The sequence below is a fragment of the Netta rufina genome, assembly GCF_964035555.1.
Source record: "Netta rufina genome assembly, chromosome: 1".
Classification (NCBI taxonomy): domain Eukaryota; kingdom Metazoa; phylum Chordata; class Aves; order Anseriformes; family Anatidae; genus Netta; species Netta rufina.
Genome location: NC_140123.1, coordinates 30,126,593 through 30,187,540, shown reverse-complemented (window position 1 = coordinate 30,187,540; position 60,948 = coordinate 30,126,593). Strand labels below are relative to the sequence as shown.

Sequence of the window (60,948 nt, the reverse complement as noted above, 5' to 3'; positions counted from 1 at the left end):
GACTGCCATCTCGTGGTTGGCTCTCCTTGCTGCACTGGTGTCAGGGCTCCGGCTCGTGCAGAGCTTCAGCTTGGGATGCAGATCACAGAATTTTGGAATCAGATGCAGATCACAGAATTTGGCACAGATACTGCCTCAAAACGCAGCCTGGGAAACAGGGGACCAGCAATGGAGAGGGCTCTAGGTCAGGCACCTGGCTCCAGTGCTGGGATACTGGGAGGAAAAGCAGCCCCCACCACAAAACACATTTTGAATAGCATGGTACAAGCCCTGGCCCCTCTCCTGAGCCAAAGCTAGAGCCAGACATCAACCTCTTGAAATCCTGCCTATGGGAAATGGGTGATGTGTGAAAGCCTGCTCTCCCTGTCTGCCTGAGCAGGCTCCTCTAAAAATCCCCCTAATTTTTCCCAAGTATCATTAGAACAGAAACCAAATGGCATGTTTGAATTGCAGAATGTATAAAGAAGCAAAGTCTACTGGTTTATGAGAAAAGGCAGGGGAGGATAGGTATTGCAAATAAAAATTTCGTATTGCATACCAAATGGTACCAGACAATGGTACCGGCTCAGGCTGCAGGTCCGTCCAGCATTGTCACATCTTTGGCAGTACCTCAAGAGTGGCATGTGCAGAAATGGCCTAGAAAACCATTCTTCCCACTTCCCACAATCTGTGGTTTCAACAACAATATGTAAGATGTCCTCAGTGAGCCCACAGTGTTGTTTTCTGAATTTGTCCCACTTTCAGCTCTGTGATGCTCACTTTCCCATTAGCACACGCACTGCTAACAGCAAAGACCACACGTTTGGCTTTGTAGAACATTTTATTTAGAGAGACTTCTCACATCATTGGATATCAGTTCTTTATTAAGGCAATTCTGAATGGGCTAGAGGGGGGGAAGGAAACTGAGACTGTGTCAACAGGATCACATTAAGGCAAAATTCCCTCCTTCTGCATTTCACCACAGTAAAATCCACATAAAGGCCAGGACAGAAAATGACTCATGCCATGGAAGAGGTTCAGTGCCATCATCCCACTATCCATGGATGGGGCTAGGTCCTCAACCGAGGTAGACTGCTCAGTTGGGGATCCTGGCCTTGGTTCAGGGAAGCATTTAATTTGTAATCACACATTTAAATGCTCTTCTGAATCAGGGCAACAGCCCTTTGAGTGCATGTCTGTACAGTTCATTGTTTAATTTTTACTCAGTACATAAATATATTTTTCTGTATCCCTTTGGTTAACTTCTTACCTCTGCTTTATTATTGCTACTAACTGAGTATACCCCCTTAGTTTCCCTAACATGGTTTTCATTTCTATCATGCTTTGCAGTCTGCTAACATTTTGAGTGTATTATGGCATAAAAGTGAATTAACCTTTGGAGAGCACTCCTTGTAAAGGCTCCAGAGTTCGGCTCTTCTTGGAGAACCAGGTTACTGTAAGGTTTGTCCCATGAACGGTAATGTACTCTGTGAGTAACACCAGTGATGGCAGAGGCAAAGCTTGCAGGGAAAGGTACTGCACACATCACATACCAGCAGCACACAGCAGACCCCAAACACTTTTCTCTTTCCACGAGCATTTCCTAAGAGGATTCTATCATTCAAAAAATATAGTCACTAATACTTGTATTGGTCAGGGAAATCCCTTTTGTAACCCCAGGTGCAAATTGAAGGAAAGTATGGCAGAAATACTGCCAGAAGCATGAAGACGTTTTCAGGCAGAAGCAGTATATAACATTTCATAATCCTAAAATCTGTCTGTACCTCCCGAGACAAAGATCTCCAGGTGACTTCTGACGGATAACCCTGGTATCTACCTTGCATTCTGGTATCTATTAACTGGAGGTTATGTACAGACCTCCTGGAAAACTCATTCAGGAATATGAAATGGTTATATCTAGCAAAGTGGAAAATAAGGCAAAGAAATCAAGCACATAGTACTGTTCAAACTAAAACATTTCCTGGATACAGGTGGATACACAAGTTTTGTATGATCTGGAACCACGTACAACATTCATGCCTTACAAGCATGAGCACCCTGCATATTTCCTTGATACAAAGAGCATCCAGTTTGAGGGAATCAAAAGGGTGAATACCAGGCATCAGTGCAAGTCTTTTGTGCTTAAACTGTCTTCATGCCTTTCCCCATAAGGCAAGCAAACACTGTCATGACCATTTTGGGTTTTACTTCAACCAGGTCTTCTGGAAGGGCATAGACTCTTGCTCCAATTTTTCTTGCCATAGAGATGGCATATCTGCATTGCAGGGGGAGAAAAAAAAAAGAAGTAAGTTAGTGCAGTAGCATTAATGTTAAGAAGTTCTTTGTTAAAAAGTTTTTTTCATGATCAGTACCAGAGAGTGTTGGGAACTTTCTTACTGATTCACCAAAATTCAACTTTTATATAGGAACATATGAACCAGTTCATAAAGAACTACATTTTTAGTAAAAGACAGAGGAAGTTCCCTTATGGTTAGAGTACTGATTACTTGCAGCATTGGAGACTGCCAGTCAAACTCTGGGCTGAAACACATTTAGTCTCCCATACCCTAAAAGTTTATTCTAATGAGGTTGGTCTTGCTTCCTCTCATTCTCTGCTGCTCAATCTTTCTATGCAAGCAAATTCACAAGGAGGGAAAGCACATGGCTGATGCTGGTGGAGATCAGAGCTGTTGGAAATCATTGTTTAGGGATTCCTGCTTGAGTCATACCCAGAATCTGTAAGCTGACCTTCCCAACCCCTGTTCAGAGTGTGCTGTTCTCCAGTGTGTATGTGTCTTCTCTCTATTATTTCCATGAAAAATGCTAGAGAAATCCTGGGTTCTTTCCATTACAGAGCACATACATCTGTGAAATCCCCTCCCCCCCAAAAAATGCAGAGAAATATGAATATGGGAAAGAAAGGGGGGAAAAAAGTCAAAAGAAGACACCAGCAGAGGGATGAAGTACAGAGAGAAGCACATGGAAGATAGCACGGAAAGAAATGAACAGTTAGTACGAAACAGGAGAGGAAAAGAACAGGGGGAAAAGTCATTATAATAAATATTGGCAGCTGTGACTGCCTTACAGTCATCCTTTTCTCCTTCGTAGTTGCCACAAAGTGAAGGAGAAGCTAAACTGATAACCAAACTGGGAGGTGATCCATGTAACTGAAATCACAGGGAGATGCTCCCAGGATTGCCTTCCTGATAGGAAATGGTTACAATCAGAAAAAAAAAAATCAATATCCACATCCACAAAAACAGTTTTTCAGGCATGAATCCTGTCCTCCCCTTTCTGCCTTAAATATGCCCGTGCTCCACCTGTATGTGACTAAGGAGGTATCATGACCTCTAATCACTGGTGGAAACAGCTTGTGTTGTTGGTGTTGTTCCCTGATCTCTGAAAGAATCTTAAATTTAATAAGAGAAAACAGAAGCTTGGCAAGCCAAGTGATTTTGATCCCATGAAGGGAATTATAAAACAGCAACTGTGACACTTCATTTTTGGTGATAGCCTTTTTTACTGTCTGACTTCTAGCCTTCATGTTTCTAACTCTGGAGGTATTTCTCAGTTGAGGATGTGCCAGATGAGAATGATAGCAGAGTGGTTGGAAAGACGGTCAAGCAAGGCTGAGCATAGAACTGGTGGTAAGTGTCACTTGGCATGAACATACTTAGCATTATTTAGTTTCTCCTCATCATTCAGGTCCTCTGTTTTCAGGAGGTCGTATTTGATTGATCCTGGTTGAATGGCATCAATGAGGTCCAGGACTGGCATGCTGGTGCTGATTTTGCCATCCTGCACAGATGAAAAATGCAATTAGATGCAAGAACAGGAAGACATGTCTCCCACAAAGCCAGATTACTACCAGATTACACGTGTACTGTTACTGTTGTTTTTTAGTACTATCATTTTTAATTGCTGTTGTTTAATAACCAACAACACAACAGGTCTTGCCAAATACCAGTCATCATTCCCAGCTCCGTAATTTCATTTCCTGTGGCAAAGTAACATTCAGGGTGCTTTCTGTTATGTTCATATTATGTTTCTGCTACCTCTTGATAATAAAGGCCCTTGAATAAAATCTGTGTATCTGAAAATGCCTTTAAAGGGAACGAAAAATATCTAAACAATGTAGTCAATTATATCATAATATAGCATATGATTATATACTTATATATGCCTTTATACACAACGTGTATAACATACACATAAAAACACTGTATAAGAGATTCCTGAACAGGGACTTCTAACAAAAATCTGTTACCTTGAAACTGGAGATAGTTGAATCCTTGCCGGCTGCAGTCAGTGTTTCATTGACCCAGTTGACAATGATTTCATCGTTGACCTTTTCTCCACCACCAATATCTTCAAGGATATTCAGCGTGTACCTTACGAGAGAAGCCAGAATGCTTGCTTTTGCTCGTAGTCTACCACCAGAACCACCAGTCTACCTCAGAACCACCCTCGTACATGCATAGCCTGACTTGGACAAACCCAACAATCCTCTTACACCCAGTAGCTTCCCACTTCCCACACACTTAAAGAATGAATTATATTATAACATACTAATTCATCTAATGGGTCTCATTCACCCCCAATTCCCTAAGCATTGCTCCGGCAGTGTCAATAGGTTTTGTTTCTCAAAATCCCTAGAAGGTCCCATCCAGCAGATCTCAGTGTAAATGGCTCGTTCACACACTGCTTTAAAAAATAATCACTGACTTTATGGGCAGAAGGAATTTGTTGTACCCCTCTAAGACTGACCTTCTGCATAAACACAGGTCTGGAATATTTTGCTTATATGACAGGATATACTCTGGAAAGACATGCCAAATTGATGGCAAGTAATCACCACATCCCTTGATTAATCACATGCCTGATAATCCACACAAAGAATTACATGAAAGTGGGAAGAACTACCGAGCTGCATCCACTCTAGGTAGTAGATTACAGAATTTCTGCATCAATTCTTAATTTCCAGTATATCCTCCCCACTCCCTGATACAGAGACATTTCATCTTGTTTTTCTCTCTTCTGTGCAGTAAACATTTATTCACACTATATGGATAGTGACAATAATAAACTTCTGCATGAGCTGAATGTAATGTTCTTGGCCATAAGATAATGTACTTCATGATCTCATCCCTAACTTGGTTACTCTGTCTCTGCATGTATGTGCAAACAGGTGAGAGAAAAAGCTGTGGCCTGTAAAGCCTTCTCATCAGTAGCATCAAGAAAATATTACCACGCCAACTGTGTGTACCAAAACACTCCTAAACTTGTCCTTCACCAACATACCTTCTCATCAACTGCCAGATTAAGGCCAGCGTGAGTGTACGGTTCCCTTCATTCAGATCCTGCCCAGCGATGCCAACGAGGGAGAATTTGGCTTGATTTTTTCCCAGTTCCACTGCATAGTTGCAGTTTTCAAGCTGTTAACGAGAAGATCAGTTAATATGATTCAAAAATACAGAAAAAAAAAAAAAGTGGCTATCAAGACATCCACTGCTACTTTAAATTCTTTTGATCACTTAGCCCAGATCCTCCTGGGCAAACAGGTCTATCTTTTTTGATAGATAATACAGCTGTTCGACTACCAGCAGCCAGCACCATCCCAAAGATACTAAGATAAGAATCAGCCTAGAAGGAAATGTTATACTTCATCATCAGGGCTCATAAAACACATTACCCTGGAAAATATGAATCTACAGCTCAGAAGTACCTCCGGTAACATGGCATTGCACTGAGACAAAGGATCGGTGTCCCAGCCAATATTTCAGGCCAGTTAGTCACCCTGCCCAAACGGTACAGAGCTGCTCATCCAGAGAGCAGGGATAAAGCTGTGTATGTAGCAGCAACTCTACGATCAGTTCCTGAGGCACACGGTGAAGAATGCTGATTATCTCTGTCCTCATTTCATGTGGAGGGCAATGGTCCAGACAGCAGCAATTAAGCTGGTGCCATATTACTCATGATGAAGATGCATTACAGTTGGTGACTAAAACCTCAGCAAAAGTGGTCTGCAGATAGAGTTTTTAAATATTGATACAAAAGGTGTCAAGAATTTTTATGTCACAAATACTGTTTACCTGTCAACAAAGTTAATGAGTTAGATACATTTATTTTCAGGATGAAGAATTATTCACTGACAAGACAGAAAGAATCATTTGATGTCCTGTACTTGGGACTTGAGAGCAACACATGAGTGCCCACGTTACTGCATGAAATGATGTAGACATCTTTTGAGGGCAAGGCATTGCTACTGGAGCTATTCCAGCTATTTGTACCTTCTTCATGTTGCCACCCAGTTTAGGATATGGTGGTTTGTTCACTCTGTTCCAGTCTACTGGCACTTTGATCTTTTCATAGAGCTGGAAGATAACCAAGGCATCTGACAGGTCACTGAAAACAACAAAAAAGGTAGATCATTGACCAAAGAACTGAAGAAAGGAATCCAATCAAATCAGTAGAGGTAAATTTAGTTTTCTATTAAAAAATAATATACATATATATATATATATATATATATATACACATTCTTACAGCAACCAAAAGTTCTCTTATGTTTTCTGTAAACAATGCTGGCTGCATGTATTGTCTGAAGGAAGTGTAATGCCTCCCCTTACCTGTATAAGTGATTTACACGTGGATTAACACCCAGGGAGTTCATCCAGTTCCGGAATGTCCTCTCTTCCCTTGTCTCACCTAAAACAACAGATATATCAATCAACAGGATGGCAGACCACAACACTCCAGTAAAATAAGTGTCTTGTGATGAAACCATAACTCAGAATTTACAGTGCACTGAACCATAAACAGAACGAGACAGTGGCTGACAAGAGAAATAAGAGAGCACAGTGCAGCACTTAATATTTCTTCATGCCCCAAATATTATAGTATTTAGGCAGACTGGCCTTGAAATACCTTCAAGAATTCAAGAATAGCCTGTGCCCTAGCATGAATAGTTTTGTTATGAAGCTTTTGAGAAACTTAAAAATAATTGAAAACACAGATTTATTCTGTGGGTCTCTTTGTAAGCACGATCTACACTGAATAAATGCTAGACTGAACAGAGCACTTCCATTCATTTTAGCTTTCAAGTACATGCTCAACTGGTTATTAAACTGGTCCCATTGACCCCAAGGACACCATGTATTTTCTTATTTGTCAGTACATGATTAAGTACTTTCCTGACTCACACTACAGAGCTCAGACCCTCAAAAGATTAACAGTCTTAACTGCCACTTGAACTGCTTCAGACTTTTTTTATATATGCTGTCATCAACAGCACAGCTATTTTACTAGAAATATCACATACAAAGAGTAGGCCGCCTTCTCCTAAAATCTCAGAATAACTACTGCTCAATGACAACTAGACCCAGAAACAATCTAGATGTTTTCAATTCAGGTTTTTGTGAGTTATCTTTGTGTATGAAAAAAAATCTTCAAATGGTACCAAAAAAGGAATTTTTTTTTTCTGTTGCCTTGCTTCATGATGGCTCAACAGACCCTGCCTCAGAAAATTACAAGTATTAGAAATAGAAAGGTTTCATTGAGCAGCATCTTTAAGAAGGTGTAAAACAAGAGAGATGAGAGAGGCATTTTCAAGTGGTCATTCATCAGGAATCACCACCTGCTTCAGAGCTGAAGTAGTCCAAAAGATGAGGCCACTGGGACTCCAGATCCAGAGCACAGGTCAAACAGAAGGACCCGTAGCTCAGCGAATGGCCCACACAACGGTGGTCCTGACCCTAACCCAGACCAGGCAGGCATTGGGTCCATGTAAGATCAGATTCTTAAATTATGTTCTAAATTAAGAGAATGCCAGATCAACTGTGATTTCAACTAAGAAGCACACTCAATAGTCAGTGCAGGTTCAGACATCCCACAAACATTTTCATCTTTAACATATCATGTTAGCAGGGGATACTGTAGCATGAATGGCCAGAAACATTCTTTACTTGAATTTTTCTTACCTTCAATAGAGCTCCAGTCAATGTCCTGGTTCTCTGGCTTATGCAGGGCAGGGTATTTGTTAAACAAGTTGGCGATGAATGCCAAGTTTAGCTTTGGGTTTCCCCGGACAACATCTGTGGCCGTGACGAACTGCCGGCAGCCCAGCCGCTCTGCCTGCTGCAGCATGCACTCTGCACGTTGGACGTCGTCCTTCTCCTGTGCCAGCCAAAAATCAGGATGAAACCACATCAGCATCAGCCCACAGCCTGGCACCGTGCACACACCAACCCACTCGGGGTCCCTGTATGTGGTGCTAGGTGTGGGGCTGCTAAAATAGGTCCTTGTTGAATTTATAACAATTTCCTCTCCCACCTTTAATAATATCAACTCAGTGTTTCAGATGGGCTTTACCTACAATCCAGCCATCTCACCATGTTCTTTTTTAATTGTATCTCACATAAAAGGGAATTAATTCCCAAATAATTGCATTTTAATATACTTGCTACATGTTAGTAGATTATCAGTGTGGTTCAATGGCTGTAGGATGGCACTCTGAGCAATTTGACCTGGTGGAAACTATCCCTGCCCAGGGCAGAAGGGTTGGACTAAAACGGTCTTCAAGGTTCCTCCCAACCCAAACTGTTCTGTGATTCTATAAATATCTAATGAAAGGCAAAACACTTTATTTAATTCTTCAGCTTTGAATTCTAAAACATAAGATCATGTTGCAACACTAAAAAGAGTTTGCTTTCTGTGGTACCCTCATGCAACTCTGTGCTGGCCAGCAATGCAAGTAACAGACAGAAAATATAGGCATTTACTCTAAACTTATCTCATCTTACCCTTAATCCTGACATGTCAATAGTAATAGCTGGAATGCCTTCTTCATCTCCCTTGGGGGCAACTTGGTTCAGCAAATGGTAATAAGCTCTTGAGTCCTGTGACAGACAGAGAAATTAAATGGAGAAAAATTACATCTAAAGCCCAGATTTTGCATTCCAGCACTCTCCTGAACAATGTGCATGCATGCTTCATTTTTATTACATCAATCATTGGGCTACATAATTAAATTACTAAAGTTGGAAGCACTTAACAATCCCCACTCTATGCTGTGTTTGCTGCATCTACCTCTTCCCTAAGCCAACATGTACATGCTACAGAAAGCTCAAAGCACGAGACAAAATGCTGCGTTGCAATTACAAGAAGGACAGCAACAACAAAGAGATGTTAGAATTGACTCAACATGAACATGATATTAGAGATTAAAAAAAGAAGTATACCTTTATAATGTTGTAGAAGTCAGGCTGCTGAGCATTTAAGAAAAGAAAATGCAGAAGGAGAAAGCAGAGGTTTAAAGCAGATTTCAAAGAAATGCTGGAACACTTATAGAAGAGAAAGCACAAATTTCAGGGACAAAAGTTGAAAACAACAACAGTATCAGCACTTTTTTTTCAGGCAAAAGGGCAGGAACAAGACAAGGATTTAACATGTTGTGTCTTTAAATTTTTGTGAAAGTTGTTTCCATGTGTGGACAATATTAATATCACTTTAGAAATAATTCAAAGAAGAACTGAAAACAAAGCTGCATGTTAGTGTCTGGGGACTTGACTACCTAAACCAACAAATACTCTTCAAAAATATTAAGTAGATGAGCTGTTCTTTTTATTTATTTTTTGTTTTTATTCCTTCTTGTATGAGAAATACCATTTATCCTAGATAGGATTTAATCAGTTACACTATAGTCCTCTCAGGCAGCCTATGCAAAGATGGGAAAGACCCCACTCCCTTCCCTTTCCATGGATATCCTGCAGTCAACTCCACACAGTGAATCAAAAATCTGTTACAATAAAAATTATAATGTCAAGTGTGAGTCTCAGACTCTCCAGTTGTCTTCCCTGATGCTTTTTCTGTATGTCATTTAAGTCATAGTAAATGACTTCTTGTGCTGTACTGAAGGAAACACCAAATGGAGGAATTGGAAGAGCTCCATCCTCTTCCCCCGTACCTAGTTACATGTCTGGGTAAGGTTCAGCCAAATTAAAGACAGATCTAGAAGAATTTAGGGACATTCAGCAAGTACATGACCTTTGTTTGAAGGACATGGATTTGGGTGTGGAGCTGCTGTTTTGCTAATGTTGGTAAGTATTCTTTATACCTTGATGTCCGAGCTGAAGTTGTTGACCTTGTTACATCCTGCATTCTCCAGGTGATAGTTTGCCCATCTCAGCAGCAGTTCCTCTGGAGACAATTTCATCAGATCCTCCAGGCTCTCTCCTTCTCTCAGAAGAGCAATCAAGGCTAAGCAGAGACAAAAGAAAAAAATGAATAAATAAAGGCCACATACTGCCATATTTTCTTTTTCACTGTATTCCTAAAAAAATAAAAATAAAAATAAAAATTGCCAAATGGTTGGTCAAAGAATGGTGCGGATTCCTCAGAGAGGCTGTGGAATTGCCATCCCTGGAGGCACTCGAAGCTCAACTGAGCACAGCCCTGAGCAACCAACCTGATCTGAGGTGGCCATGCTTTGAACAGGGAGTGGACTAGATCACCTCCAGCAATCCTTTCCAACCTAAATTATTCTGCACTTCTAACTCACGGATCCTGGTCTTGCAGATGCCAACAGACAGTAGCAATACCCACCTGTACAAGAGAGGCTGAGGCAGAATAAGGCTACCATTATATCTGATATTTTTGATACTGATGTTGTGAGTACTTGTAGAGGAGAATGTATAATTATTTTCTTTCTCATATATTTTGCTACCTAGTTTCTAACTGAGCAACCAAAGGATTGCCAAAATTCAAGGTAAAATTGCATGACAGAGGATACAAACAACAAAAGGGTCTCACCAATAAATAAATTAAAAAAGGGGACAAGGATGTTAGTCGTGGATCTAGGAGTCAGTCATGTATAAATGCAAGACAGTTTCAGTATGCTCTAAAAACTACCTGATTTCCTTGCCTCAGATTTTAATTAAAAGATGATGATATGGAGCACAGGAGCAAGATGGGAATAAAAAAAAAAAAAAAAAAAAAAAAAAAAAGAACATGGACTTTCTGCAATTTAGGTGAAACAAGTCTGCATGACCTTCACACGGAAACTGGATCCACACAGGAATCCTGAAGAACTTGCACATGACTGCACAGGCTCATTAGCAAGTGGGGTTTACATATCTGTCAAACTGGAGAATATATCCTATTTCTACGGGAAAATTACTATAATAGTTATGCTTATAAAAGGAGGAAGAAGCCGGAGGGAAAAATTGACCCTTGCAACTGCAGGATATTCAGCTGTACTCTGGAGCATGAAGGGCTTTACAAAAAGTTTTGAAAAGAAACTAAAAATGTGGAAGTTCACTGTTAGCATTATGAAATGTACCACTGGTTTAGAAAGGAACAGTATGTCATACCACCGTGATATGTTTCTCCTGTCTGTTGTAATTTCTTGAACAAAATGGGGATTTGCTACTTCAAAGAAACAGTGGAGATCCAATATATCTAGAGTTCCATAGACAATTTCATACAGGGTGCTATAGGATTAAACTGAACCAGAAGGGGGTAATAGAAGCATTTTAAAGTAGACACTGGTTTTTATGAAGAGAAGAACGTTAACACTGACAGAAGCGCAACAGAAGGATTCTAGTGGAGTATATCATGGATGGATTTTTGGATAAATGTTTTTTTTTTTTTTAAAGAAAGAATTATTTCAGCACAAATACTAGCAATGTGCAAAAAAAAATTATGATATTATTCACTAGGTGGCATAGTTAATACGAAGGACAGTCAGGAAATCAGACAGGAAGAACTAGATGGCAGTCAGTAACAGAAATTGACTGAAATTCAATAGTACCACGTTCAAAGACACTCACTGGGGAATTAATATGAATACCCCCTATTAGCCAAAAGCTTCTTATTACGAATAGAGGATGAGCACAACCTGACTGTATTAGATGTCCCCTGAGCTAATCTGAGCCACCATGTGAATGACCAGAGAAAAACAAACATGATATTAGTGCACCCCGGGTATTTCCCACAGAGGCTGGGATGCATGACTGCCGTGATACTAGCTGCTGTACCAGGTCTGGCTGGGATGGAGTTAACTTTCCCTGCTGCAGTAGTCCGTGCAGTTTTGTGCTCTGCACTCACCAAAGGGATATTCCATGCCTTCACTCTCAGGTGGAAAAGGAGAAGGAGAGGGGAGCTCTCGTTATGAAGACATCTGTTCTCCGAAAAAAATGCTACATGCATTGAGGCCCTGGTTCCTGGGACATGGCTGAACATCACTCGTTGATGGGGAGTAGAGAATATTTCTTTTTTCTTCTCTCTGTACTTCTGTGCTGCCTTTGCTTGATTTTTCCCTCTTTCCTTTCCCTTTAATTAAATTAACCTCATCTCAACCAGGGAATTTCACCCGGAACAACTGTAGAGGAAGGCTATCAGGGAAAGAGAGAACCTGAAAAGAAATCAACATGATGGTGGCTTGTCTACCCCTACAAACTGAAGTTTGAGATGAGAGGTAAAGAAGAAAATACCATTAAGGGAAAAGATCTACTGAGCAGGGTAAGGCTGCCAGCTTGACCGCCATTGCTACGTAACAAAGGAATGGGAGCTGGGAATTCTGGAAACTGGTCTCTCTGGCTATGAAAGGGTTAGAAGGTGCAAGGGGTGAAGCAATGAAGGTAATAGCTGAAGGAGGTATGGTAACAGAAGGAAAGTGGTGCCACTACTGGCTGAGCAGGCTATCCAGAGAGGTAGGGAACAAAGCATCAAGAAGAGATGCCATGCAGACTGTATGTTCACATCCATGGCTTCCCACTGAAGCAAGTTCTTGGAGAACTTTGGTACTGGCAAGACACATCTGGAGTTTTGTGTCCAGTTTGGGGCTCCCCAGTACAAGATATGCTGATGACTGCACCATGTTCAGCAGAAGGACATCAAGATGTTGGGCTGGAGTACGTGACATGAGAAGAGGCTGGGAAAACTGGGTTTGTTCAGCATGCAAAGAGGTCTGAGAGAGGAACTAAATACTGACTTCAACAACTACAGAGGGTATGGAGCTGTATTTTCCTGGTATGCACAGCAAAAGGACAAGAAGTTGGAGCACAAGTTGGAGGAAGGGAAATTCCAATCAGACATAAGAAAAAAAAAATCACAGTGAGAGTGGCTAGCACTGGAACAGGTTGCCCAGACAGCACAAGAAAAGGCCCTAAACAACCTCATTAATCTTGAGGCTGGTCCTGCTGTAAACTGGTGGTTGGATGCCAGACCAGAGGTCCCTTCCAGCCTAAATTATTCTGTGATCATATAAATCAAATTTTGCCAAGAAAAGGATAAGATTGGCACTGGTTTCATCAAAAGCAAGAAAAAAGAAAAGCTTCCTGAATGCAGTGTAGCGTTTTCTCAATGCCAGGTTTAGACAGAATTAATTTTGTGTCAACCAAAGTGCCAAAGCACCAATATACCTTGGTGTACACCATCAGTCCTCACTGAATGAGCATGAAATTGGCTCTGCACGTACAAGCCTACACACAGCCCTGGAGTTTAGAGTGCTACATCTTGTGGAAAGCAAGAAATATGTCAGCAATCAAGAAGACGGTCAACAAAGACTTGGATAAAAAATCTGAATTAAGACTTTTTTTTTTTTTTAAAAAAAAAGCTGTATTACGAAGACTGTGCAGTAATAACAATACAACTCTGAAACCAAGAGCCACACTTACCTTCGTTCCTGCTGATCTCTATGTCAGCAAAGAGTCCAATTTTGATGACTTGCCACAAAAGACCCAACACCAGGTAAGGTTTCCCTTCTTTTAAGTCTTCTGCTCCAATGTTAACAACGTGGCACCCAATGGCTGAAGCAGAGTTCAGGGCCAGGTTCAGGTTTTCCTAGGGAAGAAAGAGAAGGTCTGAATGATACAATAACTGGGGAGCTGAGGGTACAAGAAGGGAACACAGGTAAAACTACTGAAATCTGTGAGCAACTTCACTGGTACAAGTGGGCCCAGTGCTGGGCATACAGAGCAGGGGAACCCAGAATCTCCTAGAATTACAGATAAATTCTTAGTCCCAACACAAAGATGGAAAGGATCCTTTTGAGAAAGATAAAAGCCTTGGATGGTCTCACTGTGTCTCAAGGCACAAGATGCTCAGAGCATGACTGCACTTGCAGTGATGTTCTGGCTCAGTTACAGCCAGGCTCTCCTCATAGCCACATTGGTGATGCACAAGCATACGTTCAAATTCAGTCCTGGCTTCAGCATGGGGTAAACTCTCCTCCACTCAATCGTGCACACATGCAGGAATGAGGGAGCTGACCAGCAGGTACTCCAAATAAGCGAAAGTCCTAACAGCCAAAATACAAGTAAGTGTCTAGTTGCCAATGTATACAAAAAATACTTGGTCGTAAGAATCAGTATGAGTAAACCTGTTGTATTTTTAACCTTGTGGTTAAGCTAACGTCAGAACTGGTCAGGCCTGGGTATTTTCTTTTTGAACATCGGGGTGTGGAGTCCTGGGCTAGGAGTAGTTAGTGGAGGCAAAGGGGTTCTGTAATTCACAGTGAGGGGCAGGAAGAAAATGTTTCAGGAACGCTGTTTCTTCACCACTTCCTTCCCATTTAAAAGAAAGGGTGTAAGAAAACCTGACCCACAGGTATGCAATATTCAGAGAGGAGGCTTGGTAAATAGGGAAAGTAAAGCAGACAAAAAAGCCTGGCAAATACCATTTATCACAGAGATTTGCAATATTCACCTGAATTTCACCGCTGCTAGCATGACAAAGAGATTTGATTAGATACAAAATGCATGGAGAGACATAGTGTAAATTCTCATGAGCTGGAAAAATTGGAGCATTTCAAATTAATTATCTTTTCTCCACCAGACAGCTGTAAAAGGGTTAAGTTAAAGTGGAAGCTGTATTGATCAAATCATGTCTACATGTGACAGGGATTGATCTGGGCTGCATCGCTAAGTGATGCTGCTGACCAAAACGATTAGAACTGAAAAATGTGGTATACAGCACAGAAATCCAATTTAATGGCTTCTGAGCTTACTTGAGCCTGGCTAATGTTCCATCTAATCAGAGTAGCTGAGGGCTAAACTGGGTTAGGTTCACATCCATTCCAAATATCTATTTATATTCTGTACTCAGATATATAGACTCTGTTCATATAAAAATATCTCTCTACATTTTGCTGTGTGAGAAACACAATAAACTTTAAATAGGTGAAAATTCACCTTTTTGTCCAGTTTTAAAATCATATCTATGTGTACATAATAGCAATAAATAAGGGATTCAGTTTTCAAGGTGAAAAAGCACAGATTGTAAAGGACAGGCAAAGGCTCTGGTTCCACCTCAGGCATGTAGCACCACAGCGCTGCCTGGACCACAGTTAGTATTTGGGTGAGGGCATCAGACTGCAGCAGGACAGCTGTGAATTTAAGTCCAAGGCCATGCCTGGGTAACCTGGGAGAGGGGATTCATCTTTCTGACAGTTACTGCAGCTGGAATTTATCATCAAATTATCTAATTGTTCTTGCATTCATATGACGTCTTCCACAGAAGTATCCAAACCTTTGACCTGGTGAATATTTATATACTGGTTTAACGACAAATACAAAATTTGTCTAGCCATATTATTCAAATGCTTACAAAGAAACAGAAATCTAAACCTTCTTTACCACGTAATCCTGAGCATCTCACTTTGCCACAAACAACTTTGCCTGATTGTTTTGTGCAGGACCACCTCCAGCCTCTGCTCTAAGCATTTACATTGGAGCATCCTAAGTGAAAAAGCAAGGAATCCTGTTACATTTTGGTACCTGTTTCGTGAAGGGTGTGAGTTTCTTCTTGTTTATTGTTCTCTCATCAATGGTATCCGGGACTGAAAAGTTGATCATCTTACTGGAAAAAAAAAATACACTAGTAGCTACATATGCACAAAATACAGACAGAGCTTTTATCACTACACTGAAAAAGTCAATTAAAGAGGGGGAGAATTACAAAGTGAACACAGTCAGCCTCCGCCTTTTACATATACATTAACACATGCAATACTTGACCAACTATTTTGAGTCACATGCCAAATATACTATAAATGCCAGGCAAGAATACCATAACGTAAAGTTGTATAAGAAGTTTCTTTTGCAGAAATTACTGTGAAACCACTCACTAATTTATGCTGATTTGTGTGAAACCCAAAAAGCCCTTGAATAAAAATAGAAACAAGTAATTACTCAGGGCAAGTTTCACTGACTTCATCTCATTTTACAAGTCTGGAGGCAAAGAAAAACTCTAATTTAACTTGAAAAAAATGTTTATCTTTATAAAGAGAAAAGGAACAACAAAACTAGCCCTGAATCTGCAAAGATTCCTGAGCCTAACTGTAAAGTCAGCAGCTTCCATGTAAGCAGTGGCGTGTGTTTCTGCAAGCTTATGGTTTGCACTTATGAGAAATACAGGTATTATTTACCAAAGCACTATGCCATCACCGACCGCCTGGAAGAGATCATCTGTTTCTGGATTCATTGGGACCACGTGTTTACAGTCAGGGTCCTTCTCAAGAGCTTTGTTAATCCAGTTGACGAAGGCATACTTTTCTTCCTCTGTGGACACACCATCAAATCCATCAGTTTGCTGTGTTACATCTCCACCATCATTTTGCTTTCAAAGGAGGGACTCATGGGGGAAAAGACTCTTCTAAATCTGGATGTGACTAATTACAGAACCTCTACAAGGGAAGAAGGCTCTGAGGAGACAGGAAACAGGCATGAGGTTGTGAAACTCATGAAAGGATCAAGAAGGATGTACAGGGTGACTGACCACAGCTGTTGAGAGGGGAGCAGAACTTAATGTTGTCGTTAAGGGAAGCAGGGGGTATCATTTATTCTGTACAGGTGGGTTCTGTACTTCAGCTGAGTGAATCAGTGAGCTGTGTAACTGTTCATCCCTAAGTTAATGAAGAGAATGCAAATATATGTCTTCCTGAGTTAGCTAGACCAGTATGGGGGGAATATACATGGCTCAGCACAGCACAGAGTAGAAAAATGGACAAAATGAGTTGACAAGAGCAATGGGCTTCAGTATATTCAACCCTCCATATTCCTTTCCACTGAATGGGGTTGCCCATCGTCTTGTGGGTGAGCATGTTTTGAGATGGGTAATGAAATTCCCATGATTCAACTATATGTTGCGAATGCTATGCTCTGCTAAGCATAATTTGCATTTGCACAGTGATTTGAATGCATTGAGGCCTGATGGGGTTATGCACTCTTTAGCAAAAAGGTCAGGAACCATTTGGTTACGGATTTACAGAGGGACTACTATAGAAGAGGGAAAATGTATGAGGAAATGGGTTAGCAATAGCAGGGACTCCTTGCCTTGCCTTGCTGGTGAGCAGGGACAGCAAAGGGCCAGAGTCTTCATGCAGCTGAAGCCATGTCAGGATGCTGCAAGGCTTTCCTGATGGGAGAAGCTAAGGCAGATGGAGCTTTCTTTAGTCCCAGCTCTGTCCACCCCAGTAAAGCTGCTCACGTTATTTTTGACAAGGATGTAACTCTGGTGTTTTGTCACTTTCACAACTCCTTGCCTCAAATCATCTTCTCCTGAGCAACCTTTACAGCTGCCAAACCTCACAGAAGCCAAAGCCCTTGGATTTGCACCAAGATAAGGTGCAGACAAATCCCCATGAGGACATCTGCTCCTGGTTGCTACCAGCATAGGGCCCCTGTACCTACCTGAGTAAGAGTGCTGTGTGCCGGCACTGGACTGCTCTGACATCCCACCAATAGCACAGATCCCCTCCTTTTTGTTGATTTGTTTTCGGAATGACTTAGCAACATCGTCACTCTTCAGGTTTTGGAAAATCTTTCAAGTAAAAGAGACAATTTTACATTTTCAGAGAGTTAAACCAAGCTAAAACCATGAGCTCCTGGGCTGTAAGACACATCCCCTCTGCTTTACACATATAGAAGCACAGCTTCTGTGCTATTTAGCAGATTTCTGTGTAATAACTGTTATCTGCTCTTATATTTTCAAAGCCATGAACAAAGATCAGCTAAGTGACAGAAGCATATATGGTGTGAAACTACATAGCTGAAGTTTGCAGGTGGAGTGCTTTTGAAGTTTTCAGTTTGAGAAAAGGACAAGTAAAAATCTGTTTCTCCATCCCAAAGGAAATGTTAGCATTTGCTTTTCTCACAGTTCAGGCCAGAAAAAAAATATATATTTTTTTTTTTAATATAAAAAGCATCCCATAAAGTTTTCATTTTCATCTGTATCCTGTTGAAATTTCTCATATCCATGTAGCCATAACATTATCTTCTTTCAACTTATAACTTCATCCCATCACCTTAACCAAACTGAAAGATATTAAGCCTGTTCAATACACAGCTGCATTCATTTAATTTGTCCCAGCTAACTGCAGGATTTCTAGTTTGGTTACACCCTGCTCTTGTCTTCTCCAGCAAGGGAACACATTGGCCAAATAATATGCCCATGAGATCCTGTGCTCATGGCTCTCCTGTGCCCCAGGGACCACTCTGAACACCACAGATAATGAAAACATTTTGGGGAAAACTAAATATTTACCCACAGAAAAGGTCAGTTTTGTGGAAATTGTATTCTCAGCTAAAACAATGAACTGAAAATTCCCAACAAACTCTGTTATTTAAAAATGGTCTTTTTTTTTTTTTTGTCTTCTTCTATATTTATTCTCTGAAATAATATCTCACTTACTGAAATAAATTCATCAAAGCTGATCCTGCCATCCTCTGTGGTTGTCAAATTCTGAACGAGTTCTCTGGCTTTATATCCTGGGAGCGGGAGGTTGGCTGCCTTCAACACATCTGTTAAATCGTTGGCATGGATGAAGCCGTTCCCACTAACATCTGCAAAAATTAAAAGGAGTGTTGAGATTCTCCACCAGCCCAATGAAATTTTCTGCACACAAAGGCCATTGCTTTTATTTCACCTAAATATAAATATTTAAATATGTAATGTACACTTCTTACTATATGTAAGAAGTGTACATTACATATAAAGATTTGTTATCCTGAAGTTTATTATTTTCAAGCACTGCAGTGGCATTTACACCCCAAAAAAATTACAGTCACCATTTAACAAACAAAAACTCATGCTGGTGAATTTACATGTTTTAGACACACAATAATGTTTTAACAAAGCTATGTTTAGATGGATACAGTGGACTTTTCACAGTTTACATACAGAAAAACACATGGTTTATAGACAGATTATCCTGCCTACGGAGCAGCTAAGAAAATGGATTTGATGTGATATTACGTTAGACACTACATCTGCATGTATTCATAGATGTAACTTGTGATTTTGGCCTGTTTTTTGCATCTATTATCATCACAAGTCACGAGTTAAGAGGTTTGGAAATGCATGTGTGTATTGGGTTCACATTTGCAAAGAGCTTGGAAGCAGGGGGCTGCAGAGGTGGTCTCTGTGAGCAAAGCCCAGCAGCTGCTCCATGTCAGACCAGAGCCAGCTCCAGGTGGCTCCAAAGGGACCTGCTGCTGGCCAGAGCTGCAGCCCGTGGAGAGGAGCCCACGCAGGAGCAGGGGTCTGGGGGTGCCAGAATCCTGTGGGAGGGACCCCACGGGGAGCAGGGGCAGAGAGGGACCGTGAAGGAGCTGCAGAGACGAAGTGTCAGGGACTGACCACAGCCCCCATTCCCCGTTCCCCTGCACTGCTCGGCGGGAGGAGGTGGAAGGGGGTGGATGGGGGGAAGGTGTTTTTAGTTTGCTTTTAGTTTCTCACTGTTCTAATCTGCCTGTGATAGGCAAAAGATTGTATTAATCTGCCTATGCCAAGTCAGTTTTGCCCATGATGGTAAGTGCTTTTTTTTTTTTTTTTTTTAATCTGTCTATGTGTTTCTTATTCTGCAGTCTTTTTTCCCCAGCCCAGAGGCAGAGGTGATTTCAAAGAGGCGGGTGTCAATTTCCTGCGTGGTGAGCTGCAAACTGAGTCACTGCATGCTGCAAAAAGGGCTGAGCCCTCAGCTGTCAGCATCCGCAGCTTGGATTAATACAGATTGCAGAGTGCATCCCACCCATCTCTGAAGTCATACAACAAAAGGATCTGGACTTGAAGAGGGAAATGTCTAGAAAAGGCATGAGAGCATCCTTCCAGCCTTTGGGTACAGCCCAGTGCTTTGGGTACACTGGCACACACAATCACCAGGTGTTTCAAATTTTGCCTGGACTGCTGTGTGCTCAGAAATGAAAAGATCATCTGAATCAGTAAGGACAACTGATAACACATAATCCAGTAAGGCTGACGGATCTGTTAATAGAAGTAAATCAGCTGTGAGAGAGACTTTTTCTGAGGATTTGGGTAGACAGTGATAGATCCACATGACTTTAAGGGAAACAAATCAGTGGAGACCTTTGAAGGCTCATAAAGGAAACACACAGCTGAAAAATAACTAGGGCTTAAAAGGTCACAGTAAAGGGATTACAAATTTTGTAGCTATTTGCACATTAGACTCTTGTAGACTCTCTCCCTGTAGACTCTTCCTCCCTGGGAGTACTCAATTTGCATTAAAGTAAAAACTTATTATTTTCCGAATCATTTTCCAGGAGTAAACAGCATTTCTAGGAAAACACTTCCAAGTATTTCTAACATGGTTTTCTGTATAGGTGGTTTTTCAAGTTATTTCCTAACATCTGCTGTTCTGCCTCTAGTACTGCTCTGTAGCGTGCTACTGTGGTTTTGGCTGGGAGGTCTGCAGGGGCAGGCAGGACTTGCTGTGGTTTCTGTGACACAGCAGATCAGTGCTGGTGTAAACTCTGTTTCAACGTGGATGGTCAGCGTTGGAGCAAAAAGCCAGCTACAACTTCGCACTCCTTTCCGGTCATACTCACCCACTTTGCTGAAAGCCTCCCGGAGCTCTGCCATCTCCTCCTCTGAGAAGTGTGCTGTCGACGCCATGCTTTATCTGTAAAATCTGCAAGAGGAAAGCACTCATTTTCGTGCGGTTCCCTTTTGGGTTTGTAATCATCACCAAAAAAAAGAGAGATTTTCTTTATGGATTTAATTTTTTGGAGTTAACAGCATGAATACAAATTGTCATAGCGATTCTCCATAACTGAAAGCCCAGTTCCTCTCTGCATCTCAAAACCAAGTGATGGGTTAAAATCTTGAGTACCTGCGGTATAAATCCATGTCACTCCTGTTGTTTTGCCAAATCCTACTAAAAATCCCATCAGCTTTATTTATACTAACTTCACTGGAATTAAATCCTACCCCTCACTTTTGTTTCTTACGGAGAAAAGCAAACAAAATTATGCTGTTTTGTTGTAATTCCCCCTTTGGACACATGACTCGTCATAGCTCAGGGTGCTTCTTCAGCAGCCCTGGCAGCACAAGGCTTCCCAGATGGATGTCCCACCTTCTGGCTGTGGGAAGAGGTTAGGGACTTGCCCACTGCCTAAGATTTAGGGATGGATGGCTGGAAGAAGTTTTCCTGCCTTTCCTTTCACCAAAGCCATGAGGAAGGGTTTGACTGGACTTATTTTATTTAAAAAGGTGCCTAGAAATGGAAAATTTACTTCTGCTTGTTACGTCATCCAACACGCTGCCATAAGATGCACTTTATAATTACCTCTTTGCATTTTACTTCACCTGCTGTCCCTCATATCTCCTCATGGAGGAAACTATTCAGAAGAAAAGCTGTTTATTATTCTGTATTTGTGAGAATGACTTTAGTGTCCTATGTCTTTTTAAGTATTAATTAAGCAAACAACTATAAAATAGAATGGAAACCTGAGTTGTTCTTGGAAAACGGTGGCTGCAGTTCCAGTGTTTAAAAAAAATATCGGAAAAGAAATTCAGAAATACCACATTCCCAGACTAAAAGCACCATTGCATTCTGGATACTTGGATTCCAAACTTTATATAAACATAGTCAGGGAAGAATTAAAAAATGGCAGATTTTTTACAGCCCTCTACAAACACACAGAGTAGTGCACAGTGTATCCAGGTTTCACATTTAATGCTGTCCTGAACTCATGCATTGATTCCTTATCAGTGAGCATCACTATGGAAATGGGTTTGAAATTGCCCAAAGGCAATCTCATGTGTTTGGCTTTTTGTCTGCTCTCTCCCAGTGGTGTCATGCGTTAGCTGCCTCATCACTGTGATTTTGGGGTAAGGCCTAGAAACAGCTTCCAGAGAAACATCTGTTCAGCTACTACCTCCAAGTTGTGTAAGTAAAGGAATACAGCATAATCCATAAGGCACTCACTCTCAGGGCCCATGAATGTCTATGCCGTTTTCAGCACAATGGGGCTGATGTTTGGTACTGAAGTACTAAGTAATTCCAGTGATGCTTTCAAGGATTGTCTGTAAAACTCCCTGTGATCCACTAACAACGTGGGTTATGTTGGCACCATGAGATCCATAGTCTTCCTCTGCTCATCTATTTTCTGCACAATTCCTCACTACTACTCTTTTTTCTTCATGTTTTTGCAGCATGTAGACTACCTAAGAAGCTTCTGGACGCATGAAAATATTGCACCACTATCAGCGAGAAAATCCATATTCCACTGCAAGATCACCAATTCCTCTCCAGTCATTTTATCAAGCAATACAGTTTGCAACACAACTTTTAATAGCAGTAAAGACTCTAGAGCATAACAGGGAAGAAACACAACAGGACATTGCCTACTGCTTTTGCAAAGAGTTTTATAGCCTCTAACAAAACTTATCACCAACCTAAGCTGGTCTTTTCTTGATTGCACCCAACCTGTTAAATACAGAATCCTATTAATAGTACGTATCTTGTACATGATATTATACTAATAATACATAACAGGATGAAGGTTTTTGCTGCAGTGAACCCTTCTGATATCTTTATTTAGGTCGGTATTGCCCATTCTTTTGTAAAGGTGGCCACACATAGCAGGGAACACTGAACTCAGGGTGAGAACTGGTCCTACATCACCCAAGGATTGGTTGTACTTGAGTGATGGAGGTACAGTGATGGCCTGCTCCAAAACACAGCTGTGTTATACGCTATTAAAAGTCATTATCATTTCTGAAATTGTTTAAGCAGTAAAACAGAACATAGGAAAATCCAGAGTGAGGCAGCTATAAAAGTCCAAAGCAACAGACAGGAGCAGACAGCAAATGAGCAAGTACATTTTTAAAAAGCTTCTTTTCTGTATATAAACTGCCTACTTTGCTCTGATCATTAAAAGTAAACTATATTTAGACACAAAGAAATGCAAAATGCTTCTGGATAATGGTATGGAAGGTCAGGCTCTATATCTTCCTTCCGATTTTATCAGCCAAGACCAGAATAATTTGCTTCTAGAGGTCAAACACTTCTAGCACCTCACTGTCCTGAAATACCTCGGGCACCCCATCAAGAGAATTAACTAACAGCTCTAGGAACGATCCAGTTACTGATAGTCCACAAGGCATTGTAAGTACACATCTCTGCTCCAAAACATTTGCAAAATCAGCACGATGAGACCGATGCAGGGAAAAAAATACAGAGAATGATACAGGAGCAATGACATTGAGCACAGAGATGAATGACAAGGAGCAGAGAGAAAAGCTGGGCAGGAGGGAGGGATAGCAAGAGGGAAGGGAATTTAAGAAGGAACAAATGCAAACAACAGCTTAGCTATCAGCACAAACGAGACTTTGAAGGTCATCAGCAGCTGGGAGGAAGGATCTTGAGTTTGGCATGGCTGAAGATCAGTGAGAGCACTGAAGTCCATCAGAGAGAACAAGATGAAAGTCAGCATATGCTTGGATGTGGAGGCAGGATGCTGACAGTGAAACTGCCAACAAGAAAGAAATGGAAGGTGATAAAAATTCAGAAGAACAATACTCCTTGAGACAGTGAGCTTCAGATCTTTATCAGAACACCTGAAACATACATTGCCCGGACATGACACTTCATTCTTGTTTGCCAAACAGCAATAAGCCCACTATTGCAAAAGCAAAAAAGCTGTTGTGCAAATACACTCCTTGCTCAACAGAAGACTGTTGAGTTACAGGTTTACGTAAAAAAGACAAAATGGTCTCATGTGAGCTGCTGAGAACTGTAAAAAATAGATATCAGAACAGCCTCTGTGAAGCATTATTTCTCCTGCTGTCATATCCAGACAAAACCATGCCATAAGCCTCCTTTTATTTGACCTTACAGAAGGATCTACTATCAAACTGTTTTAGGAGATCTGATAACAAACTATTTTCTGTCAGGAATGTAAAGGACGAACTAAAACAATAACATTGCTGTTAAATTGAAACACAGCACTATTGATGAACCTTCATCTCTTTCGATTTTGAGTCCAGGGCCTGCGAAGTGGCCTTGTTATGTATTACTTAGCAAAGTGTGCATTCACGATGCAATCTAAATAATAAATGGCAAAGCCATTAAAACCTAAAGGTTTCCATGACTTATATTAAATGGTTACCTTGTTTCATATTTCCCTCCATTTCTCTGCTGTTTAAGCTTTATTATAGGCAAGAAAATGAAAACCTTGAGGACTAAAACTGCACTTGATAGACACACTTAAAGTCTCACTTTCCCCCAAAGCAAAAAAAAAAAAAAAATTCATGAGGCAGCATTACATTCTACAAAAAGATATTAAGTGATCAGGATCAATATAACCGTGAATCTGGTGTTGATAAAGTTGAATAAATGACTAATATCTACTCATTTTATACCATTAAGGCTTTATTTTGTTAATGCACTAGCACTTTGCTAATAACATGATCACCCCTCTAAGCTGTCGGAGAGTGACCAGATAATGGATTGCACGTGTGTTCCCTGTCACAGAATTTCCCCAATTCTTCTGCTTTCTTCTCTTCAAACTTGTTTATTTTTTTTTTCTGAAAGTGATGTAACACCAAGCATTTCAGTCTTGCAAAATACAGCTGTTAGAATTGCATGGGGAAGCACAAGACCGTGCCCCTTCCCCCCCTAAAAAAAGTCCCTGCACACAAAATTGTGTCATTTGCGTTATTAGAGTTCACAGCTCCAGCTCCTTCTCTTTTCTGTTTCTTCTCTCATCCACAATTTCAGTTTCCAAATGTCTAGCTTTCCGCAAGGGTTGTGAGAGTACTTCTTCAGCTCTTCCTCTTCCAGCTGGTATCAGACAGACAGGAGCAGCATCCCTTTCCTCGTGCAGAGCCTACCTTGGACAATGGCACCAGCAGGCAGAAATAAGAGAAGTGCCCCTAAAACTGCCCAGAAACTCTTGAGATATATCTGAAGTGCCAGAAAATTTATTCTTTATCCCATTCTTCCTGGGACCCTCCTCATTCCTGTGTGCTCATGGAAATATCCCCAATAGGATAGTCCATTCCAGAAATATTTCCCTCTACCTTTCTTTTATAAGGTCCTCCCCACAAGTACATATGTCCCCTGACACAGCTACCACCCCTTTTTCGTGCATTTCTCTTCAAATTATGTCTCAATCAGTATATTTTCTACAGTATGGAAGGACTAAGGATGAGACAAGAGAAGATTTATGAATCAGGCTCTTTTAAGTGTTGTCCAGCTGGAGACAAGTGTTGGCAATTTTGGTCTCACAAAGGAGCAAGAAAAAGAGAAATTCTTCAGTGGATCTCATGTTGAAAGAAGAATCGATGCTATAAGCACAGCAGCATTGCCTAGAACTTCCTCAATTTCAAAGTTTCATCTTGTGCTCATTGACCAAAACAAAAAACAACTTTAACTAAAATAATTGAGGCAAAACCATCTTGTTGGCATTCAGCAAAACATATTGTTTTCCATAATCCAGAATAATTCATCTCCCCATGAAACTTCATGTTCTTGGCACGTGTGCTATTGTCATGCATGCTCCTCATACATTTGTTAGTACTTATTGCTGTTGTTACAGTTCTGATTAAATAATAATTCTGATCCATAATGCACCCACAGCCAAGTAGGACAGCAGCATTAACACTAAATTTCGTCAGAATTACTGCCACTTTGGAGTAGTGATAATTTGTGGTGATGGCTCCAGGGAATCCAACAAGCTTAGACAAGCACACAGTCCCATCAGTGTCTTTTAGTCTAGATCGGTGTCACAGCTTCCAGCCAGATTGCATCAACACTTCTGATAGTTTTTTTTTCTGCTAGTGATGTATGATAACAAACAAAATCCACATGTCTCTATGCCTTTTTCCTCACTGTTCAGTTAGTCAGCTATCCAGCTACTCACCATGACTGATAGCATTAGCAAATACCATCAGGTTTTGAGCCACTTATCAATTAGATGCATTTCTCACATAACAGCTTTGAAAATCATTGAAGATGCATGAAGAATTGCAACATATTTGAACAGGTGATGAGGTTCATTTAAAAAGTTCATTTTTCAACTCATGCACTTAGTGGTATGACTATTTGCCTATTTAAATAGCTACAGATACACACATAGATAACAAGTTTTTCTTATTTAACGATGCTAAACTAAATCTTAAATGCTAAGGTAGAAACATATTTGGTTCCATTAGCAATAGATAATTTATCCAAAATCTCACAGTGCCTTCAATCCGAGTAGGATCTTGATGTTTAAATCATCATATATAATACAAACAGGAGTCTTTCGGAAGGTGTGGCGATTAGTTCCTCCCTGATACATGTTAGAGATTCACAATTAAGCTCACAGTAAATGACAATCTTTGCCTCAAAAGCAGTTTAAAAGCCAAGAGTCTGTAACAGCAAAATCTCAATGTGTATACAGACACTGGGATTATTAAGGTTCACATAATTTAATTCACTATGGATTTGAAGAAACACAGAGAGGAGACATTTACCACTGTTTAGAAGACAACTTGGTGATGTTCCATGCGTAATTTTTGTAATGTTCCATTTTATAAAGGACTTCATTTGTCACTGCAGTGCATGAATCCAAAATCAAATACAAATCAACAGGCCTTAGGAAGGAAAAATCCACAGAATTTAGAGAGGAATGGAGAACTCTTTCCAATATACTGTCCAGCAGTAGGGAGTGCTAGTCCTTCAGGGAAATTAAGGCACTCAGGACGTAGAGCTGTGAACCCACAAATATTGTCCTTTTATGTCAGATATATCCTACCAGGGAGATGTGTATATTGTATATATGTGCATATTGTTTACACAATCAGAGCCTCCAGAATTTTTCTTGAAAAAGGAAAAATGTTTAGCCAGTCAACTGTACATTTTTTGTTGGGTAACTTGTCTTCTCTGTCCCTTTACCAACAAAACCTAGCTAGCTTTTAAGTGAAAACACATCCCCATAAAAATAGGAACAATTCTGATTTTTGAAAGCTTGTGGTGATTTTTTTTTTTGACTGAAGCTGGTTTTCAACCCTAGCCACGCTAACTGACAGTTTCAGTCTTTAAGCAGATTTCCTATTTGGGAAAGAAAGCCCTGACCCACCCAGTCCCACCTTTGCTCACTACGGTGGGGGAAGAGGAGAGCATCTCCAGGGGCTGCTTTGGATGCTGGTACGAGGAGCTACCCCACACCTGCCCCATCACGACCAGGGTGGCAGACTGGATACAAAACCCTGTGGCAGACAGATAAAAGCCTCTCTTCCTGTTCCCGTAAGGTAGTCATCATGCCGCAAAACGATGGCAGAAAGTCTGGTCACAGCATCCTGTGACTCAGATCCTGATCTCCTGCAAAAACCCAGTATCTGATACAAGAGAAGGAGAGCATGGATGGTGTTCCCAGATCACTAGCAGGAAAACGGTTCCTACATGCATGGAAAATATTAAAAACACAGTCCAGCCATAAAAAGGAGATGGAGATATGTTTTTAGATATAAATTATAAATATACATTTGCACTTGACTGATTCCACCTGGATTTACCGTAGGGTCTCTGGGTCTACACTGGGAAACCACAGCAGTAAGTGGAACAGGAGGAGGCTGAATCCTCTTGTGCCCATTCCCTCTGAAGAAAAATTTGGCTTTATGGCATGCTTCCCTGAGCCCATGACCCTCTCCTCTGCACTTTGCCTCACCTATGCCTGTTTCACCCTACATTTCTTGGTAATTAATGCTCGTTGTTAATTCATCACAGCGAGCAACTTTGAAATGGTCTGAGCTCAACCAATGCAAGCCCTGGAGCAATTTATTTCCTGTCCTGCAGCTCTCCCCTTTGATGACTGAAAAGATGCACAGAATGACCAGTACAGAGCCCTACAGCACAGCTGAATTCAGGATGCTAAATGCCATTTCATTTTTCTTTCATAAATATTTTTCTTTTTGAGGAGTACTTTACATTTTGTATCAGCATGTCACTGGAGTCTGATGTTTTGCATAAAGGAATAAGAGCGTGAAAATCAGCTGCATTTCTGAATGCCTTATAATTTCCTGACCTCTCCCCTTCCTTTTTACTCAACTTTCTGAAGTTCTTTCCTAAATTAAAAAAGTATAGTAATTATTTTTACTGTAGGATTTCTATCAAGATAACTCTGCTCATGCTACACAGCTGAGTGTTAGGCTGCTTATAACTGTAATTAGAAGGGAACAAGATTTTAAGAAAATCGGTGGCATAATAAAACGTGATGGCATGCAAGGTAGATTTTGTGAGCCGGGAAGAAGAAGCAGCACTACTTGACTTGTTTAAATACAACAAATTATATATAGGACCTCAAACACTTTGTAGCCGTACAGGTATTCAGTCCAAACTCTTACTTGATTTCAACTGAGGAAGCAGATTAAAAAATCTTAATGTAATGGAATCCCTGCTATTGTTTTGATTTGGTTTGGTTTGGTTTGGTTTGGTTTGATTTGATTTGTTTTTTTTTTGACCTATTGTGTGAGCACTTTCTTCAGCTCCTGAGCTAAGTAAATCTGGACCTCACAGTCAGGACTGAAGCAGAAATCCCCATCACTACCAGCAGGTACTTCCCAGTCCCTTCTGCCTCTAGCATCCCTTCTTGGTGGAGTTTCCCACCACAGAGGGGGTTTTCTTGTCTTCCCTTCACCCAGAAGAGCCCCATCCCTGGTGCCAGCACCTCTACAGCCCTTCTGGCGCCATCTTGAGAGGGCAAACCCCTCCTGTCTGACGAGCGGGAGGGGAGGGAGGTGGTTCATGCTGGAGTGTCTCCACACAAGAGGTTTCAGGGTGTTTATCAAGATGAAGAGCCATCTGCTGAGCACCCACCTGCATCTCTGACAGCACCATCTCATCTACTGTTTGACAGAGATCATCTTCACTCAGTACCTGCAGCAGTGAGGGGTCAGTCGGCCAATGTGGCTGCCAACACTACGAAAACCTTAGGTTCTGTTTGTCTGAAAAGTCAACTTGCTTGCAGGCTTATGAGTCAGTTTACAGTGTTCAAACCAAATGCACATAGTGAGGAAACTACTACCTGACAAAAACAGCAAGTCTACAGCTCTTACAGTGCAAAAATGTTCCTGTTCACAATGGCACTACCTAAGATTTTTGTAGACATTTGCAAGTCGAAGTTTATCTAAAGCCTGTTCTAAACTCCCAAAGAAAGTTAGACCAATTTCAACACTCAAAATATTCAAAGGCAAATAAAATGTTAGGACCACACCATATTACTGATTTTTTAAGCAGAAGTCCCTACTACAATCATGCTCCAAAATCATGAATCAATTTGATTTACCGAGAGCAAATTTGTAAAAGCCTACAAAGAATGTCCTAACAGTGTGGTGCACACAATACAGGCCAAAATACATCAGATTTGAGAATCAGTGTTTCTCACTGCTGGAATTAGAATCACCCTTTTACAAGGATCCTCTCTGCAACCTAAACAACGGCTCATTAGTATCTCACAACCCGCCAAATTAATCAAATGCCATCGAATGCAAGTCCAAAGACTGCCACTCTGCTCAGCCATAGACCTCTCTACTCTATTAAATTCACTCAATACTTTCCCGAAGGTCAGCAGAAATGCTCTGCACAAGATAATTGGAAAATAATTACGCTTATACTGAATGTGCACTTCTTTTTCATGGCGACCACAATTTCCTGTGCAGTTCAACTGCTCGTACGCTCAACGAGGGGTGTAAAAAACAGCAGGTGCTGGGATCTTACCTCCCGGGCTCAAGCTGTGGGTCCCAACTGCTGGAGCAAGTGCTCGTCAGTCCGACGGAAAGGGGAGAACTTCTTAAAAAAGTAAAATTTAATGTGGGTTGGTAAATTGCAGAGGAGTATGTCGAAACAGCGTGACTAGAAAATCTTCTGCAGAGCAACTGCTTGAGCCCAGGACTGCAAGCCCAAGACTGAGCCCCGTGAGGGAAGTGACTGGTGACAAAACGTCATAGTGAAATAGATTTTGTCTTTATAAGGAAATTTAGCATTCTCTGGTCTCCCCTCCTCATCACTTCATTACTCATACAATAGGTCTGATACGCGCCACTTCCTCATAATTTCTTTTACCCCCTCTTCAGTTCCTTTCTCTCCCACTAAGTGCGCGCATACACACACACAATTTTACACCTTCTCTGTTTCACGATAAAACCAGCTGCGTTTTAGGATCACCGAATATCAAAGCCTGCAGCCCCACCCCTGCACCCGACGCAGGGCTGGCTGTAAAGTCAGGTCGAGGCGTTCGCGGCACTGCCTCCATGGTTAGAGACTCTTCAGCATCTCTATCAACACCTGCCAACGTTTGACTACGCTGACTGTGAAAACTTTTTTTCCTTGCATGCAGCTGGAATTTCCCTTGCTGCAACTTGTGACCTCTTATTTCCAGTGTGTACCTCTGAAAAAAAAAAGTCTCCATCTTCTCTATAAGCTCCAATTAGGCAGGTGTAGACAGCAAGAAGGTCATTCTCAGACTTCTTTCTCCTCCACAGCCTGAACAAATCTTCTTCTCCTCCCCTCATACCTCATGTTCTTCATCCCCCTGGCCATCCTGGTGGCTCCCTACAGTTTTCCTTGTACAGGGGAGCCTCAAATAGGACAAGGCACTCATGCAGCCACACAGCTGACACCAACATCAAGGACACATTTCCCAGGTACCTTGAGGATCAAGTGGAAAAAGTGCTTAAAATGGATGCAAACATCAGCTGCCTTTCAACACCGATGACGCAGAGTTTAAGAGAACCTTGAGAGAACTGAAAATACAGTGTCAATATACAAAAGTGATTCAGCAGCCCCGTGGGGATTTTAAGAAATTTCTTGCCTTAACAGCAAAATTCCCACCTCTTTCCACAGGCCAGAGAGACAACCTTCAGCTTTTTAAATAACTTCTGTTCTGACTTTTACCTCTGAAATCATACAGCTGAAAAAAGAGAAACAAACTGAGTGTCTTTCATGAAAAAAACTGTCATTCATGATTCGTCAGACCAGCTGGACCATCAGCTACATACTGATGCAGAGGACTTCAGAAAAATCTTTGCATGAACAAATCCCCATAATTAAGATGCCATCCAAGCACACGTAGGTTCACCATATTCAGAATTACACTGGAATGCGTTCAAGGCATTTTTGAAAACAGAAGACTTTCTTCCATCAGAAAAAGAAATGCCCAATTATCCCTTTGATATTCTTACAGTGACTCTGTGCAGACATCACTTGTAGATTTTCCATGATTTCTGCCCGTCCCTGAGCATTTCTGTTCTAATTGCAATAACACATTGTATTTTAACATCACACTCAGTGTGGGAAGGTCTTCCAAGGTGTGACTATGCAGATTAGGAATGGTGATTTAAATTGCTTTTTAGTTTAATACAAGGTCTCTTTGGCTTTTTATTATTAGGCAATGAGACACTCTTACTCTACCTCCACTACAGTATTTCATTGTTTGATAGACAGAGCCACAGCTCCTCTGCATTGTTTACTAGGCTGTTTGACAGCAGCCTGATAAAGGTTTGCTGCAACTTTCTCCTTGCAGGCTTTTAAAAAATCGCTTATTATTTCCATTGTTCTCTGCACAGCATCTCCTTGAATGCTACATCTTTTCTGAGACAGGGAAGAGGACACCAAATGGATAATTCCACGCCATTACTTGGTGTTACAATGCATGCCTTAAATATAACACCTTGCACAGGAAAACCAGGGGTATGTGTTTCCTTATCAGACATTTTTGCAACATCCTCTCTTGGGTTGTTAGAGTTTATATAAAAGGTAGGTGAGAGACTCAGATTTTCCACTCTAATGTATGTTAACTTTATATTCATCCTCCTTAGACTGAACTCAATCCTGTGTGATCAGTACACAGCACTGATTCTTACCAGCATGTACCCCAATATGCACCAGCTGTGCTAAAACAATGCTCTAGCAAGCTTAGAAATACAAGTACAGTGGAGATGGGATTTAAAAGCAAGTGTAAACAAGAGATTTTGATGCATTTACCATGCAGACCATGTATTCCATTCCCTTTTTCTGCCTTATTTCAAGGCCTGCTGGAATGTCTCTGTGCATACCCAATCATGCTGCCTCACCAAATGTTATAAAACTGAAGTAATCTTTACACACAACTCCAGCTGAAGTCCTGGCACAGTACCCTATTTGATTTCTGCCCTGAACATCTGTGAAACATCATACAAATAACAATTTCATTGGACAGCATTGAATTACATTTAGCTGGTACAACACAACGATCAACTCCTACCTGCAACTGGTTAACTTGTACCCATGTTATGTTCATTTGTGGCACTGCAGACAATGTATGATTGTAGGACAATGTATGCCAATGATCCCTCTAATGTAATTTCTTACGCTGGGCAGAACGTTGCAGGCAATCTTTAAGAGTATTTATTTTCTGGAAGAGTTTTAAATCATAACTCTTCAAAATAAGTAGCTTGCATTTTGCAATAAGGCACGCTTACGGTTAGCAGAACAAGCTGGTGTCACAATAGGATGTACTGCAATACTGAGTTAAATGTCCATGGCTTTCCTGCATTAAAAAACATAATAAACTTGACATACAGCTCCACTTTTAGAGCCAAACTCCTAACGAAGCTACTTTGAAATGTGCTTCCACAAAAGGCAGACAAGTTAGGGAGGGGTTGCAAAGACATCAGGAACCAGCTAAGATTGTCTACAAAAGTAAGCGCCATAAATTATCAAGCATTGTGTCTAATAACTCACTGAGGAAGAACAGTTTCCTGGTGGGAATTAATAAATGGTATTCCCATGGCAGCCTCTTCTGGCATAGCCGCATCTTGGACCTTGTGTTTGTAACTGCCCACAGCAGTCTCTCAAGGGCTTTGCCTTTCCCTAAACAGTTTCTGCTTCATCGAATGAATTTCTCCAAAAGACGTGTTTTGGAAAATCACATGTTGACACAATGTAACACCTTCCCTGCTTCTGCTGATGTTCTGGGTCTGGCTGGGATGGAGTTACCTTTCCCTGCAGCAGCCCATGCAGTGCTGTGCTCTGCATTTGTAGCTAGAACAGCATGGGTACAACACCTGTGTTGTGTCTGTGGCTCAGCAGTGCTGGCACCACATCAGGACTCGCTCCAACCCTTCCTTCCCCTTCCCCTTTGAGGAGGGGGAGTGAGAGAGCAGTTGTGGTGGAGTTTAGCTGTCCATCACGGTGGATGGAGTGTACCACGGCTGGTACAGTCACGGGTTGTGTACGTGTTGTCCATCCAAGAAAATACGCAGGCCAGGAAAGGCATGGCGTGTGGACAGATGGACGATCTTCCAAGATGTCCACGGAAGCCTCCTGTGGACCTTGCAAAATATCTTTGTGTCAATGACAGCACAATTTTAAATGAACCCTTTGAGGGGAGCCTCGTTGTCTGTGAAAAACTAGGACAAATCAAAATTAATGGAAATTATTTAATAAGTGAACTCATTTAGAGCATTATCTTGTTCTTATAAAAATACAGAGGACCCGATCTAATTCCCACTGCAGTTTGATGCAATCTGAGCGACATCTTTGTTCAGTGTGACCCTGTTCTTGTCCCTGTTAAAGTCGGTGACACTTCCTGCAGCCACTAGCAATTTCGGCACTGACACTCCTGCCTCATTTCTGAAAGTGGACCCATGAACTTAAACGTTGTTGACAGGTAAATGGGTTCTGCTGAAGCCAGAGTCATTACTTGGATGGCAAGCACTCAGGTAGGGGCTGGTAATTCGACCTGTAACATCTGTTTGGGCAGGCTGCTCTGCTGCTGGGACTGCCCATGTTAGCGATGTGTCTTGAAATGCCACGTGTAGGAGAGACTTTGCAGAATGCATATAAAAATAATGCCTTTCATGCTGCTTTCACCCTGCATTACATCTGCCAGAAAAAGCCCTGAGAATGCAAAGCTGTGATGGTTGATCCCATTGAACCTGTCACAATACAGATACTGGGAGTCTTTTTGAGGGGTATATCATGATACCATGAAATACCTGTTGGTGCAACAAGAGCGTCTCACTCTTTGTCTCAATCTATTCATGCAGGAAGTAGTGATCCTCCAGCTGGAACATGCCACCATGCTCTCATTCCCTGACATACAGGATCCCCAACACCAGGAGGTGTACCAAGAGATGCCAGGACCCATCTATGCCCATGGACCTCTTTTAACAGCCAAGTCACAGCGGTGCTGTGCCGCATGGAGCCTCAGCTGGGCTTGTACACTGCCACATACGGAGATACAGGCATGTAAAACAAAGTTATCTCATATTGAGAAGAGTGTTTTTGGTGGGGTCTTTCCAAGAAGCAGTGTCTCCAAATCTTACCCTTTCCCCTAGAGCATGACCATGATGATAACATCATATTAAACCTAGGATGGGAGCCTTTTTTATGATCTTACCTGCTTGTGTAGCTCCCAGTTTCCAAACTCCTAACTAAAAACCTGGCTTTGAGTCTTGTAAGGAAATCATAGAATCACAGAATCATAGAATATCCTGAGTTGGAAGGGACCCTTAAGGATCATCAAGTCCAACTCTTGACACCGCACAGGTCTACCCAAAAGTTCAGACCATGTGACTAAGTGCACAGTCCAATCTCTTCTTAAATTCAGACAGGCTCGGTGCAGTGACCACTTCCCTGGGGAGCCTGTTCCAGTGAAATCTTCACTTTCGTTTCACTGACCCGTTGTCCTATTTGGTAATCCAAATGAGCCACACAGAGCAAAGGTACTGTGAGGAGACGGTTTCCACAAAGCAATGCAAAAGATCACTCCTAAAGAGGGGGTACAACCAGCATAGAAAGATTTATACTCCTCAAAACACATGTGCAGGACCTAGAAGAGAATAGTGCCTGTTGGCAGAGGAGCAGATTGTGCAATTATCAATCACGGATCTTGGAGCAGGTTGCTCCCTCAACAGAAGTAACCAAACATCTCCGTAAAGCAAAAACCAGATAGCTCTGAGGCCGTGGGTGAACTTTTGGCTGCCAGTCTTGGCACCCAAGTTCCAAAATCATCTGCCCCACCATCATTAGCTCCATCAAATCATTTGTGCCTGAAGGTTTTTCTTATGGCCAAGTCCCAGACGCTTCCAGGAAGAGCTCAGCCTTACTTACAAGGCATAAGGAATGAGATTAATTTCCTGCAAGCAGTCTGAACTTTGAAGGAGAGGCATTTAAGCGAGTGAAAATTGAAATAGCATAGAAAAAAACCTCCACTAAAATGAAAGCAATAATAAATAAGTAACATGAAAGTGTACACCCCAATACAAATTTAATAGGCTACACCCAAGCATGAATTATTGAGCAGAATTATCCATTTGTTGCAATGGGGAGTTCTAGTGAAATATTAATACCAGTACATGAGCTAATCTTAGGTTTTACTTGGTGGGGGGGAAAGAAGAAGAGGTTTGAAAAGTCTGGCCATTATTAATGCAGAAAAGAGCAGCCAGGGCCGCAGCTTTCCATGGATCTGGATGGAGTGGAGAGAACGCAGCAACACTCCTCAGGCTCTCACAGAAAAATACTGGATTCCCATCTCTCAAACAGTCATCGACAGCAACCCTATGAACTGATACATCCATTTCCAGAAGGAAAGAGGTTCTTAAGTAGCATTCTCAGATGCTGTTTAAACAATACTGGCTCTCAGGATTTTGTTTTCACTCCTCTGAAAATCAGAGTTTCAGCTAGACCCTGACTCAGTCGGTTTGCAAGCTGTTATGTGTTTCTTTCAGGAAACATCTCAGCTTTTTGATTGGGAGAAAAGAGTGAGAACATGATTTCAGTAGCTCAGAGGCTTGCAAAAGTAAAAAGCATAGAGAAACAGAAGGAAAAAATACTTTAATTATAATTATTATGACAGTTGCTTTTGCAAAGATGGGAGGAAACATAGCCATGATTTTTGAGCATCTGGATCTCATTTTTAAGAAGCTATCTCATAGCTAAGTGACCTTCTCATCTATTTGTCAGACTTACAGCCTCAATGTCACTTTCTGATGGCTTTGGCACTGCAGCAAAATGGGCTTCCCAACCCATCCTCCCCTTCCTGTGGTGCAGGCAAGGGGAGGATGTGTGCCTGGGGAAGGTGTCGTGGCAAAGATAAAGCACTCGTGCTGGGAGCAGAGGCGCCGCAATTCTACCACAAGCATTTCAAGGACCTGTCTTCTGCTGCAAACTGCTGCAAAGGCAGGGGGAAAAATGTTTACAGATGCTCTCCAGAACAAGTTCTCCCCTTTGGGCTTTTTGCCAACGGTTTCAGAAAAGAGTGATTCGTTTTGCTTTATATCCAGAAGGGAACCTGCACACCAACACCTGCATGACTGAACAAAATGTTGTGTGCACGCAGGCACGCTTGCATATATACCCTCTTTTATACTTTATCACTACGCTTTGATTTTAAATGATTTTAAATGTTGGAAAATGTAACTTCCTAGACATTTTGCTTTGCTGTGAACTTGTTTTTCATCACTCAGCTTCTTTAAAAGCCATATTCCTGTATCTCTTCCTCTTTTTTTTTTTTTTTTTTCCATGTTTCCCTTTATTCTCTCATTTTCCCTTTGCGCATTTTCTGCATTTTTTCTTATCTCCTGCCATTTCCTCACTCCTTGGACTCCTACCCTAGCAGTTTCTGTTCACTTACTCCCACATGCTGCTCTGCTGTCAATGCTCTTAATATTTCCAAGGGCGTTCAGCTCAGAAGCCCCACTTCTTGCAGCATCTCACATGCATCTTCCAAGCCTGTGGTCAGTGGCCCAAAATTCTGCACTGAAACCACCGCACGCTGCAGCTCAGAAACTCCTTAAAGCAGTTATTAGTTCCTCGTCTGGAGGGGAAGTTTGCCTCCCCTAGGAGGAACTTGCTGTGTTTCTCCCATATGTGCCAGAAAAAAAAAAAAAAGAAGAAAAAAAAAAAAAAAGAAGAAAAAAAAAAAAAAGAAATCCTCAGTACAGAATCTGGAGAGAAAATGCCCAAACCATGGGGTTTCATTTCCAGTCTCACCACAGCTGTGTTCAGAGCAGGCTCTGCATCGGGGGGCTCACCACCCTTCTGCAGGTGAAGGATGAAAGCCAGAACTAAGCTGAAGCTGCAGGATGACAAAAAAATAAAATAAAATAAAAATAAATAAATAAAAATGTTGGATTGTGTTTTGTGTTTTTTGTTTGTTTTGATGGAGGCATTAGGTCAGAAATCAATCATGGGAGGTAGCTGAGGCCAGGCTTTTGACAAAAGCCTTAATATGAAGATCCTGAATCCAAGAGACTCTTACCTGGTGTATCTCGATTTTTGGAAAAAGGATGTGTATAATGCCACCCTTTTTCCTGACAAATCTGATCTCAGCAATGGTTTTAGATGGTGGCTAAGAAAACCAGAATTAGAGTTTATATTTGGGATGAATCCCTTCCATGACAAAAAAGAGGGCAAAAAAAATTGGGAATGGGGAGACATTTCTGCATCTCCCTGCCAGCTAGTATCATGAACACCAATTACTGCTGGTCTTCTGCTTCAGCCCAAGCCCAACAAAGACAGACTTTTGATTCCTTCAAGCTCCCAGCACTAGCTTTGCTTATCTCAAATAAGCAAAACCAAGATTTTTGCATTCTTTTCATCTTGTTGGTCAAAATCCTTCCTGTCCCAGTGGTTGGCATTGACACCTCTTGGAAGCTCAACTGAGACAATGCTGAAGAGATGTGGACACGCTCTCAAAAGGAACCAGTCTGAAGATGCATCTCCCCTATTCTGAAGTCCACAGGGAGCAGTAGCCAGGTTTCGGCAGCAAAAGTGGCAAACATTGTGAGCACCTAAAACATTGGGGTAATAATTAAGTTAGCGATCATACCAAAGGTACATGATGTGAAAAAGAAAACTAGGCTTTATTTTCCCTGACTGCTTAGAGTGGAAGATCTTTGAGGGAGCACGCAGAGAGATGGAAGATCCTCCAGTCAAAGGCAAGTACCAAGAGTGAAGTGCCAGACACGTACTAGGTGGTGTGAGTTTTCTCACAGAGATGCTGCCTGTGTTGCTACAAATGGGTGTCATAGAAGAGTAGCCTTTGCTCCTGGAAAATGGGCAGAGCAGACCCTCAGACAAGCTGAACAATTTATCTTCTTTGCCTTTGCACTTGGCTGCTCCATTTTCTGTGCCACCGTGGCGAGCGTGCACCAAAAAATAACAAGACAAAGTCATCGGGTGGGTTTTCAAACGCCAGAAGACTCGAAAGAGCCCCTAAACAACTGCTCTTAGAAAAGAGCACAAAACATGAGCTCTGGAGTGTTATCTAAAAGACAAAGTTGAAGCAAACATTAATTGCTCTTCAGACACAGCACTCGGGAGGCATGGGGGCAACTGCAGTGCTAAACAGTTTGGCAACACAAGAAACCACCACAACCACAGTGATGGTGTGTGTGTGTAGATGGTGACAAGAATTCAGAAACCAAGCCATTGAGCCAGCAAAGCTTGAAGCTGAGAGCCCCGTGCTACCCTCGTGATGCTCCTCAGGCATCCCAGCAAGGCCCTCTGTGCTCTCACAGGTCATGGATGAAAGCCAAGCTCTGCCAGGCAGCTCCCTGCATGGACACCCTGAGGAGGTTTGGTGCATGGAGGGTGGATGGGCGCCAGGAATGCCACCTGAGCAGTAGGATTTTCTGGTTCCAAGACAAAGAGGCCTCCAAACACGTTTTGGAGGTAGCCTTACAAACCAGGACTCGCTGGTCACATGCCTGTGGTGACATTCAGCCTCACCAACAATTGTGGGATCCCAGACAGCTTGGACTTTTGGGGCAGGGAGATGGCTGTGGAGTTTTTGTATCTTAGCATCTTTGTGTTGACCTTATTTTGCCTGCATGCTCATACCCAAGAAGCAGAGATGCTTAGGGTGGAGGAAAGGAGAAAGCGGGAGCATCAACTACCACTTCGATCCCTTTTGCTAGCCAGGGCTAAAGGACACACAGGTAGGAGAGATGGAGCACCACTGAGACAAAGATTGGCACAAATCACCAAATAGCTGAAGTGAAAGAGGGCTTCAGAGTGGCAGAATCAGTCTACCTGCTGGTTACACCTGCCTTGGCTGGTTCAATGCTCCTTCAGGCGTCTCTTTCCCTTTCTTAACCTGGTGAGTTACAAGCTTCATATAAGGAGCAAAGAGTTTCTTCTGCAACTGGAACAGGAAAAGGATGAAAAGACTGGATGGAGAATGGCTCTGATGGCCTGCAACAACCCAGCACGAACAAATCTTGCCTAATATCACAGTAAGAGGAGTAGCACCCAGTGTTCCCATGCAGCACACCGACATGGTGACTGCATGCTGGAGGCTCTGACTTGCAAATCATGTTTGAAGAAGAGGGTTTGCAGGTGCCATTGCAAAGACTAGATTTAGCAGCTCAGCTTGTTTACAGTTCCTCAGTAGTTTCAGCTGTGTGTTGTAAGCTCTGTTTCCTGAAGAGCTGCTACCTTTCAGTTTAAAAATAAGTGCATATCCACACCCCAGTGAGACTTTGGTACGCAGTTTTTCTCCTTAAAGCTCAGGGACACCTCTGGTAAGTGCATTTCTGGCCATGTCCAAGAGGACATCTGGCACGTGAACCATGATTCTCAAGCTATTCTATGCCCAATATTCCTGCAATGTTGCAAGAGATGTTGGGTAATGAATGAAAGGGAGGTAAGTTGCCTTGCATACAGTAAAATCCTTGAAAATGAGCATTTAAGGAAAAGTCACATTTTTCTGCCCAATATTTCTATAGATATTCTATAAATACATGGGTTCTGTGTACCTGGACAAATGCAGGAGTCTTCAAATTCCACCTTAAACGAACTAGCTCAAATGCTGGTAGCAATATCGTGGCAACTAGTTAATGTATTCTGCTTCTATTCAAGAACATACATATTACATATATAGACATATGTACATGTATGTATGTCTATGAGAGAAATCTCTCATGGCTTGGCATAGTGGTTTAACCACTGGACAGTCCATCCTCTCCTAAAATTTTCTTTGCTTGCCCAAAACTTGCCACATGTCTGCGTGGGGCACGTAATTAGGAAAGTAGATATTGAGATGCAAATGAGAACCACACACAAAGGCAAATGCAAAGCTCTGCAGCAAGGGCAGGAGGGGTTATCTGAACATCAGTGTAAAATGGCATTCTTCATGGGAGGACTGCTTTTTAATTGTCTTGAAAAACTGATGTTTTTTTCACCTCTGTATGTAGTATCACTGGTGGGAGCATCAGAGGGGCTTTCTGGTCTGACACTGCATTAAGACTACATTGCTTTTTTAACTGAGTGAACACCCCAAAAGGAAAAGAAGGCAGAAGGATGGTAGTCCTTAAAATATTTTGATTCCTTCTGATACTGGAAATCGGATGAAAAACGTGGCAGTTACCCTGATATTTACAGGAGACTGAAGGTGAGTCTAAAGGATATTTAGAAAGGGCATTTTCCTTCTCTGACTATAGATATCTTTCTCATTTTCTGACAAGTACCTCTGTTTTGATATAGCAATTTCTCTTAGGCAAACAGAAGATACAAGATCTTTATTTGCGATATAAAAATAACAGAACTGATTACTGCCCCATCCGGTACAATGTTTACTGTTGTAAAAAAGAAAAATGTGCAAAAGATTATTTTCCCTGTGCAGGACTTTCAGTTATTCGCCCCAAATAATTGACATACTGACAACTCTGGTACTACGTAAAATCCAGCAACTCTTGTGAATATCAGGATGTGCATATTCGAAGATAGCTTCTTCTTAGAGTTTCTGGTCAGTGCTAGTTCTGAGAAACAAGATCTAATGAGCATGGGAGACCCTAAGTAGCTGCCAACCCCACCTCATCAGGAAGGGAGTAGCACAGTGTTAATTCCTCTGTCCCCTTGCAGCATCTCTCTCTCGTGAGGTGTAACTACTGCAGAAGATTACAGGCAGATGTCCCAGGCTTATCACTTGATGGCATCGCAGGGCTCTCCCACCAGGGGGAAGGGACATCACCATGCTCCTGTACACGGTTAATCCCGCCAGCCTGCTTGGCAAGTGGGTGTATTTTAACATAGAGTAGTTAGGAGAAACCGTATTATTTTATTTAAGGAAAACTTAAACTCCTTCATTTTAATTCACTGGCAGAAATACATATTCCAGGATTATCACCCATTGCTTGTCCCTGCTTACACTCCTTGTATTAATCACAGCTCTGATTAGCTTTGCTCATTAAAGCCAAGCTGATCAAGTCACATACATGCAAATGACCTCCCTGTACCTGCAAAGCTTAATTCAAGCTACTTCCACTTATCCTGTATGGTCTTTGCTGTTTGGGCTAACTGTGAGTGGAAATGCACGAACTCTGAGGGCCTGATTTGGAGGACTTCCAAGAACATCTGGTCCATGAGACTTTCAGAAAGCTTGGATGCATCTTCTTCCCTCGGACCTTACAGAGCACAGCTTTCTGACAGCAGCTTGTCAGCACTTTCCAGAGATTTGTCTATTTTTTTTTTTCATGTCTTAAACTGGGTACTCTAAAACCTAAGTTTTATTTTGAAAACTCTGAGATACACAGGTGGGAAAACTACAGACTGAAGCCACATTGCCCCTTTTGTAAATGTAGCAGCAAATATATGGGTCATGAAAGAAGAAAAAAAAATAGTCTGCCAAAGTTAACTACTAAGTACATTTGCAAGCCTTTATTATCAATATTTCATGATTAAAATATCACAAACTGTACTTCAAGTTTCTCCTTACAGAACATCGGCAAGCCAGGGCTGTGTACAACAACAGGGCAGAAATGCTAGAAAATTTTGCTGACACTTAGGAGCAAGATGCTTTCAAATTCAAAAGTAGGGAAAAGGCTGCATAGCTTGAAATGACATTTCAATATAAGGCTTAAATCATTTATTTCATTACAAATGCAAAGAAGTGTTTGCCTGGAAGATCCACTGAAATCTCATCTGTTGAGTTCCTTCTCATAAGCAACAGAAGAAAAACTGTGTTGGCAACTTCCTAGAGTCAATCAGAAACTTCTGTTTATATAAAAATTAGAGCATTTAGTCACATATCTTTTCATAACCCTGAAATAAAGAAGTTGCTTCTATTTTTAGATATGTCTTCACTGATTCAACTCGAGACTTCTGCTTAAGAGAAGACACTTGTTGGGTTTTGCATTTTTCCTTATTTAACATGATAAATAAAGTCATATAAAACTATGAAAGAAAAAAAAAAGGTAGAAGAAAAAGCAGCAGCTCTTTTTTTTTTTTTTTTTTTTTTCCCAGAACACATCCTTTCCTCAATCCAAAGTAATGCTACTCGGTTCCACTCTTACCCAGCATGCTGGCTCCCTTTTATCAGTACGTGCAAGAAAAGGAAAATTCTCCTGTATTTTTTTCTGCTATTGATAAGGATCAGGAATCCCATCCCAACATAGCAACAAGCATTTGTAAAAAAGAAAAAAAAAAAACAAGTTAACAAAACTGCTTTCATTTCTAGGTTAATCAACATAACAGGAAGGTGACAGGAACTGTATCGAGGCAAGACATTCCGTTTTGATAAGATATAGGCTATTTCTGTTTACAGGAGCAAAGCCATTCTGTAAAATACTCAAGTCTCTGAAACAAACACATCCTTACCACAATTTTACTGTGTTTGATCTATGGGGAAATCAATTCCAGAAATGATTCCGGCCTCCTTTTCAAAACCTTTCGGACCTCACTGACTTCAACGTCATGTGCTGCCATACTGCTGTCCCAAATATGTTGACACAGGACTTTTAACCATGCTTTTCCATCCTGTGGTACCCAGCATTAACAAGCTAACAAGGACCAGGGATGTGTTGGTTGGAAGGGACCTCTGGAGTCACCTCCTCGAATCTCCTGCTCGGGGGTGACATGAAAACACAATGCTACAAGGAAGGAAACTTTTCTGATGTGAAAGCACACATGCTTACTCAGCTCATAGGTACGACTGTTCCCAGCCAAAATGATTGACCTTCTGCAGGATAAGGGCTTGCAGGACACAAAGGAATGTTTTGACCTTCTTCTGAGCTTCTGTTTGCGGAAGAAAACCCTAAAAAACTACTTGCTTGGCTTCCTGAAGCAGTAGTTGCCAATGGCATACATTCACAGTCTGAGGCTCAATAACAAAAATGAACAAAGATACAGAAATTTTCAGCTAAGAAAACATGAACTGGGGAAATACATTAAGTATAGATTCAGACTAAAACCCACAAAAGAAAAAAAAAAAAAAAAGGAAGTGTAAGGATGATCACAATCGGAACACATTAAACATGGCCAAAACAGATTAAAACATAAAATGGGTTTATTCAGAATGCTGATTAAGTGGACTAGCTGTCTTCCCATTAAGAGAGAAGGAAATTAGTGCACTGTAAATGTTAAGGGTCACCAGAGCACAGACACTGGGAAGGAGAAGAGGCCCACAGACGACAGACATTTATTTACACAGGGAGTATTCCCACTCCCTGGCACCGAGCACCCCACTCAGGTCCCTACGCCTGCATGCAGCAGGACCAACCTCAGGGCCCTGCTCACAGGCAGCACGGGGAGAGCCTGAGAAAAGCAGAATACAGGGAGGAAAGCAGCAGATGTTTTCTTTGCACACCACAGCAGCAATTTGGAAAACCATCCCTCAAGTCCACCTCGTAATGCTATTACTGATTTGTGAATTTTCCAGTCGTGCTCCCTGGGTCTCCAGCACTAAAGGTCAGCAGGCGGAGTTGCAGCACGCTAGTCTAGCGCCTTCTCAGATAAAATCAGTCTATTTTGGTTACCCACACTGCTGTGACTGGTACTTATTTCACCCAGCCCTCAAAACTGAAATACAGATTCTGTAATAACATGGGAAAGAATAAAATTTCTGATGAATGATTACACAAATCATGAGGAAAAAAATGACGATCATCTGTAAAACAAATTCAAAATTAAAAGTTGTGTTATTTATCAACAGCACAGGTTACACATACAGGCAGAGTGGCAAAAGAAGTTTATCTCCAAGCCCTTCCCCTGGATCTCCCAACACGTGCTCCCAACAGAGCTGCCTACAGTTCTCCGCAGCTCCTTCCTGATTTTGCATTGATGAGGCTATGAGTTATGTCAGGGCTTATATTTTTTATCATCACACCTTTAATGGAGCAAGGGCTACCTGAAACATGCATTGCAGGCAGGAAAATTCAGGAATCGCAGCTCTGTCATCAAGACAGTGGCAAGGGAGAAGGCAGTAGCAGCAAGGAAGCACCGTGGAAGGGGAGCTGCACCTTGTTTTCTAACTCGGGAACAACATTTAGATTTATTACAGGGCTGTTGTTGACCTCCTCACTCACAATTAGTGCATCTTAATGATCGTTAGAAGAGAGGGGTAATTTTGGAGGCAGCTTACAGATACACCATCCAACCAGTCAACCCAGACAGACCAGTGGCACTGCCCAAAAGGACCCCTCCAGCCTGGCAGAAGCCAGTACACCTCAGCCACTGGGGTCGTGCTACCGTGCTACCATCACCTGCTTCACCATCAGCTCACACCTGGCTCAGTGGATGTTAGCAAAACTATGAACCCTGCTCAAGCAAAGAAAAATTACCAATTTTGGCTAGGGTTTGTTGGATTATGCCTACTGCCGGTCACAAAAACCTCACATTTAATTTAATGGGAAGACTGCAAGCCAATATAGTCATCAACAGTACAAACACACACGAAATGTTTCAGCAGGAGGACTCCAGTCTCCTTCTGGTCAGCCTTCCTCACGGGCATCATCTTCAGCACTCATGCCTGCATCCAACCAGAGGACTCGGGAGCCCAGACGTGCTCCCAGGTCTGGATGCTCACCCTGGTCCTACCCTACCCCCAGACCCAAAGGCATCCATCAGCCTCCCACAGAACAGGGTGATGGAGCTGGAGGTGGCGTGTCCCACCAGGCAGACCTTGGGCCCCTGGTGGCCACACCTGGGTGGAGATGCCACCAACACTGCTGTGGTGCTGATGGTGCCACCACCAGACCTGCCCAAAAGAGCTTACAGTCTAACACGGGAGGGCTCACGGCGTGGACATCAGAGGTATTTCTTAGCTGTGCCACTTTGCTTTTCAGCTTGTAACGCCAAGCACGGAAGCAAGCGATCAAATAAATCACTCGGGCACAGGATCGATCCTTGAGTGATGACTACGTTAAGAAAATGTAAATGCCTTGGTGCGTTACGTAAATAATTCCCCGCTGGTGCCTGCTATGCGGGCTGCAGCCATACCTTGGATTTCATTTACACGGCTTCTTCTGTAGAAAGAGACCCAAATTTCTCCCTCAGCCTACTCCACTCACTAACCTTTACGCAGCGCGATATGCACAAGGGAGGAGCAGAAGCAGAGGCAAGACAGGGACATTGATTGCTGCCAGTCGGGTAGGAAAACGTTATAACCTTGCAGAGAGGGGACAAACAGCAGAGTCATCTGCAACATGCAAAACAGCTTCTTCATTTCCATAGTGAGTCAAAGGAAATGACCTTCAGATATTCTCCAAACTATTACTGCTTATAAAGAAGTTGTCTTTAGTGGGACCCTGTGGACAAAAAGGAATTTAAGAAATAAATACTAGGATTGAAGGTATCGGCTAAGTACTTTCTGACACGGGAGATGATGGCGGGTGGGTAGCGTTGGCACAACCCAGATACAGGCTACTCATCAGTCCCGAAACACAACCTGCCTTCAGCACATAGAGATGCTCAGAGCATCTCCCCCTGCCTCCAAACCCTCCTGGCCCCCTCTTTACCCTCTCCCCTATTTCCAAACCCTTCAAAACTGACTTTATTCCACCGACACCTCCGTCGCACCTCATCCACGGGGGGCTGCCCACCTCGGGGCTGCAGTGCCGGGTCTCCCAGCACCAACCCAGCCTCCGAGGCTCACCGACGGGCTCTGCCCCCCCTCGCCCCGGCTGGCACCGCACCCTCAACCCTGCGGGGACGGGCACCGGGGGGCACGGCGCTTCCACCCCCCGCGATGCCTCTGTTATATTGCAGCTCCATCCAGCTCGATGCCAACCCCGGGGGGGCTCCGGCACACGCCCCCAGCCGCCCCGACCCTACAAACAGCGGGACCGGCACAGCGGTGCAAGCGCCCGGCGGCTCGCTTTAAATTAATTTAATAATTTAATCAATTATTAATTGAATTTCCTCCCCCCTCGTGGAAAATAAAATAAAAATAATAAGAAGAATAGTGATAAATAAGAACAGGCAGCGAGGGTAATTACCGGCGAGGAGGCACGCTGCGGCAGGCGGTGCCGGCGGGGGGCGGGCGGGCTGCCGCGGCCACGCCGCCAGTTCCCGCCCGCGCCACACCAGGCCACGCCCCCTTTGCAGATAAACCACGCCCCCTTTCTACCGAAACCCCGCCCCTTTTGTTGTTAAACCACGCCCTCGTCACTAAGCCCAGCCCACCGTGTTCTAACTGTGCCCGCCCCCCCCGCGGTGGGAGGGTGTCCGCCATTTTGTGTGGCGGAGGGGAAGCCCCCGCCCAGCAGGGTGCGGGGGGCTGCTCCTGGGGAGGGGGGTGCCTGGATTCGTATTGGGGTGCACAGCATGGCCAGGAATGGGTGAACCACAAAAATTAGTTGTGCTCAGGGTAGGAGGTGGCTACATCTAAGGCTTCCTTGGATCCTCACCTAAAATCTCTCTTCATGACATGTCCATAAATTGTCTCCTCTTCTCCATCCGCTGGCTTCACTGCTGTCTCAAGGTCTTTGCCTTCACCAGGCTGAATTTCCCCGCTTCTGATGTGCTCCTTCCCGTCTTCAGCATCGTTGGCTCTGCTGACTGCTCTCCCGAGCTAAATTAGACCTACAGTTGCAACCACAGCTGTGTTTTTGTGGCCACAGTCTTTCAACTTCTTGCTTCTGCTCTCACTTGGATTTTTACCTAGAATTTGGCTATTTATAGTGGCCGGTGTTATCTCATGAGAAAATCAAGTTCTCTCTCCCTTGGCTTTATCTTTCCTGTCTTGAACATCTGGAACAACTCTTACATCCAGCCCTGCCAAAAGCAGCAGGGTTTCTTGTCTGAGCTCAAGGCACTGATGATTCCTTCTTAACTAAGTTTTAGAGCATTTCTCTCCCTCCTCGACCTGCCAGCCTGCTTCAACCCAGGCTGCCTACACAGGAAAGAAACCAAGAACATATTTCTATGTTTAGATGTGTGCGTTTTCCGGGTATGAATTCTACGTCTCGATTTTTATATCAGCATTGGAAGGAGGTGCAGAGGTTGCCCCGAGGGTTGTGAGGTCTCCATCCTTGGAGGTTTTCAAGATCAGACTGGTTGCAACTCTACTAGTAAGAGTAATCTGCTCGGACCTCATAGTCAACCCTCCTGGCCCAACGTGAATTTTTTTGATCAGAGTGAAAGGCTGGGATGATAACATGCAGTGTATCACCTGGGAAGACCAGACATAGCCATGGAGTGTTTTTCTCCTGTTCTTGAAATTCAGCTTTGGCTTTGTAATAATTCCTGCATTGTGTATTTTTTTCTGTAGTCCATTTTTTTTGTTTGTTTATATTCCTACTGTGCCTCTAGTAGGTGTCAACCATGCCACATTGTGGTTATTTTTGTGCAGTGGTAGCTCATCTTGTTGCAATATTTGACCACTTAAACTCAACATGAAAATTGAACTCCAGGCTCCCTTTTTAAGCTTCTCCTGCTTCTTCCTTTCTCCATCCCCTTATTTTGTTCTAGTTACCAAGTAAGTCAGTGTAGTTACTAGTCCATAAGCTGTCTCAAATCTGATCTTGGACCTCCTTACGTGCTTCAGGACTGTGTTCATTCTTCAATGCATATTTTTGTTCTTTTCATCACAATTTGCATAATGCTGCACTTTATTTAAGTGAATTTTTTCCACATGCAAAGTTGTACTGAAGTCTCAAGTTTATGTACTTTCCAAATAAATATTTGAAACTTCTTTTTTTTTCTTTGCCTACAGATCCCCTTGTTTCTAACTGTATGTGAGAATTTTCTTAATCTTTGTGTATCTTCCTGTGAGCCAATAGCTTCCTGATGATTGCACTTTTAGTTTCTCTTCAAAGTCACTTTCATCATTGGTTTGTCTTTGTGTTCCCCTTCTGATTTCAAGTTCTTTAGGGCAGAGTCTTTATAGTGTGTGATGTCTTACATGTTATTAGCCCTACACCAAAAAATTAAAAATAAAAAGCCTAAGCCCTGTAACTTGGGACATAGATAATCTTGAAAATTACTGGAAATCAGAAATGTGCTAAACTTAGCTACTAATGAGTGGACTTCTGACACCAAATTGGTAGTTCTGTGATTGAATTCAGTATCATTACAGGCATTCATGAACTAATAAGACAGAAGCTATTTGCATACTTGGCCTTTTTTTTTTTTTTCCCTTTTTACCAGTGTTAACTGTTGCTCTTATTAAATCTGTTTATGCAGCAGAAAACCTGTTTCCGGGAGATTTCAGAATGCTTAACGTGGGGTGTTTCTCTAATTTCCTGTGCCTCCTTTTCCTCAGAGATGAGAAGCTCTGATTGCTTCACCTCCTGTGACAGAGGTGCTGAAAATCATTCTTTAATGCAAACGTTTCAAGGTTAATAGAATAGCTCTTTTAGATTTATTTTTTTTAATAATATCACTGATTTATTTCCTGAAACACTAACGATAATTAGAAAAACTGCTGAATCAGTCACTAAAAGAACAAATCTCCCTTTTTGGCTACTTGTCCTGTTTCATGATTCTTCTATCACCCAGTTTATACGAGCAGACATTAATAGTTCGGCACATTAAACTGGAAATGCCTATGTCTTTTGTTTTGACTTGTCAGATTTATTTATTTGTTTGTTTGTTTGTTTGTTTGTTTGTTTATTTTGAAACCTCTGCAGTCATCTGTCAAGATCAGAGGCAAAGCAGAAAATGGATGAGCAGCCGAAACTACTTCGTAGACCTCTGCCTCCTAAGCTGCCATCTAAGCTATCTACACCAAGGGAGAAGGTTGGTAAAGGTAAATTGTACAGAAATAGATCGTATAGTGCATAGTTTGAGATTCCATGTGCTCTCTAAAATTAACACAGAAGAAGATGGATCTATTGGTTAATCTATGAATACTCAGTGGAGTGCTTGGAGATGCCCACACTGGCTCCAGTCAGCCAGTTCTAATGCTGAAGCTCCTGGATAGTGCTGTCAGAGATCTAGAACAGGCTCCATATGCTAACGTACACTGCAGACACATTAACATGAGCTGATGCTAGCCTGCCAACCTCTTACCCCAGCACAAAATGTGCTGTCTCTATTTCTAATTGCTATGGCTGTTCAGCAAACAATAAACCTCATCTGCATAACCCTTGTCAGCAAATGTTGTAAGCAACCAGTGCAAAGCCTTGTGATTAGGACTTCACGATGATCCATGTGACTTGCATCTCTTTGGGAGGCTGTTCATGTAAAATAGTGGAAGGGTGATTGGGGTATGTGCTGGAACCTGAGTCTTCCACCTGTCAGACTCAAACACTACCAGTGGACAATAGAGGCTCATCTGAAAATATACTATGAAACATGAGAAAATGCTGGTTTCAAGAAAAGCTAGATTGAAACAGATTAATTCATACCATAGAGGATGTGAGATACAACTTCGATTCAGACAAAATGAAGAAACATGTTCGGGGAGGATGGTTCTGGTCTTCTCAGAATATACATTCATGTTCAAAGACAAATATTGGCTTATATTATTTTAAAGGCCTCCAGGAAGTCTTATTTTATAACAAAGGACTTGCGGTGCAGTATGGTTCAGAAATAAATAGACATTTTGTGTGCCAGTATATGTGAATGAAAAGCTCTTTCCAATTTATATAAAGTAGCTATTGATTAAATATTTAAGCACTAACATTTAAAAATAAAAATGAAAAACAATAACATGATCTATAACCAAAATATTTTTAACCTAAGTGATAAAAAATAAATAAAAAATGGAGACTAGGCACCAATCCTGAAAACAGATCTGTGAAGAAGGATGCTGATGTCTGAACTTATTAACTGACTAGAGTCAAAACTACAAGACCCCAGGATCTGCTGTAGAAGTATGGTGTACAGCATTTTGTCAATTTTATTTCTCACTGATTGGCACGTTAGAATAAATGTAATATGAAAGAATAAAGGTCACATGAAAGAACAGTGCTGTCCTTACAAACTGGGCTAAAGAAACCAAAACAAGCTGTTATTTTTTTTTATTTCCCTCTACATTCCATACAACCTCCTAGAGTATCTAAAACATCTCCTGTTAGAGTATCTAAATAGCTAAAACTGCTCAGTCTTCACATGATCACCAAGACAGACCACCAGAAAGAAAAAAAAATAATAATATTTTTTTTGATGTTTGACTTACTGACTTGTTACAACTGTTTTTTGTTAGAACACCGTCATGCTATATTTGTTATTAATGAATATTTAACACTAACTTAAAAGGAATGACAATAATATATCAAGAATAATACCTTTATAACAGTATTAAAATATTAAAGAGAATTAATTTAGAGAAATAAGGTTGAAAACTTCAAAGATGTGAAGATTGATCCTTTGATATGATGAGGCCCTTCTGAAGATTATTTTGAAGGGCTGGTACAATCTATTTCTATACAACACAGCCTGGTGCTGCCGAAACAGATGTAAATATTTCTGGCTCAGTACCAGAGCTGTGCTTCAGTGATTTAAACCATTTTAAAAGTGATAGATAAACCTTTTATCCCAAAACAAAGTTTTATTATGATGGCTCTCCTTGTAGTAGAGCACGATGATTAGTGATGGATGCTATTTATAGATTGCGCATTTATATAGTACCCCTGACAAAAATCTACGAGCTGCACAGTCAAGTTTGTTCAAGGATCATTTCTCCAAATGCAACCATCGCACGTGATAGATACTTGTACAGCAGCCTGAGCATTGATCAAAAAGCAGCTCTTCGGCAACGATGATTCGATCGTCTTGGGGGATGGACTTGATTCATGCTTCATGAAGAGACTGAGACCTGGGACCAGGAGCTCTGAGCTAGGAAAAAAAGATGAGCCTCAATGGTGTTGCATGAGTGTCTTCCCCTACAGAGGACTGTAGAAAGGGAAGGATGTAACACAATTAAACAGTAGGCTGACAATGTAGAAGAAATTTCAGAGAGTTGTGGTGGTGGCCTGTGCCTGGTAGAGAGCTTGAAGTTGTCAACCACAATGCTGCGGGGCACGAAAGCCAGGGAGATGAGCCCACAGAATAGTCCCAGCTTTCTTTGAGAGCTGAGCTGTAGCAAAGAGCTGCAGAGAATGACTTCTCCCTCGGCAGGACCCTGACAGTGAGTGTCCCTAGGAAAGCAAACAGAGCACCAGGCTTGTGGAACTGCACAGGCTGAACGAAGGTAATTTACTAAGTATTTCTTTGTGATAAAAATGCCGAGGGCTAAATGACTGCTGGGTGTGGTACTGTTGGAAACTGGGGACTAGCTAAGGAGCCAACAGACCTCCAGAATGAGGTCTTTGGGATAGCCCTGGTAGTAAAGTCTGTCTCACACGTGAGGAGTATGAAATGAGCTCTCAGTGGTGTGGGACCACAGGTGCTCAGCACCATCCCATCACGCATGCTACTCATTGAACTGAGGTGAATAAGCTAGGTAAATTATATTTCTAAGCCTCTCAGTAGTCAATGAAGAGAGGTGAGCAATTCCAGTGAGTTGTTTAGCTGGCCGAAGATCTAGTTCACTCTCTGAGGGGTCTTTCCGCCCTCCCAAAGAGAGGAATTATATATCCTATTGTATTATTAACAGGACCAAGGAGCAGACAGGCTTCTGAACGTGGTGTTTTGGCTGGGTGCCTAACAGCAGAAAAAAAGAATCCAGACTCAAAATAGAAGTGCTTCTGCAAAAGAATGATAAATTCTCTGAAGCTGTCTACAGCTTGGAAAAGATCCTGCACTTATTTTTAAGACAATTTCCAGAAACTGATTTCCTTGTTCCTTTCACAGCTTGGCCACAACTGACTTGGCCATAAGTCCACTCCATGGTGCTTTTTTGATATGGAGCTTCCCTAAATGTTTTCCCCCTTCCTTTTCAGTAGCGTTAACATGGGATTTAGATTATACCTGGAACAGAATAGAGCAGAAAGAGGAGCATTCGCTGAAGGAATCCCATATCCTTCCCACAGCTCTCACTGCCTTGTCATGTTGCACCTAGCAGAACAGATGCAGGATCCCTAAATAGGGACCTGGTGGCCACGAATTTCACATGCAGCAGAATGTTGCTCATTCATTTTTCCTTAAGCTACATAACTCACACTTCAAAAATCCTGTCCTTTCTGTCCTGCTTGTTATCTAACCCTTCTACTGCATGCTGCATGTCATTCAATATAGTGTATAGGTGAATTCTGCTTGTGTGGAAAAAAAATATGAATTTATTTTGTGATTGGTGATGCTTAGTCTTAACCATTTGTTCATTTCTTCTTCTGAAGAAAAATCTTTAAAGGTCATGGAGATTTGTCACACAAACTTTTCCTTGAAAAGAACGCCAGAGTATGCATCATTCTAAATGTCTTTTATTTATTTTTTTTTTCTTTTGTCGTCAACAGGCAAGGTTTCTGGACGATATCTAAGTAGAGTGATGAAGAGTACAAATGATGAAACTAGGAAAGCAGTGTCTGGAGGTCACGTCAGTGCTCAAGGGCAAGTCAAGCAGAAGGATGCTTCCTTCAGCCATGGTCAGATTTCCCAAAGTCTGCTGCAAATCCAGCACAAAGATACATTTCTGTCTATTCATCAGATTTGCCACAATCAAACACAAGTCCAACTCAAAGACCTCCTGCAGGCTCAGTTCCTACCTGGCAGTACCCAACCCCCGTCTGAACACGTTTCTTCTTGCCCAATGCATTTCCAACGCAGACGTGTATGTCAGCTTAAGCAAGATAGTAACCATGGGAAAATAGAGATCCAGCCCAAAGCTACAGGTCTGCATGACCAAAGGAAATTCCATGACCAATATGAAATTATTCCTGTCTACGCAAGCAGCCAAATGCTAAACCAAAGTGAACAGGAAAATGTCCTTTCTGTCCAAACTCCTAGGAGAAATTTTATTGCTACTAAAAATCTCAGTTTGCCTGATAACTTTGCCTTTTGCAAAAATCATAAATCCTCTTGTGTGAAGCACCAAGAATTACAGAGCACTGTCCCCGACCATTTCACTCCTCCTGTATTTACCCAGGAAAGTCTAGCTGCAGGTTCATCCTTTCACCATCTGCCTTTGATGACAACGCTCAAAAAGCCACTTGTTTCCCACTACAACTGTGAAGTCCTCAGTAGCAAGTTAATGACTGAAAACAGGAGCCTGCAGACTGAAGTTAACACAGTGATGTTGTCTGATATCGATTTACCAGTAGTTGAAACAAGAAAGCCAGAGCAACAGAAAATCCTAGGTAATTGATATTAAATATCGTAGTGTTTTTTTTTGTTGTTGTTGGTACAGTGTTTTATTATAAGATTTTCCTAAGCATCTCTTGCAGGGAGAAAAACAAACAACAACAACAACTAACCTTCATTTATGTGTGGGTTTTTATTTGTGTGGGTCTTGGGATTTGCCCTCATTAGTTGAGAAATAGTCAGTGGAGAATTACAGCTTGTGCTAACTAAATTAAATGTTGTGTTTTCAGATTACAGCAAACGATGATTTAAATGTAAATGTGTAAGTTTATTATAACTGATAGTAAAAGGGGACCGTGAAAAGTCCCATGCTGTAAATCTTTGAAAATACGTACAGAGAGAATGAGCTTATGTCAAGTTTCTGTAAACCCAGGCTTCCTACCCACAGAGCACTGAGTGTTCTTGGTGCATTGTGCTGCTGCTCCAGCTGTGTTAAGCAGGTTTAAATGTTAAGCAGGTCTCATGTTGAGCAGGTTTAAAAATAAATGCTGGCATCTTGTTTCTTCCCCTTCACAACCATTTACCATCTACGTCTACAACTGTACTGAAACTACTGCTTATGTGGCCATGCTACAGACGAGATCAAGAAATTTATCCAGATTTTTAAAAAAAGCTCTATTTGTGTTGCTTCCAGTCACATCGTAGTCCCATCGTAGCATGAAACCTCAGCACTAGAGGCCATACCCAGTCCTGCCTTCCCAGAGGACTATGTGTAGTACACCCCGGGTTTGTCAGTGCTTCTGAACCAGGTCTCCTTCCAGCAGAAACGTCACAGTGATAGTAGAGAAAGTTTTCCCCATGGGTTCCATCTTGAGATGCGTTGATGGTGAAGCAGGATTGCACAACTGGATTTAGAGGCATGGAGGTGCTGCCACACGTTGACATTTTTTAATTATTTCACATTAGATGTATTTGGCTCTTTGGGAGCCAACTCTCAAATGTAGAGTTCCTGGGTACCATTTTTCCACTCCTGGGTAGTGAGTAGTTCTGTGCCATGGGAAGAAGGGTTTCCCTCATCCTTCTACTGTGGTGGTCTAGAAGCAGGTTCACAGTTATTTCTGTGCTTCCACTGTGAATCATTCACACAGTGGAAATGGTGTTTTGGTGTGTGGTGATCAAGTGAAAGCACAGCCTCAAGAAATGATCACAGTTGGGGTTTGCATGTGCTTTGGTACAGGGGAAGTGACTCTCTTTGCTGACGGGTTCTGTCACACAGCTTGCATGGACACAACTTGAAGAGAGCATCTATTCCGCTGGCAGGTACTCTGTTCACCATGGCCAGAGTTTGAGAAATGTACATTTTAGAAGAAAAAAGTGGCACTTCGATTTTTCTGATGAGATGCCGTGACAGACACCTGACTGTAGCATTCGTGCTCCTATTTGTATCCAGTCTGTGCAAACTTGTGGAAGTATAAAAGCAGCATTTTGTGGTTGCCACAGGCTTTTCTTCAGATTAAATAGTAACACCACTCGTCCAAACTCTGCATGGGTGGGAATACAGGTGCTGTGTCACTAGGGACTAGACAGGTAGTTTTGAGAAAATGGAGGTTTCACCCTTCTGGAAAGGTATCTTGTTAGAAGGGTACTTTGATGTGTTTCTTTTCAGCTGCATTGGAAAGAAGAAAAGTATAATAAATCCAAAGTATTTTCTGGGGCCTTTTCTCAGCCTCTCCAGTTCCTTTGAGGAACATCATCAGAGCTGGAAATAGCTGACGCTGTAGTGTCCCCTTCTCCCACTGTTTCTCAGGCAGGTGCATCCCTTTTTCTTCCTGCCTGTGGGTGTTGGCCAAAACATTAAAAAAAAATTAATCTTTGAGGTTGGCCAAGCACTGCTACCTTGAGTGACAGTGCAGAGTCTCCTGCACTGAACTGAAACTGAAACCTCAAGGGGGCAGTTCATATCTCCTAACTTCAAATCCCAAATCATGACTAGTAATGCATGCTTCTGCCTTGAGCTATGGAGAGAGAGACAGAAACTTCCAGAAGGCAAGTTTTACTAACCCCAGGTAAACATCTAAGATGGGCGGAATGAATAAAGCACAAAACAGATGTCTACTTTTTGACCATTTATAGTAAAATAGAGCTTTGCAGTGTCATTTGCTGGCTTACACTTTCAGTCATATTACCCACGGTCCGCTGCAGAAGGAGCAGACCATAGCAGGTCTATTTTAAGCACAGAAACTCGTAGCTGTTCACTGTAACCAGTGCTGAGGCTCCGTACTGCTTGCTTGCACCACAGACACAGATCTGGTGATTGTGGCTTAGAGGGAGGTGTTCCTTCAGATTGATTGAGAGAAGGAGGAGAAGGAGTACATGAGTATGCGCAGCTTTTAAGCTGTATATTTATTTATCTCCTGCTAGTGGTCAGCCCTATTAGTATTTGATCTCAAGTTTTAATGCTGAGAATGCTTTTTTGAGAAACTATTTTGTAATTGTTTAAATATAAACCTTCTTATGATAAACTACACAATCTTAGGCTCGGATTTCCTGGGACATAATTACCCCTTAGCACCAGTACGGGCTGTAAAGTGTCTTTGCACAAAAACACCAGGGGCTCTGGTGGATGACAAGCTGAACATGAGCCGGCATCGTGTCCTTGTGGCAAAGATGGCCAACCATATACTGGCTGTATTAAACCAAACATAGCCAGCAAGTCAAGGGAAGTGTCCGTAACCTCATATTCAACACTTCTTAAACCACATCTGGAGTACTCTGTCCAGCTTGGGGCTCCCCAGTGTAAGACAGATGGTGATACACTCCAGCTGAGGCCAAATGTGGTGGTCAGGAGGCTGACACATGGTATATAAGAGACTGAGAGCTGGGTTTGTACCATCTAAAGAGGATTTGCTTTAAGGGAGATCCTACTGTTGTCTTCATTTGCACAGTGACAGCGGAAGAGGCAACTCACACAGGCTGGAAAATGGAAAGTTCTGGTTAATTATAAGGAAGCACATTTTCCCCATGAGGTTGGTCAAACATTGGCACAGGTTGCTGAGAGAAATTGTGGGTTTCCGTCCTTGGGGTGTTGGGTCACACCACACCAAAACCACCACGCTTGGAGATACGCAGAACTCAGCAGGAAAAGGCCCTGAGCAACCTGACCTGCTGTGAGCAGGGAGTTGGAGCTGATGATGTCTCAGAGACCCTTTCCAATAGGAATTGTTTTATAATTCTATGTCTTTCTCGAACCTGCTTTAAGATTTATCTCTTATGTTTAAGGTCTTTCTTACTGCATTTGCACAATGTACAAGGCTTTAACACAATAAAATTTTGAGTCATTTGTATTAAGGATTGTATTTCTTGTGGGCAATGTCTTCTGCTGTTGCTTTTTCTTTAGAAATCACCTCACACGAGAAAATTAGAAAATCTGGTTCACCAGAACAACTTTTGCAAGAACAAAAGAAAGAAAAAGCATATGTTATACACTACATAAGGCTAACTGAACCTGGAAGAGGAGAAGGACCCTTTACAGGTAGGAATAAGATATATGTTAGTTTTGGGAGATGAAACTAGATGAACAGCATGGAGTGACAGTCATAAAGAGGCACTGTGGGAAATCAGATTCTCAGAAATGTGCCATGACAACTCCAGACAGTATGGGATTACCACTACATGCTGTTGCATTAGCACAATAGTGGAATTATAGCGTAACAAAATCATTTGCAATCTTGGCTTGGCTTTGAAGTAACAGTGAGGTTGAAGGTGTAAGACCTAAAGTACTTGGGAGAAAGATTCCACTTCTGAACCCTTTTGTGTTGGGTTCAGTTCTGCACAATGAGAACCCCGTAGTCTCCATCACTCCAAATGGTAACTGTGGAAGGAGGCAAACTGCTGCCATTACTGTAGGCCGTAATCCAAATCTACTCTCTGTGACCCTGAAATCTTTATATTTTTATGCAGATATTCACGAGTTAAATTGATTACTATGTGAGAATCTCATCTGAGTATGGCAACAGAGAATCTAAGTGATTAGATTTAGGAGGTTTGCTGAACCCCTCTTATTCAGTCTTTATTTTCTAATGTTTGCTTTCCTCTAAGAAATTCTGTAATGCTTGGCATCCTTTTTCATATCACAGACTCTAATGATGCCCCTGACGGCAATAGTGTGGACGATGCTTGGGAAACCACTTTCCACTTTATAGCAAGCAAGCAAGATGAAGAAGAAAAACAGATGTTCAGATCCCAAGTGAAAGTATGGCATTGCTCCTTGCATCGGAAGACTGCTCTCAGCCTGCAGGTAAATCATTTAAAGATGCACTAATGTTGCTGTGCTTAAGAGCAGCTTTCATTCAAAGTATCTTTTGGCTTTGTAACTTCATCCACAGAAAAAGTCATCTTAAAATTCTTCCTGGACAACTGCATGAGAAAAGAAGTGCCTGGAATGACTTAAAAATCCTTTTTTAGCAGTAGGGCAGCTGTACAGATAGCTGTTTTACATGCTTTTCTTCTGTAGTTCCCGTGCCTACATTTTCCACTGTTTATTTCTTCTTTCCTTCTATCTCACTTTCTTTCCCCATTTCTCTTGTATGTTCACTGCATCTTATTTTCTTTCTGATGCATCCTGCATAATTTTCATGGCACTTGATCAGTGCTGTATCTTCTGTAAAAACATTTGTAATTTAACCTAAATTATGTCAGCACCATGCAAAAGGGTTGTCAGATGTGGACAATGAGAAAAGGTTCCTTCTGCTTTTGGTAAGGAACAGCAGAGGTTTAATACTTTGGGGTTTCTAGGAATTTGTCTGCTGATCTAAACTTTGTCCCTTGATGGGTCTGAATCAGCAGTTGTAGTCTCCTAGCTGAACATGACAGATAAGACTTCACCAAATTTCTACGTAGCATTCTCTGGCAGAATTTTTGTTTCTGTCCATAAATTAGCATGAGGAAATAGTTTTCTAAGCCACTGCTATATAAATGGTTTGTAGGCTTCCCCCCACTGTCTGCTGCAGGATCCCATTGGAGTAGCAGTTGATATCTGGATAAGCAAAGTCCTTCGTGGAGGTAGACAATGGGTTTCATGTATCAACTTTAATATCTCAGAATAAATATATCCAGTCAGAAGGTTGATCAGGAAAAGTTGATCAGGGATTTTGGGAATAATACTAACTGAATACAGCCTACTTTAAATGCACCTCACTCTTAAGCAAATGCTCTGTGTAAATTAACCGTAAGTATTCAATTCCTTTTACTGTGATCTTGAAAGAATTGGTATTATTGTTTTCTTTCTTGTTCTGTCATCTAGAAAACCTGTTGAAATGTCAGTATTCACTGTGAACTTGCTCAGTATCTCAAAATGTCACGCTGTGATGTGGCTCTTTGGAAGACGTGACAAGAAATACCCCGTGTTGTTTGCCTGTTATCAATATGGTACAGATTTTGTCTGATTCCTATTCATTTTGAAGTTCACGGCTACCATATGCATAAGATGTGTCATTATCAAATCAAACAGTTTATGTCACTTTATTATCCATTTCTGCAAGTTTCATCAAAATGGAAAGTGGCAGTAACAGAGTTGGAAATACCAGAACCACCATCATGAGCAAACAGTGCTGACAGTTCTCTTTCTCGGTACTATAAAAAACAATTATTGATTTTTCACCTTCTTGCCAGCAATACCCCATAATGGGTGTAGAAAAAAAAAGTCTTTATAGAGCTTTTTTCTCTTTGCTGAAAAGTGTATGGCATATAAACTCCTCAGCTGTATAAATCATCTCCAAAGCATCCAAATCAATGGAGCTACTCTGCACTTTACCTGCTGAGAGCTGAGATCCTCAGACGACACTTCCTCCTTATTCAACTTATCTACATTTTACCTAGTAATTGTTAAGAGAATTATTTGCTGACATGGCTGTCATTTTGCTGACGTTTTGAGAGGTCTCACTGGGGAAAGACAAGCCTTGTCAGGTTATTTTTAGCATGCAGTCAGGCCTCGCCACATACTAAAAAGATTCTTGGTTCATGGTCATCACTGGTGAAATCTTCTTTGCATCCACACTTCTTGGGGGGTAGCTACTTGAATTATTTAAAACTCCTTCAGATTAGTTAAATATCGCAGCATTGTGCAATACACCCCACTCTTAAGCAAATACTCTGTGTAAATTAACCGTAAGTATTCAATTCCTTTTACTGCGATCTTGTGCGTGCAATGATCTGTGCAGCTCTGCTGAGGGCTCCAATAACAGAAATCTGAAGATTTGTCATATTGCACCTTTTTTTTTTTTTTTTAATCTATGAGAGAACTGAGAGACCTGATGCTTCTCTGAGGTTGAAGTTCTGTTCCTGGAAATTCACTGCGTCTAAAAGTTCCAGAAATCTGGGTTGCTGTGTTCTGGTATGCTGTACAGCCGTGAAGATCTGTGTGTAAAGGATTTGCATGATCAATACACAAGAGTCACACCAGACTTTAAAATCAACATGAAAACTGGGGAGGGGCCTCAGTTCAGAGTAAGTGCTCTGGCGTTCCACCTATTTCCTGGCCACCATTAAAGAAAAACAGTCCAAAATTTTGCAATGGATTGATTTACAGAAGTTGTCAAAACTTCCAATTTTCTTTCATTTCTGTTTCGCGAAACACATTTTTTTATTTGTCTAAGGCATCTTTCCTTTAACATGTTGGATTAATTATTAAAAAAAAATGTTTGTAGGTTCATAAAAGGATGAAATAAAACTAGTATCTTTCTGAGTCATCGAGAAATTCAAATTTGCTGAATATAAAGCAGTACTAAATGTTACTGACAGTGCTTTCTATTGGGAACAGGAAATACATTTTTCAGTGTCTCAGAAACATGTTTGATATGAAAACAGGTTTTCATGCAACTCTGCATTAAGTCTTGCTTTTGTGCTTGAAGATGTAATTAGAAGCTCCAGCAAAAAGCAGTCCTTTGACTAAGTGGCACCTGCCCACAGATTGTTGTTATCAGAGACACATGACTCTAAATTTGCCTGACTTTTAAGCTCTTATGATCCTATCAGCAGATGGGGACCAAAGCATCCAGCCCACTGTCTTGTCCTTGGAGGAGTCAAGGAAAAGAGCTTTGTCTGAATGGGGAATGTGACAGAAGAGCCAAACTCCCCCTGCTGCACAGGGCCCAGGAGCTGCTGACTCCAGAGCACTCTGGAAGAGGGGAGAAGGCCAGAAATTCATGTCTTCTCCACACCACTGACTGCCAACCCTCCTGCCTAAGCCCACCAAGGAATCCTGATGCATTCATCTGGTTTAAGCTGAAGCAGGACAAATTTCCAGGGTTTGCTGCTGTTTCAGATACTCTCACCGTTCACACGCTCAAAACCAGAAATGCTGT

The 60,948-nt window shown here is 41.8% G+C and overlaps 1 protein-coding gene across 2 annotated transcripts; it reads right to left on the bottom strand.

Annotated features, from left to right (window-relative positions):
* Positions 1-824: 824 nt before the first annotated feature.
* LCP1 (lymphocyte cytosolic protein 1) lies at positions 825-46,917 on the bottom strand. 2 transcript variants are annotated; one of them, XM_084282211.1, is made up of 16 exons: positions 46,873-46,917; positions 20,823-20,905; positions 18,670-18,821; positions 17,670-17,799; positions 16,406-16,538; positions 15,756-15,837; positions 13,656-13,821; positions 10,094-10,236; positions 8,781-8,876; positions 7,959-8,154; positions 6,609-6,687; positions 6,270-6,384; positions 5,281-5,414; positions 4,247-4,370; positions 3,653-3,777; positions 825-2,254 (listed from the first exon to the last, which is right to left on the bottom strand). In XM_084282211.1, the coding sequence occupies exons 2-16, from the start codon at positions 20,887-20,889 to the stop codon at positions 2,122-2,124; spliced, it is 1,875 nt and encodes a 624-aa protein (XP_084138337.1). In that variant the 5' UTR covers positions 20,890-20,905; positions 46,873-46,917; the 3' UTR covers positions 825-2,121. The 2 variants fall into 2 exon arrangements, with proteins under 2 accessions (XP_084138337.1, XP_084138336.1); XM_084282210.1 differs by lacking the exon at positions 46,873-46,917 and adding an exon at positions 29,981-30,149.
* Positions 46,918-60,948: the final 14,031 nt, after the last annotated feature.

Excerpts from the sequence above, each read along its gene's own strand:
- LCP1 (XM_084282211.1), bottom strand. The coding sequence starts at position 20,889 with ATGGCGTCGACAGCACACTTCTCAGAGGAGGAGATGGCAGAGCTCCGG. Across the intron at positions 8,877-10,093 it reads ACTTCAGCTCGGACATCAAG|GACTCAAGAGCTTATTACCA; the intron begins GTATAAAGAATA and ends TGTCTGTCACAG. Across the intron at positions 6,688-7,958 it reads TGACTGGAGCTCTATTGAAG|GTGAGACAAGGGAAGAGAGG; the intron begins GTAAGAAAAATT and ends CTGTTGTTTTAG.